Consider the following 72,089-nt stretch of genomic DNA (forward strand, 5'->3'; position numbering starts at 1 on the left):
CATACCCTGATTTTTCACTTATTGAGAGCTGTAATATGTAAACAAAACCTGTTTAGTTTAACCACATTTACTAACCTTTCCCACCCTGCTAACTGTAGTTGCTTCACTGTCACAAGTAAATGACAAAGCAAATTGGAAAAAAATCCTCCTAAATTCCAACAGTCCATGTATACATAAGGCTAGAAATTCCATACTGCATTATACTTACCCCAATAGGAAAGTCATGTAGCCACTATAACTGCACATGGGATAAATGTAATGCATGGAAGAATTTATAGCCAATAATGTATTGTGCTGGGTACAAACGAGTTGGTTATTTTGAAAAACACTACAATCACTGACTACCTGGACATTGGAATTTTCAATTATATTCTCCATACAAATGCAGCTGTGAGATCACTGTTGTACATCAGCATAAATTCCACTCTCCAAAAAATTAAACACCAACAGCTTTTGCAAAACAAAATTACAGCTGAGGCAGTTCATTGCAATGAAAGACTTGATTAATGTTTTACATTGAATTCCAATCTAGTGCACACATTTAAAGTATTCTAAAATCTATGTCAGTGATTTTTACCAAGATTTGATTTACTATTTTAGGTTAAAACAGAAAGAAGACATGTTGGGGTCTTCAAGTCATATGCATCCTCTACTTACTCCTCGAGTGGACAAACACCAGTGTCATTCTGTAGGAGAAATTACAAGGGACGACTTTTCTTTGATGGGATGATATTGGGAATATTAAGTATGTAACCTTCCCACACCCATACTGTATATAAGCAGGGCCCAAGAAACATCAGTTCATTCCTTCAGATGTCCTTAATGATTTCTTTCTGTCATTATTTACGAGTGAATCCGAGGACTGGCTTTCTCAAGTAAGGACACTAAAAGCGAGGCACTTCAAAACAGACTGTCAAAGAAGGCAGTGAATAAAATCTGTCATATCTTGACACATATCTTAAGGGAATCACTAAATACAGGAGTTATGCCAAGGAACTGTGGAGAGGCAAATGTGATGCCAATTTATAAAAATGGATGGAAGGATAAAGCAGGGCACTATAGACCTGTAAGCTTGATATAGTTCGTTGCATTTCAACTACCGATAAGTATGGGCAATTGACAACCCAGTGATCCATATTAATTGTTTTTATCACCTGCGTGAGTTTTGCATCTTCTAACATTTGTTAACCAATACAAATATCTTGGTCCTAAGCAACCCTATGCATTTGATAGGAAACTGCAAATTGACACTATAAAGTATCCATAATCTGATTGGCAGAGTTCAACAATTACTGAGGCAAGCAAAAGTTTTCACAGCTAGGATTGAATTCAGGAAGCAATTTAACATTGTGATGGCCTCAGACAGAGCATAAGCATTTATACACATACAGAGCCAAACCACTTTTGGCTAGCAGTTTAAAGAAACCAACTTAAATTTGCCTAGTTTTATTAGCCAAATTTTAAAATAAAAATATAGGCCCTGAAATTCTGCAGGGTCCTTCCAGTCTCCCACTGTAACTCCAGAAGACGACTGGGAGAACCCAAACAAAATTTCATGACTATAGCACTTCTTTTGAATTGAAACTAGATTTGCTGTAGGACCCATCACATCAACATCCTCATGAAAGTCAAAATTATAAATTATTTTCAGTGTGGCTTATCTGCTGTGTAATACTGAGCCACATAGAGCAGGAAGGTCCCAGGTTCATTCCTTGGTCAGTATTGAGTTAACTGATCTCAGCCACGAGGTAAATGTAACTATTTTTGGCCTCAGCTTTTTCTGGTCTAAGAAGATGCAAAATCACCCAGGTTGCCATTTCTGATTACTATCGAGTGATTTGTGCTAGGAAAGTGTATGTATGTGAATGTCAGGAAAGGAGAGGGGCAGGCTTGTCAATAACACCCTCTATGCATAATTGCCTACAGGGAGATTTATCTGTGGTCCCATATTGGTCAGTAAAGGATTGCTAATTATTATAAATAGGAAAATATAAAACTCACTTCCTAGTTTCTGGTTCGTAGAACAAAACATTTTTATAAAATAAATCTAAATTTTAGTAGTAGGGATACTTACTGCTGACAGAGATCGTTCCAAGTGAAGAGCAGCAAGGACAAATATATTTGATACTGAAAGAGAGAAAATTGGGTCACGTTTCTGATTCGATTTAAGATTTGGATTAATAAAAACTCTATTCTCTAACCAGGATGACTGTCTCACACTTACACTCACTAAATGGTGGTGTTCATAAATTCATCCCAAAAGCTAAATGGTGTATTTCTCTTTCATTGTTCAAGACTAAAGAGATCCTTTTTAAACAATTTCTATTTTGGGTTATTTTGTCCTGTTAGTTCATTTGTTTGTGCTATATTTTATGGTAATATGCTTCAACACATAACCCTATAAAGCCCCATTGTTACTAATTCACTGATCAGTAGAAATAATCTTTCACTATATTTACCCTCTCAAACGCTTTCATAACTTTGAACACTTCTGTTAGATTTTCCCTGTTTCAATGAGCACAATCTTAGTTTTTCATTATAGCTACATTTTCTCATAGAATCATATGGCACAGAAGGAGGCCATTCGGCCCATCGTGCCAATGCTGGCTCTTTGAAAGAGCTCTCCAATTAATCCCACTCCCCTGCTTTTTCCCCACAGCCCTGCAATTTTCTCCCCTTCAAGTATTTATCCAGTTCCCTTTTATTATTATAATTCCCTAGTATTATTTTGATGAATTCTGTGGCTTTGATAACCTCCTTTATTAGATGTCCCAAAATGGCACACAGTACTCCAACTGTGGCCTAACCAATGCTTTGTACAGATTCATGATTACAAATCCATGTACAAAAACAAAAAAGTAAAGGACAGGCCACATTTGACTAATTTAATAGAATTCAAGGAAATTACTTACTGGATAGGCAAAAGAATGCAGTGGATTTGATATATTTGGACTTTTTGCCCCTATATATAAAACCCAGAATCCGATTTGTCCTTTTATAGTTTTTTACATCTGCAATCCTGCTTTTAAAGAGCTGTGGATTTCCATCTCTACATTGCTGTTCCTCCACTCCCCGATAGTTCTAATATTAACGGTATATTTGTATTCTCTAGTATATTTTTCCAAAATGTATCAATTCGTATTTATCATTGTTGAACTGCATTTGCCACATATCTGCCCCCTCCCTTCATCTGACCATGACTTCCTATACTCCCCTGCATTCTTCCTCATAGTTGCTATTCCTCTTATTTGTATCATCTGCAAATTTTGATATTATTCACTCTATGTCCATACCCAAATATTTTATGTATAATAGAGAAAGAGAAGTCCCAACATAGATCCCTGGGAACACTAAAATCTACATCATGCCAATCTGAGAAACATCCATTCACTCCTACTCTCTGCTTTTATCCTTTAGCCATCTCACTATCTATGCCACCATTTTAACTTTAATGCATGGACCTTAATCTTCGAAACAAGGGCGCTAAATTGGGCTATGTAGCAACCGTTGTTTCGGCGCTACTCGGCCTCTCCGACATCCAAGATAGCGTCTTGGATGCGCATGCACGTTTCCTGGTGACATGTGCCAGACGCCACCTTGGTGTAGGAGTTAGCTCAGGCGCAGATAACGAATGCTGGAATCATGTAAAGTAGGGAGAAAATGGCTTCAATCAGTGTGCAACGCTGATTTAAAGTGAAAGACACCATTTTGGGACTTAACATTCAACTCAATGCACAGTCTTAACCCCGACCATCTGAACGTGCCTCAGAATGCCTGGAGGACCCTCCACCAGCGCTATCTAAAGGCACCATGCAGGATTTACAGGTTAGTGGCTGGATTATTGCTTCTGGCTGCCGTGACATTTGTAACTGTTTTTGGAGGTCTCCTAGACTTCAATTCTAGGACGTGGGGACATAGCCTAACATTTAGAGCCAGGATGTGCAGGAGTGAAATTAGGAAATGCTTCTACATGCAAAGGGTGGGAGACATTTGGAACGCTCTTCTGCAGATGGCAGTTGATGCTAGCTCAATTGTGAATGTTAAATCTGAGATTTCTGTGAACCAAGGGTATTAAGGGATATGGGGCTAAGGCGGGTATATGGAGTTAGGTCACAGGTCCACCATGATCTCATTGAATGGTGGAACAGGCTCGAGGGGCTAAAAGCCTCTGCCACTTGCTGCTTCTTGATATGTGCCACCTTCTCCTGCACGAAGCGGGACCTGTGTCTGGGTGATGTGCCTGTCATGGTTGAATAGCTGCCTGTGTGTGCGGCCTGTAAGTTGTGGGTGAGTGGCTTGAAACAGTGGTAATGTTTAAGGGTGAGAGGAAGCATCTGGTTGGAAGAGTTGAGTACTGATAGAAAGAGTTTATTGGTATGTGGGGGATGGGGGGTGTAGTGCGTGGTGCAGTTGGTAGGAGACGCCACTTGACAGTCGAGGTCACTCACCTTGACCACTCATGTCAAAGCATTGAACTTCTTCCTGCACTGCATCCATGCTCATGATGCTGTGCTCCTGGCATTGACTTCGTCCCCGCTGCCTCCCACTGACTTTTGAGTGTATGTCTGGAGGGCCTCTTGCCACCCCCCCCCTCCCTCCTGCAGATATAGGATGTCCCTCCTTCTGTCCACCTCTTGCACCCAAGGTCTCTAGTGCATCAGCAGAGAACCTTGGTGCACACACTCTTGCAGACCTGGTACCAACTCAGATCGGCAGATTGGTGAGGTCTGGTGTGCAGATTGGAGGATGTGGGATTTAGCAGTGCTCAACCTTTATTCAATGTTTTAACATAACTCATCAGTGTGTAAACATAGGGATGGGACCTGCAGCTGTGTTTTACGTGTGCGATGTCTGATCTCCGTTCAGACTCCGTGCAGGCAGTAGACTGTTATTTTCAGCAAATAACAGGTACCAAGCTACCTTTAAGAGATTTCTAAGAAACATCCTCCCTTTAAGAAATTGAGCTCCCTCGGTGGTGGAAAGTGTGAATTGCATTGATTCAATGTGCAAGGCCCGGAATGGAACACTCATTGCAGGTGAATCCTCAGGGCTGCCGAAACTTGCATCCTGCCTGCGCAGGGGTCATTGGGCACTGGGTAATTGAGCATCATGCTACTGGTGCCCACAAACGGCCCAATCCAATTTTTCCCCCCCAGGTCTCTTATGTGGCATTTATCAAACAATTTTTGAAAGTCCAAACATCAACTGCACTGCATTCTTTTGCCTATCCACTAAGAATATTTTTCTGAGAATTTAATTTTGCTGTTCTATTGGCTGAAAAATAGCCACAAGTTTAAAACTGCACAATTTATTTTAGAAAAATATCACTAATTTTCATTAATTTTCAAAACAAAATTGAGATCCATTTAAAAGGATAAAATATAAAAGCTGATGATATGCAAATCCGATGAAAATAAAATCTCATTTGGTACCAGCAGCCTTCCATTTTAATTTAGGTGCTGTCACTCACCAAAAATCATATATGAACCTGGCCAAATGTTGGGGTCACTCAAGGCAAACGCAATTATCTGAACAGGATCCACGAGGATTCCGTACCTGTATAGATATTTTAGAATACAGTAATATTGCACCTGAACCTACAAACTAAACAATATACCTAAAGACAAAGTTGGGATATAACACTATCATAAGTGTACCATGGAGAAACAGAAAATCCTCATTCTATAACCACAATTTGTTTTTTGGTGATAGTACCCACTCTACTTTGGCTCTCTTTTTACTTTCCCTTGGTTGTATACCAAAAGCAGCAAAGAGGGAAGGCGATTTGTGTGACAAAATGAGGTGTTCTCTATTTTTGATTTGATGCCTGTTCCTTTAAATCTAGTCATAGTACACAAACAGTTTTGGGGGAAAAAAGGACTGCAATTCAAATTCTTGTACCAAGCTTGTATCGATACAATTTTGCAAATGTCATCAGTTACAGACTGGAGAGAGGAATACTTCAAAATAAAACAGTACTGTGTGATTGGTTCAGTTTGCATATGACTCACATCTTTCAAATTTGTGTGGTCAGGTATTCAAAATCCAGAAGTCCCAGTAACACTTTTCTGGGATGTAAAAGACATGATCCTATTTGAATTGAGAAGTCAGCTTGAAAATCTCTGGGAGAAAGGAATGAGACAGTTTGAAAATCTCTGAGGGAATGGAGGAGACAATATGCAACAGGAGTTGAGTGCTGACTTTCCATCCAGCTTTTCTTTAGCTTTCCTGTTGCAAAATTGTACCGATACAAGCTTGGTACAAGAATTTGAATTGCAGTCCTTTTTTCCCCAAAACTGTGTGTACTATAGGGGAGGGGGAAGAGGAAGGGGAGGGGGAGGGGAGGAAAGAACAAAAGAGAAGGTCTGTGATAGGGTGGAGAGCAGGAGTGGTTAAATGAGATGATGGTGCAAGGCAAGGAGGGTGTAATGGGACAAGTGGAGAAACAAAAGATGGGTCTAGAGGAGCTGTAAATGGCAACAGCAGAACCATTACCAGCACCTGCTGTCCCAAAAAAATGGGAGCGGTCGTTATGATCTGAAGTTATTGAAGTCAATGTTGAATCCAGAAAGTTGTAAAGTGCCTAATCAAAAGGTGAGGTGCTGTTCCTCGAGCTTCTGTTGAGCTTCATTGGAACAGTGTAGGAGACTGAGGACAGAGAAGTCAGAGTGGGAGTAGGATGGAAAATAAAAATGGCTAACGACCTTAAGGTCAGGGTCACGCTTGCAGACTGAGTGGAGGTGCTCAGCAGAGGAGACTGCATCGTGAGCAGCGAATACAGTACACTAAATTGAAAGAAGTACAAGTGTACAAGTAAACCGCTGTTTGACCTGGAAGGAATGTTTGGGGCCCTGGACGGTGGAAAAGGAGGAGATGAAAGAGCAGGTGTTGCATCTCCTGCGCTAACACGGGAAGGTGCTGTGGGAAGGGGAGCGGTTGTTGAGGGAGATAGAAGAGTGGACCAGAGTGTCGCGGAGGGGCCGGTCCCTTTGGAATACTGGGAGGGGAGGGGAGGGGAAGATGTACTTGGTGGTGGCAAGGCGTTGGAGGTGGCAGAAATGACAGAGGATGTTACGTTGAATGTGGAGGCTGGTGAGGTGGAAGGTAAGGACAAGGGGAACCCTATCGTGATTCTGGGAGGGAGGGGAAGGGGTGAGGACAGAAGTGCGGGAAATGGGATGGACACAGTCGAAGGCTCTGTCAATTACAGTGGAGAGGAATCCTCGGTTGAGGAAAAAGGAAGACATATCAGAAGTACTGGAATGGAAGGTAGCATCGACAGAACAGATGCGACGAGACGGAGAAACTGGGAGAATGGAATAGAGCCCTTACAGTAAGCGGGGTGGGAGGAAGTGAAATCAAGGTAGCTGTGGGAGTCAGTGAGCTTATAATAGACACTGGTTGACAGCCTATCCCCAGAAATGGAGATAGAGAAGTCGATGAAGTGAAGAGTCGGGGATGGACCATGTGAAGGTGAGGGAAGGGTGCAAATTGGAAGCAAAGTTGATGAAATTTTCCAGTTCGGACAGAGAGCAGTAAACGGCACCAATACAGTCACCAATGAACCGGAAAAAGAGGTGAGGGAGAGGACCCGAGTAGGACTGGAACAGGGAATGTTCCATGTATTCCACAAGGCAGGCATAGCTAGGGCCCATACGCGTTCCCATAGTGACACCTTTTATTTGGAGGAAGTGAGTGGAGTCATAGGAGAAGTTGTTCAAGGTAAGAACAAGTTCAGCCAGGCAGAGGAGGGTGGTGGTGGATGGGGACTGGTTGGGCCGGGGAGGGCCCGTGGGCCGTCCTAGTGGGGGATGGAGATGTAGAGGGAATTGACGTCCATGGTGAATAGATGACGGTTAGGGCCAGGAAACTGGAAACTGTTAAAGTGACAGAGGGCTTCAGAAGAGTCGTGGATGTAGGTCGGAAGAGACTGGACGAGAGAGAAAAAAAAGAGTCTGAGATAGAGGAAGAAATAAATTCCGTGGGGAAAGAATTCTGGGCACCACACTTTAAGAACATAAGAAATAGGAGAAGGAGTAGGCCATTCGGCCCTTCGAGCCTGTTCTGCCATTCAGTAATATCATGGCTGATCTTCTACCTCAACTCCACTTTCCTGCTCTACCCCCATATCCCTCGATTCCCTTAATGCCCAAAAATCTATCGATCTCAATCTTGAATATAATCAACGACTGAGCATCCACAGCCCTCTGGGGTAGAGGATTCCAAAGATTCACAACTCTCTGAGTGAAGAAATATTTCCTCATCTCGGTCCTAAATGGCTGACCTCTTATCTTGAGACTATGACCCCTAGGTCTAGATTCTCCAGCCAGGGGAAATAGCCTCTTAGCATCTACCCTGTCAAGCCTTCTAAGAATTTTATATGTTTCAGTGAGATCACCTCTCATTCTTCTAAACTCCAAAGAATGTAGGCCCATTTTACTCAATCTCTCCTCACAGGACAACCCTCTCATCCCAGGAGTCAATCTAGTGAACCTTCATTGCACCCCCTCTAAGGCAAGTATATCCTTCCTTAGGTAAGGAGACCAAAACTGTACACAGTACTCCAGGTGTGGTCTCACCAGAGCCCTATATAATTGCAACAAGACCTCTTTATTCTTATACTCCAACCCTCTTGCAATAAAGGCTAACATACCATTTGCCTTCCTAATTGCTTGCTGTCCAGCATGTTAACTTTCTGCGATTCATGTACAAGGACACCCAAAATGCCTCTACCGACATTTCTTAGTCTCTCACCTCATAAAAAAAATTCTGCTTTTCTATTCTTCTTATCAAAATGGATAATTTCACATTTCCCCATGTTATACTCTATCTGCCACCTTCTCACCCACTCACTTAACCTGTCTATATCCCTTTGCAGCCTCTTTGCATCCTCCTCACGGCTTACTTTCCCACCTAGCTTTGTATCGTCAGCAAACTTTTATACATTACGCTCGGTCCCCTCATCTAAGCCATTGACATTTATTGTAAACAGCTGAGGCCAGAGCACTGATCCTTGTGGCACCCCATTAGTTACAACCTGCCAACCCGAAAATGACCCCTTTATTCCTACTCTCTGTTTTCTGCCTGTTAATCAATCCTCAATCCATGCTAATAGACTGAGGATTGGTTAAGGCCTTTCGGAGAGATCACAAGGCCTTAGAAAAAGAGTGAAGTAGAGATTTACTAGAATGGTATGAGGGATGAGGGACTTCAGTTACATGGAGAGACTGGAGAAGCTGGGCTTGTTCTCCTTAAAGCAGAGAAGGTTAAGAGGAGATTTGATAGAGGTGTTCAAAGTCATGAACAATTTTGATAGAGTAAATAAGGAGAAACGGTTTGCAGTGGCAGAAGGGTCGGTAACCAGAGGGCCCAGATTTACGGTAATTTAAAAAAGAACCAGTGAGGAAAAAAATTTTTACGCAGTGAGTTGTAATGATCTGGAAAGCAGTGCCTGAAAGGGTGGTAGAAGCAGATTCAATAGCAACTTCCAAAAGGGAATTAGATAAATATTTGAAGGGGAAACACTGCAGGGATATAGGGAAAGAGCAGGGGTGTGGGACTAATTGGCTAGCTCTTCCAAAGAGCCAGCATAGGCACGATGGACTGAATGGCCTCCTTCTGTGCTATTTCATTCTATGATTCTATGATTCCATGGAACAAAAATTCCTTGTAGGGTAACCGTGGAGATGCAAACCAGAGAATGTGTACAGTGTAACCCTGCATCCACTGCGCAGAATGTGGAAGGCAAGGTGTTTGGCTGTATGACTTTTCAACCTGCAGAAAACTAATCTTGTGAATTCTCAGACTTTTACACTATGAAGTGATACAATGTTACTGATGAGAGATCACAATTTTGTTCTGAGAATCCACAATTAATTGTTTAATAACAGTAGAGAAATGATGGGGAAAATTATTCTGGAGTGTGGATAGATATGGAACAATCTTGATTAATGTACTGAGGGAAGTGAAGTACAATGTACTAAAGTGGATAATATGTAAAAAAAACTTTTAATAATTTTAAAAAATACATTGGTCCTGAAATTGCAGTGGGCCACCACCGGTCTCTGATCGTGACTCCTGCGGAAGATTGGTGGAAACCCCAGATTAATGCCCATTTTCAGCCATTTACGCTGTTTCTCTGGGAATCCCCCCAGTCGCCTGCCGAAGTTACATTGAGAGATCAGTGGTAGCCCTGTGAAATTTCAGGATTGTTATGTCAAATTCATATTTTATACATGACTTCTTGACAATTAAGCTAGTACAGCCATTTACCCAGTGGCGTTTGCTCATGTCCAGGCCATGGCACTGCTGACAGGTATTAAATTTTCTGCTCATTGTTGCTGCAGATTTTCCTGTTACAGACCGGATTGATTGGGCACAATGCATTGAGGAAATTTGGGCAGGGAGAACTGCATATTGGTAACAAAGCCTGACCGATTTTCCATCCATTTAAGTTAATAGACAGAAAATTGCCTGGCTCCCTTATGGGCACGCGGTCCTCCCCATCTGATTTTCTTCTATGCATTGCATCCACATTATCCAATGCACCCAGGCACAATAACTGGAAAATCTGCCCATTTGAGTTAGAATGTATATTAATAGTTAGGTTAGTTAGTTTTAATCACACTGGTCATGAACTCTGTTATTGTAACAGCATATTTGGAGCCAGAAGTACTAATTTCAGATAACATCCGATATCAGGATTTGCCAGTTAGGCATCTACTTCAGCACAAAGCAATCTACCTGGACCCACCTTCATGTACAGAACAAGACAAAATGTTATCCAGTCACGAAGAATGCTAATAAAAAAAGTTTACTGAAATATTTAAAGCAGAAATGGTTAACAATTGTAGGTACAATACGTACGTGATCAAGTTTTCCCAAACCATATGTGCATGAGTCAAAATCTGGGAAAGAACAAGGAAACTAATATAAATATATTTATTTTTTAAAATGTAAGTTGTATCTTGTAATAATTCTACTATATCTAACAACAAAACATACAGTAAGGCAACAAGTTAGCAGCACAAGTGTATCTCTCATAGATATTATAATTTTTATTTGTTCAATCAGCTGAATTACTACTCCACTGCATAGTAAAAATATAATTTACTCCTAAAGAATATGCCATACTGTACCATGAAAATGGCATCAAAGACCCGGTTAATTTCAATCGCTAAGTACCATTTTGAACTTAATTCCACAGCAACTGCACCTGTCTAACCATATTTCTGGGGAGGTTTTGTAGCAAACTAAAACAACATCATTTGAAGTCACTTTCGTGGTGTCATCAAAATATGTGGCTGGAGGCAATGCATACCACGAATATCCGCAAACGCATACCACGAATATCCGCAAATGCATAACATGAATATTCAGTATCTTGGCGCCACAACCGTCACAACAGGTGGAATATGCTGCTGGAGAAATTTTTAATATATATTCCATTCAACAGCTCCCACCACATATTTTCTATTTATATTAAACAAGTACTGTAGAATCATGCAGGTGTTAGTAAAATCTTCACCTGTTTTCCATCAGGTAGGAAATTGAAAGCTGAAGAATGATACATATAAAAACACAAAAATAATCCAGTAATTTTGTAAGACATTACATAAAAAAGGTCAAATTTTAAGCAAAGTAAAAAGGTGTAACATTTTCTTACTAAACTTTCAATATTCTGATGCGTTTATTGCAACAGAAGCATGCTCTCCACATTAGCTAATATACCACATGTGGCCTAGAAAGCAGTGGTATAGTTATTTTTCCAAGAGTGATTTTCTGATTTTAACATATTTTCATCCCATCATTTTGCATGGGTCTTCTTGCATCGTGGATCATTCTCAACAGGGAAAGAAGGTAGGTAACCTGCTCCCAGGATTCCGCCAATGCCACTCGGAAGCCAGCTGACAGGAGATATTCCATTGCTCTATGGTGCAGCATGTGACTTCAAGAAAAATGAGGTCAACTTTCATTTTAAAACAATTGATGGTGTTCGCAATTTCTGTTTGAACTACAGATGATAAACACGCAAACTGTAAAGGTTCTAATATGATAGAACAGGACTATCACCCTGGGAAAGTATCCTAGAGGAGGCTCGAGCACAAACCTGAATTGCAGACCGATGGCAAAGAATTGTTTTGGACTCTAAGGGTAGCAACATCGTAAATGCGTTCATAAAAATTTCCTCGATCAGTACTTCATAAAAGCACATACACATGATTTAATTAAAAATACTGACCGCTCCTGTGCCACTGACTTTAGCAACCAGAAAATATGCCCTGCTACACTCCAGATGGGCAAAACGAGCACCCTGCACAATCTCATCCTAGGCTTCATTAAAGTGTATTCTAATATTTAACTGAAGCTACTGCTCTTTTTTGGTGAGGCCAATTTTCAGCTAGCCGAGAAGGTGCTCAGTGGCAAAATATTGCAGATCTGACTATATGGATCTCAGCCAGATTTTCCACTTCAATGCTTCAAAAGGCATTAGCATTAGCAGACTTTAACCAGGCTGAAGGAGCAGGGAATTAATAAATAACAGGTAAAAATAAAGGGAAAGTGAACTCTAGGTGCAATCATGAGTTTGCAAACATGCATCGCCTTATTTATTTTGAAATGAAAGTTGTCCTCGTTTTTCTTAAAATCACACACATAGGCCCTGATGTTTACAGGGACGCGGGGAGGAAACGGGGACGTGTGTCTGAGGCCGGGACATCTGGAAATGCCGGGAACATGGTGGCCCTGCCAAATTTAATGGGTGCATTAGTCTGCAACCAGGAACCGGTGGGGAGGGTTCCTGGCAATCGAAGAAGTTGGGGCATGGTGGTGGTGGGGGAGTGGGTGACTCGGAAACCGTCAGCAAGGAGGAAAGGAAAGATCGCGCCGGGGGGGGGGGGGGGGGGGGGGGGGGGGGGGGGGCGGTCAGGCGACCACGCGGCGGGGGAGGGGGCGGTCAGGCGACCACGCGGCGGGGGAGGGGGCGGTCAGGCGACCACGCGGCGGGGGAGGGGGCGGTCAGGCGACCACGCGGCGGGGGAGGGGGCGGTCAGGCGACCACGCGGCGGGGGAGGGGGCGGTCAGGCGACCACGCGGCGGGGGAGGGGGCGGTCAGGCGACCACGCGGCGGGGGAGGGGGCGGTCAGGCGACCACGCGGCGGGGGAGGGGGCGGTCAGGCGACCACGCGGCGGGGGAGGGGGCGGTCAGGCGACCACGCGGCGGGGGAGGGGGCGGTCAGGCGACCACGCGGCGGGGGAGGGGGCGGTCAGGCGACCACGCGGCGGGGGAGGGGGCGGTCAGGCGACCACGCGGCGGGGGAGGGGGCGGTCAGGCGACCACGCGGCGGGGGAGGGGGCGGTCAGGCGACCACGCGGCGGGGGAGGGGGCGGTCAGGCGACCACGCGGCGGGGGAGGGGGCGGTCAGGCGACCACGCGGCGGGGGAGGGGGCGGTCAGGCGACCACGCGGCGGGGGAGGGGGGGGGGTCAGGCGACCACGCGGCGGGGGAGGGGTGGGGTCTGGCGACCACGCGGCGGGGGAGGGGGGGGTCAGGCGACCACGCGGCGGGGGAGGGGGGGGGGTCAGGCGACCACGCGACGGGAAATAGTTGAAGATCATCGGAGGGTCTGAAGATCATGGGGGGATCTGAAGTTCACGGAAGAAGATTTGCTTGAGGGGCCAGGGAATGCACTCCTGCTCGTCCTGGCCCACAAGTAGTGCTGGAAAAGTACTTGCCTGCTGGATCCGTCAGCTCCTGCCTCCCTTTAGCTGCCGGGTTTCAGGCAGTAAGACATAAGGCATTATATGCTATGAGTTTGGTGCATCTGAAGAACCATCGGGTAGAATGATTTGTTCAGCATTCACATATCTTAAGGTGTGCTATCGCAGCTCCCTTAAGAGAAGGCTCCACCAGCAACGTGAGGTAATTTCACCTTTCTCTGCAGATATGGGTGTGTGGGTGTTCGTGTGAGGGCACAGAATATGACCTGCCCAGCATCCTGCTGAAAATCACCCTCTTCTTCCAAACATATCAGTTTGGAGGATTCCCATTGGGAAACCAATTGGTGCTAGCAATGGTGCATGAAGAGTTGCGAGAACCTAAGTGCTCGCAGACAAACTGATGAAAATGGCCTGGAAATGGCATAAATATACCTATCTTTTCATTCTGTGCCATCTATGTGAACTCCCTCTTTATCTGTCGATCCTTAGAAACTCTGGACACCTTGTTTCCTGACATCCTTACACCCACATACCGCGATATTACATGAAGGAGGCTCCTGTCCTCATTTAAATATGTTAATGAAGCTCTTGTATGTTTCACAGGGGAGCTCTGAATATAACTTCAATGCTATCTGGGAAATCCTATAGGAAAATAATTTTTGGAGATCAGGAACAACTGATCTCAGCTGAATTTAGCGATCTCTTATGCCCCATTTACTCCCATTTTCAGGGTGTCAGAGAGTTGAAAACTGATCCCACTGGCTTCAAATTATATATTTTTTAATATCGCAAGTGTAAAAGTCACCTTTTATTAAAGGCACTTGTTCTTTTCGCAAATTTTGAGAGTTTTGCTCAGCAATATGAATCAATTTGTTTTTTTCCAATGATCAGTAAGGCATAAATGAGATAATTTGTCCACATAATACAATTACTTCTGCTGGCAAACACAGCCAATATACTGCATGAATTCACTCTGTGAGCAGTGCAGACACCACTAAGATGATTTACCTCCACGTAATTTGTAAACTATCCTAATTTACCTCCGTGTAATGTGTATCCTACCATAACAACCACAAGTCTGAAGATCACCTCCAAATTAAAATGAGATAACATTAAAAAATCCTTACTGGGTGAATTCCTGTAAAATCCAAGGTACATGTGCGCTTCAGTCATAGAGTCACATAGCATCGGAGGCCATTCGGCCCATCATGTCTGTGCAGGCTCTTTGAAAGAGCTTTCCAATTAGTCCCACTCCCCTACTCTTTCCCCACAGCCCTGCAAATTTCTCCTTTTCAAGTATACGTTCAATTCTCTTTTCAAGGTTACTCATGAATCTGCTTCCACCACCTTTTCAGGTTGTGCATTCCAGATCGTAACACAGATTGTTGCATAAAAAAAATTCTCCTCATTTCCCCCTGGGTTTTTTGACAATTATCTTAAATCTGTGTCCTCTGGTTGCCGACTCTCCTGCCAATGGAAGCAGTTTCTCCCTATCTACTCTATCAAAACCCCTTTTAATTTTGAACACCTCTATTACAGCTCCCCTTAACCTTCTCTTCTGTAAGGAGAACAATCCCAACTTCTCTAGTCTCGCCACATAACTGAAGACTCTCATCCCTGGTATCATTCTGGTTAATCTCCACTGCGACCTCGTCAAGGCTTTGACATCCTTCTAAGGTGTGGTGTCCCGAATTGGACACAATACTCTAACTGAGGCCTAACCAGTGATTTATAAAGGTTTACCATAACTTCCATGCTTTTGTACTCTATGCCTCTATTTATAAAGCCAAAGATCCCGTATCCAGTCACATCATTAAAAAAAACTACAAAATAAACAGTGTTGGAGTTTGAATTTATATTGATAGTTAAGTGATATGTATTGTACAGATTTTGTATAGTCTGTAGAAAAAAGTGTGTTTAAGCCATTTTTAGGCCATTTTTCATCATGAGCCATATGTCATTTCTTGCTCCATGCTTTAAGTACTTAGCAACTGGATGTGCAATTTAGGACAGTGGATTGTCTCTGTTTGAAAAGTGCAGTAGTTAGGCATTTCCTTCTTTACACTTTATTAAGCAACAACTAGGGAGGTGTTATGACTTTTCTCAGAGAAACTCGTTCATTTCACACATACCAATTAACTTGCAGCAATTGTTCGTTTCGTTATTAAGAAAGCAAGCAAAAAATACTGACACATGAAAATATTGCCAAGACCAGCAACTGCAGAAATAGTACTAAAACATACAACAGAGCTAGATATGACATTTGTAAATAGGTCCACTGTGTTAATCCAATTGAAACACATTATAAACCTATGTTATATGGTCTTGCTATTGTTTTCTCAGATAAGACCCAGGCACAGTACCTACCAGCATAACCATAGCCCAATTCAAAATCCCACGGTAGTTAAGAAATCCACTGGAGGAGCTAAGCAGAGATTCTCGGGTTTTGTGGCAACTGTAAGAAAAACATTGGCTCAGAATCCGATCTAACTGAAATTATCTTAATAGCAATCTCTTATCTAATTATATATGCTATTATTTACTGGTGGTCAATTATGATCAGTCAGTAAACTCCTGATAATTATGTCAATTATTATCCTTCAGCATGTACATCACATGTGTAGCATATGACCGAGACAAAACAGGTAATGCTGTCTTCTTCAGTCCTACAGTATATATAAATTACAAAACGGTCTCAATTGAGTTCCAAGTGGAGAATAGACTCAGTAGAAAATTACCTCTATTTTGACGCTGATTTGCAATTTTACTCAGACAATCCACAAATATGACTGGCATAGGAAATTAGTGGTAATTTTCTAATGTTGCGCTGCCAGTGGAGAGGCTTGTCTGCTGAGAGTACATATCAAACATTTGGGTGTATGCTTCAAATGATTTTCTTAATATTATTTTAAATGGTTGAAAAATTGTAGGCTCTGTACATCCAATGGTTTTGATGTGTGTTCCTGACAGACAAGGCTCCCAGCCAGAAGCACAAAGTCAAAAAATTACCCCATTAAAAATTCATACTGGTTTGACAGAGGATGCTTTTCTAAAGTTGGAACTAAGAAATATTTGAGATGATTTTCTGACTTATGAGTGTTAAAGAGAATTTACACTGTTATATGGGGGAGGGGTAAATGGTGTTAGCCATGGCTCAGTGGTGGTACTCTCACCTCTGAGTCAGAAAGTCATGGGTTCAAACCCCACTCCAGAGACTTGTGCACATAATCCAGGCTGACATTTCCGTGCAGTCCTGAGGTAATGCTACACCTTCGGAAGTTCCGTCTTTCAGATGAGACATTAAATCTGTCCTCTATTTGAAGTAAAGCAGGGGATTTGTCCCGGCCTTCTGACCAACATTTAGTGCTCAACCAACATCACCAAAAAAAAAGATTATCTGGTCACTTATCTCGTTGCTGTTTGTAAACTCTTGCTGTGCAAAAATGAGCTGCTGTGTTTCCTTACATTACAACAGTGACTACACTACAAAAGTACTTAGTTGGCGGTAAAGCACTTTGGGATGTCCTGAGGTCATGAAAGGCACTTTATAAATGCTAATTCTTTCTTTCTCCTTTAAATTCTTAACCAAATGGAAACACTGCAATTTCTAATAAATATAGATTTAAATAACTGCCAGCTATAAGGAGAAGGAAAATCAAGGAAAGTACTTTTTCTATGTACATGCTCAGCCATTTTACACACAATAAAAATCTATTTGCAGGACTTTTATGAATTTAAAAAAAAATAAAAATCAATTTTATCTCCCACAAGGAGGCATAAACTTTTATTTGTCATTTATTCTTATATGATAAAATTACTGGCACTGAAATTCTGTGGGGCTACCATCGATCTCCTGCCATAACTTTGGTGATGTAAAGGGCTATGTTCAGCTACTTACATAATTTCTCTGGGACTTCCAATTGTCTCCCACCAAAATTACAGCGAGACGAGTGGTAACTCCGCAGAATTTCAGGGCAACTGAGTCAGCATCACGTTACCCACAGAAACATAGAAATTTACAGCAGAGAAGGAGGCTATTCGGCCCACTGTATCAGTCCCGACTCTTTGCTAGAGAAATTCAAAACATCATCATAGCTGACCTAGCAACACTGCCTTTTGGGGGGATAGAGTTCCAGATTTCCACTACCCTTTGTGTAAAAAGTGCATCCTGACTTCACTCCTAAATGGCCTGACTCTAATTTTAAGGTTATACCCACATGTTCTGGACTCCCCCACCAGAGGAAACTATTTCTCTGTGTCTACCCTATTGAATCCCTTTATCATTTAAACATCTTGATTAAATCACCCCCAATCTTCTAAAAGTAAGAGAATATAAGCTAATTTTATGTAACCTGTCCTCATAATTTAATCCTTTAAGCCCTGGTATTATTATGGTGAATCTGCGCTGTACCCTTCCCAAGGCCAATATATGCTTCCTGAGGTTCAGTGCCCAAAACTGAACACAGTACTCCAGATGGAGTCTGACCAAGGCTCTGTTAAACAGTTCAAATAAAATTTAACAGTTAGTATGAGAATCTTTTATAGGGAGGCTGAACCTCTTATTAGGTGATCATTGAACAAGAGTACTCAACTCTACGTGCGTCTAGAAAACATTTCTTCGGATAGCGGGAATGACTGGGTAAATAATTTGGCCCTGAATTTCAACAGGGGTTTACCTAGTCTCCCGCTGTAACTTTGGCAGATCAGTTGAACCAATAGAGAAATGGTGAAAAACCTGAAAATGTCCATTTCACTGGCCTCCTTCTGTGTTGTAACCATTCTATGATTCTATAATTCTAACTACTCCTTGTGGTAGCAGGTTCCACATTCTTACCTCACTTTGGGTAAAGAAGTTTCTCCTGAATTCTCTATTGGATTTATTAGGGACTATTTTATATTTATGACCACTAATTTTGGACTCCCCCACAAGTGGAAACATTTTCTCTACGTCTACCCTATCAAACCTTATCATTATCTTAACGACCTCTATCAGGTCACCCCTCAGCCTTCTCTTTTCTAGAGGAAAAAGCCCCAGGCTGTTCAGCCTTTCCTGATAAGGATATTTTCTCAGTTCTGGTATCATCCTTGTGAATCCTTTATGCACCCTCTCCAATGCCTCGATATCCTTTCTATAACATGGAGACCAGAACTGTGCACAATACACCAAGTGTGGTCTAACCAGGGTTCGATATAAATTTAAGGTAACTTCTTTGCTTTTCAATTCTATCCCTCTAGAAATGAACCCTAGAGCTTGATTTGCCTTTTTAATGGCCTTAATAACCTGCGTCGCTAATTTTAGTGATTTGTGTATCTGGTACCCCTAGATCCCTTTGCTCCTCTATCCCATTTAGACTCCTATAATACAAGCAGTATGCGGCCTCCTTATTCTTCCTACCAAAATGCACCACCTCAACTTATCTATATTGAAATTCATTTGCCAATTATCCGCCCATTCTGCAAGTTTATTAATGTCCTCTTGCATTTTGAAGCATTCTTCCTTTTTATTAACTACACCCCCCTCAGTCGGTGATATTAACCTCCATCTCCACTCATTTCGCCCACTCTCCTCTGAGTTCACTGCCCTCCTGCCCTCCTTTAACTTCTCCTTCGATATCAAAACTCTCCTACCCATATTCACAGCCACCCTGTCCGCCTTGACATCTCACATGGCCTCTCCATTCCCATTCAATCATGATAAGGCCATCTCTGATCACTTCCTTGTATCCCTCACCACTCACATCCCCCATCCCCTTTCCAACCCCAACTCCTTCTGCATCCACCCCGGAATAAACTCTCCCCCAAGTCACTTACGATGGCACTTTGAAACTCTTTGGCTCTCTGTTCACCACGATACTTCTGCAGCTATCAATCTGTTCAACCACACCCTCACCTCCACCTGTGATGCCCTTGTCCCCAGTAAAACCCTTACTCTCTCCCACCATGGTCGCTCCCCCTGGTATGGCTGCCATTTTTGCTCCCTTATGTCCAAGGGATGCAGACTTGAATGTATATAGGGAGGAAACTGGTTTAGCCATTAATTGCCAGATCTGGCTGGACCACATCAATCACTGCTCTCCTCTGTCAAAACAGCTCACTACTACAGGATCATCCGGAATGCAAAGTTAACCTCTGGCTTCTTTTCTCCACTACCAACTGTCTCTCTCCTTCCCCAATCACCCTCAACAAGTGCGAACAGCTCGTGGACTTCTTTGTCACGAAGATTGAGATAAGATTGCTGCCTTTCCGCATTCCTTCTTTCCCCTTGCCCACCAAGCCAAGCTTCCCCCAAATTTCCCCCCTGCCCTAGACCTGAACTCGCATCTTTCTCTAGTTTCTCCTATCTCCCCTCGTGCCCTCTTCAAGCTTATCTTGTTCCTGAGACCCAACTCCTGCTCCCTCAACCCTATTCTCACTAAACTGCTGACCACCCAATTTACCTTTCAGGCCCCAATGCTAGCTGATATTGTAAAGGGTTCCCTCTCCTCAGGTACTGTCCCCCTCCCATTCAAATTGGCCATCATCATGCCCCTCCTCAAAAAATCCACTCTCGACCCCTCTGTCCTTGCAAACTACCGCCCATCTCCAACCTCTCTTTCCTCTCAAAAGCCCTTGAATGTGTTGTCGCCTCCTAAATCTATGCTCTTTGACGCAACTCCATGTTTGAACCTCTGCAAGCAAGCTCCAGCCACAGCACTAAAACGGCCCAAATTAAAGTCACAAACGACATCCTGTGCGACGGTGACAGAAGTGTACGATCCCTCCTCATCCTTCTCGACCTGACTGCAGCCTTTGACACAGTTCCTAGGCAGAGAAGACAAGGGTTTGAACCTGTGCTGGGGAGATGGAGAGGCTTTACAGCTTCATCCTAGTGGTACAGCACCATGTGGTGTGACAGGGAGCTACATGGACACCTTAACATGGGAATGCCCTTAGGGAATGTTTACATAGCATACAACCTAAGTAAGAATATGTTATATAGACATATCCCATACCTATTTTTCCTCCCCTCCAGATTCAACCAAGGGTGGGGAAGAACTCAACTACGTCAATCATTGGGCCCAACAGAAAGCTAAAAACTCAGATCAGAATTCTTTCAATACCTGGAATATAATAGCTAGTTCTTGTTGTTTTGTTGTTGGATGCCAATCAAGAGGCATCTGATTTCGAAGTCTTCAGTACCAAGTGGGCACTGCTGTGCAGTCAACCAGGACTATAGTTAACCTCTTATTTGTGTTTCAGAGTGGACATGTCACAGTTGGCAGTGCGATAAGATAAATATTCTCACTGACTATCATCATACTGTTGATCAGTTATTACAATTGCAGCAAATATCCTAAGGAAAAAGGTTTAATGATTTATTCTTTGTGCAATTTTTCAGCCAGGTTTGTAGTGCTGTTTCCCAATGCGTTATTCTATTGAAAATATAACTTTTCCGTATAAGTAGCAGTAGCCTTAGCACTGTTTACAGCAGTGACATTGATCCAAATTTCAATGGTTGACTGCCACTGCTTGGTTGTACGGTAGCGCTGAAACTGCGCGTGCGCGATCGGGCCTTGCCCGAGGTGCGAACGCTGCCCTTTTTTGCACTCACCACATCTTCTTGCGCATCTCCTCCACCAGGTCCTCGTAGAACTTAGACCGCTCCGCAGTTTGAGGCCTGGCGTGGATGTTTGAGAATCTCGGCGTACTCTTCCTCAACTTTGGTGACATGTCAGGATTCTCCAACTGGCTGGCCATTCTCTTGTTGGTATCGTCCAGTGCCCGTCCTTTGCGGCCCTTCGCCTTCCCCCGCTCGCTGCTTCTTTTCAAAACCCAACCGGCCACCTGCCGCGCGACGCAGCTGGAAGGCGCGCGTTTCCACTGACGTCATCCACATTACGTCATCAACCCCCACCGTGTCCCTGTATTACATGTGTGAGAGAGGGTGTGTGTGTGTGTTAAGCGCCACGATGATTTATTAATAATAACCTCCGATGTGTTTTTTCGCAGACATATGGCAAGCTCATCTCCCGAAACATTTATCAAATCTGCGTTTTCAATGACGCCACGGGAGCTATGACGTCAACCAAATCGATCTCTCCGCGCTGCTTGCTGCCGCGCGCGGTATCGGTGCTCGGCTGATTCTGCCTGCCAGCCTGGGCGGGAAGTTTGAACCGCCGGCCCGTTTCCGGTAGCTCGAGCTTTCCCTCCTCGGGCTAATCGGCTCCCGATGCCGCGGTCCGAATCCTATATGCTGGTGCCCCCGGGAGGGCTGGAGGAAAATTTCTTCAGCCTGGACGACATCCTGATGACCCAGGAGAAGATACCTTGTCGGACCGAGATGGTGCTGCCGCGCCTTGGCTTCCTGGACAAGAGCAGTGAGGCCGACCTCATCCCCGAGGTAAGAGAGCGGGCTCGCCGCTGTAAGGTGCGTGTACATCGGGAAGGAGGAATGGATCGCTTCGAATAAATATAAATACTGGCCGCTCCCGGGACTCCCCGTGTTAACTTCCGAAAGGCCATGTCAACTAACCGAAGGAAAGCAGTGTTTTAATTAGAGTCCAGCACCAGAAATATGGAATAAAACCAACACTGCTGGAAACACACAGCAGATCAACTTCCGCGACTTGTGGGCGCCGCAAGGAACAGAGTGTCTGGTAGACACAAATAATAATATAATTTAGGGGCTTATAAATTTTATTTTTGTTTAGATTAGACTTTATGTTTGGATTATTATATTAGTTGCGCCTCCTCACCAGAGAACACTTCTAGATCTGTTTCTGACACTGGGGCGACACAGTGTCACTCCTACTGGTCAATTAAAATATGATGTGGAGATGCCGGTGATGGACTGGGGTTGACAAATGTAAGGAATCTTACAACACCAGGTTGAAGACGAAAGCCTCCGAAAGCTTGTGATTTTCAAATAAAACAGTTGGACTATAACCTGGTGGTGTAAGATTCCTTACATCAATTAAAATAGGCATCTGTGGACAGAAACAGACAGGTTTATATTTCAGGTGAGGATCCTTCATCAGAACTGTAAAATATTAAAAATGAACAGTGTTTGAAAAGGAACAGGACAAACGGGAGGGGGAGGGGGGAAACGCACAAACTAAGAAATGGAATGACCTGTAAAGTGCTTGAGTGGCAACAGAAGATAGACAAATGAAGGAAGTCTTGCGGGGACCCCATGCAAAGGTTCGGTTTGTGGTCCCTACATTTAGTAGATAACTAGTACATGGTGGAAATAGATATAGATGTTTGCAATAGATAATATAAAATAGTTGACAATGATAAGTGATAGGTAACACGAGTAAAAGACATTGAATGATTATAAAGATCTTAAAACGCTGATATTATTTCAGTATATGAGCTGCATGACAACTCAGAAATGAGCTTTTCACGCTTTAGCTGCAGTGAAGCCTTGTATAATAACTGAGTAGTCATAGTATCGTAGTATGATACAGCACAGAAGGAGGCCATTCAGCTCATTGTGCCTGTGCCGGCTCTTTGGTAGAGCTATCCAATTAGTCCCACTCCCTTGCTCTTTCCCCATAGCCATGTAACTTTTTTCCCTTCAAGTATTTATCCAAATGGTAGTTTGTAAGAACTGAATTTTCATGTCTCCTTCTTCCACCTCAGCCATGGATAAGATATTAAGGGGAACAGATAGGGTGGATAGAGAGAAACTATTTCCGCTGGTTGGGGATTTTAGGAGTAGGGGGCACAGTCTAAAAATTAGAGCCAGACCTTTCAGGAGCGAGATTAGAAAACATTTCTACACACAAAGGGTTGTAGAAGTTTGGAACTCTCTTCCGCAAATGGCAATTGATACCAGCTCAATTGCTAAATTTAAATGTGAGATAGATAGCTTTTTGGCAACCAAAAGTATTAAGGGATATGGGCCAAAGGCAGGTATATGGAGTTAGATCACAGATCAGCCATGATCTTATCAAATGTCAGAGCAGGCACGAGGGGCTGAATGGCCTACTCATGTTCCTATGCAGGAGGGTGATAGGGGTAGGTGAGAAGGCGAACACTGAAGTTGGAGCAATATGCAGGCTGCTACGTGTCCCCTGGATTACGAGTCTTATTATAGCACAATCCCAACTCATCTAAATATCTGCCACCTGCATCTTATCCTGCTCCCATTATCATTGTCCGCATTGATTTCTATTGGCTTTCTGTCTTGACTTCAAAGAAACAACACAATTTTATAGTACCTTTCATGTCCTCAAGATGTCACAAAGCGCTTCACAGCCAATTAATTACTTTTGTAAGTTGTTATATAGGCAAACGTGGAAGTTCAATTTGCACACAAATAGCAGTGAGATAAATGACCAGTTAATTTGTTTTGGTGGTGATGGTTGAGGATTAAATGTGCACCGTGACATTTCAAATAGTTCCGTGGGATCTTTTACATCCACCTGAACAGATGGACAGGGCCTTGATGTAACATCACATCTGAAAGACGGTACCTGCAATAATGCTGCACTCTTTCGGTACTGTACTGAAGTGTCAGTACACATGGTACACTCAAGTCTTGGACGAGGGTTTGAACCCATAAACTTCTGACTCAGAGGTGAGAGTTTACCACTAAGCTAGGCTCACATTTGTCCTTGTGTACAAATCCTTGTATAACCCCTGCACCCTCCTTTTGCTTCTTTTGTATCCCCACTCTCCATCCACCATCAGTGCAGATCCTTCAATAGTTTGGGTGCTGCATTCTGGAACTCTCTCTAAGCCCATCTGCATGGCTTCTTCTCTTCCCCACTTTTAAAACCCTGCCCTCTGTCATCTCCCGAAACTCCTCTATAGCTTGGTGTCTGTTTCCACTGATAAGAACAAGAGGAGGCCATTCAACCCCTCAAGCCTGTACTGCCATTCAATTAGATCATGGCTGATCTGTATCTTAACTCCATCTATCCTTGCCTAACAAAAATCTCAGTTTTGAAATTTTCAATTGACCTAGCCTCAACAGTTTTTTGGGGAGATACTTCTGTTTAGAGCCTTGTAATATTTAAAGATGGTCCAAAACGGCAAGCTAAATCTTGTCACAATTAAACAAATGGTTTTGGATCTTTAAAGTGCAACTTTGAGCCCCTGAAAAGGTGAAACCACTGAAGCTGGTGATTCCTTTCTATTGCCACCTGTCTGGAAATATCCAGTGCTGCATTGACATTGCTTCACTGTCACTGGTGAACCAACAGTATATATGAGGCAGTACTGCCACTTTCAGAAGTTGTGCATGCCACCATAAACTGAGTTTAAAGGTGGAGGAAAACTTGTGTTGTAGCTGACAGTGGACCGAGCAGCTCAGCCTACCAGAGCAGATCGGCAAAATGGTGACGGAATTGTCCTGGACGTGCTTTTAACAAATGGGCAAGGTGCAGTGGACAGATCCACTGTCACAAATTGTGACATCAAAATATCTGCATGTACAGTTATTCTTGTATTGAAGTGCTTTGGGACATCCTAGACATGAAAGGTGCTGTATAAATGCAAGTTTTTCCTTTCTTCCTTATTGCGTCTGTTTGGTTTTAGCAAATGATGGGAAACCCAGACTCCTACCTGGCTGAGAATTGCCAGCTGCACTCAGTTTCTAATTGACTAACTGTTGTGCCTTATTGTTTGCTGAATTAATTTGCACTTTTTTGTTCCGAAAGGGTACAAAGATGGAACTGCCTCTTTGGATGGCCAAAGGGCTGTGTGACCCCAAACGTCGCATTGTCTCTGCCAGCACTCCAAAGGTGTATAAGGACGGCTGGCGGACTATTTTCAATGCTGACGCAAAAGTAGTGGACCTGCACAAAATGGGGCCGTATTATTATGGGTTTGGAACACAGCTGCTGCATTTCAATAATCCAGAGAACACCGAGATTGCTCAGACCATCCTACAGGTGAGTGTCCCAGTCTACTGCACTTCAGGGTGCCATTTATTAAAAATTATTTGGTTATGAGTGTTCTGGGATGGGATTGCCGTTCTGTTGATGCGACTTGTATTTCTGAGCCAAGTGTGCCTTGACCTGCTGTCCCGCAGCTCTTTGTGGGTGTAACAACCCAGTGTGAAGGAGGTGATTTAGCACCGGAAGCAATGAAGTCAGCGGCACACTGCCGCAGCACCAGTAGATCATGTTAGTTGTGTGAAAGAAAGAAAAAAAGTTGCATTTATGTAGCATCTTATCAACATCTCTCAACGTCCCAAAGTTATTCACATACAATAAAGTATTTTTTTTAGAGAGTAGGCTATTTTAGATCTGGTAATGTGTAATGAGACAGGATTAATTAATGACCTCATTGTAAAGGAGCCTCTAGGTAGCAGTGATCACAATATGATTGAATTTCGCATTCAGTTTGAGGTAGAGAAGAGTAAGTCTAAGACTAGTGTTTTAAACTTAAATAAGGGCAATTATGAGGGCATGAAGACAGCTGGCTAAAGTGAACTGGGAACTTAGGTTAAGGGATATGTCAGTAGAGATGCAGTGGCAGACATTTAATGAGATATTTCATAACACTCAGCAAAGATACATTCCAGTGAGAAAGAAAGAATCTAGGTAATGGATGTACAATCCGTGGCTAACTAAGGAAGTTAAAGATAGTATCAAATGAAAAGAAAAACATACAATTCCTCGAAGATTATTGGCAGGTCAGAAGATTGGACAGAATATAAAAAACAGCAAAGAATGACTAAAAGAATAATGAGGGAGAAATTAGAGTAAGAGAGAAAGCTAGCTAGAAATATAAAAACAGATAGTAAGAGTTTCTACGGGTATTTAAAAAGGAAAAGAGTAAGTAAAGTGAGCGTTGGTCCTCTAGAGAGTGAGTCTGGGGAATTAATAATGGAGAAAAAGGAAATGGCGGATGAATTGAACAGATATTTTGCATCCATCTTCACTGTAGAGGATACAAATAACATGCCAGAAATAATTGTGAATCAAGAGGTGAAAGGGAGGGAGCAACTTAAAACATTTACAATCACCAGGGAAAGGGTTTTGAAAAAAATATTAGAACTAAAAGCTGCCAAGTCCCCAGGTTCTGACAGACTTCATCCTAGGGGCTTAAAAGAAGTGGCTGCAGAGATAGTAGATGTATTGGTATTAATTTTCCAAAATTCCCTAGATTCTGGAAGGGTCCCATCAGATTGGAAAATAGGGAATGTAACTCCTCTATTCAAGAAAGGAGGGAGACAGAAAGCAGGAAACAACAGGTCAGTTAGCCTAACATCTGTCACAGGGAAAATGCTAGAATCTATTATTAAGGAGGTTATAGCAGGGCATTTAGAAAATCTCACTGCAGTCAGGCAGAGTCACCATGGCTTTGTGAAAGGGAAATTGTGTTTGACTAATTATTAGCGTTCTCTGAGGAAGTAATAAGCAATGTGGATAAAGGGGATCCTGTGGATGTGGTGTACTTGGATTTCCAGAAGCCTTTTGACAAAGTGGCACATCAAAGGCTGCTACACAAAATAAGAGCTCATGGTGTAGGGGGTAACATATTAGCATGGATAAAGGATTGGTTAGCTAACAGGAAACAGAGGGTAGGCATAAATGGGTCATTTTCAGGTTGGCAAGATGTAACGAGTGGAGTGCCACGGGGATCAGTGCTGGGGCCTCAACTATTTACAATCTATATCAATGACTTGGATGAAGGGACTGAATGTATGGTTGCTAAATTTGCTGATGACACAAAGATAGATAGGAAAGTAAGTTGTGAAGGAGTCTGCAAAGGGATATAAATAGGTTAAATGAGTGGGTAAATATTTGGCAGATGGAGTATAATGTGGGAAAATGTGAACTTGTCTACTTTGGCAGGAGGAATAGAAAAGCAGTATATTATTTAAATAGAGAGAGATTGCAGAACTCTGAGGTACAGAGGGATCTGGGTGTCCTAGTACATGAATCACAAAAAGTTAGTATGCAGGTACAGCAAGTGATTAGGAAGGCAAATGGAATGTTGTCATTTATTGCAAGGGGAATGGCATATAAAAGTAGAGATCTTTTGCTACATTTGTACAAGGCATTGGTGAGACCACATCTAGAATACCGTGTGCAGTTTTGGTCTCCTTATTTAAGAAAGGACATAATTGCTTTGGAGGCGGTTCAGAGAAGGTTCACTTGACTGATTCCTGGGATGAGGGGGTTATTTTATGAGGAAAGGTTGGATAAGTTGGGCCTGTATACACTGGAGTTTAGAAGAATGAGAGATGATCTTATTGAAACATATAAGATCCTGAGGGGACTAGAAGGGGTAGATGCTGAGAGGATGTTTCCCCTTGTGGGAGAGACTAGAACAAGGAGACACAGTTTAAAAATAAGGGGTCTCCCATTTAAGACGGAGATGAGGAGAAATTCTTTCTGAGGGTCGTGAGTCTGTGGAGCTCCCTTCCCCAGACAGCGGTGGAGGCAGGCTCATTGAATATTTTTAAGGCTGAGTTAGATAGATTCCTGATTAACAAGGGAGTCAAAGGTAGACGGGAAAGTATGGTTGAGGTCGCAATCAGATCAGCCATGATCTTATCAAATGGCAGATCAGGCTCGAGGGGCCGAATGGCCTACTCCTGCTCTTAATTCGTATGTTCGTATGTACTTTGAAGAGCAGTCAATTACTATCTAGGTGACCTCAGCAAACATTTTGGACACAGCAAAGTGCTGGTTTTTGGTGGCTTGGGGCAACTTGTTGACCAGGACACTGGGAAACTTCCCTGTTCTTTGAATAGTGCCATGAGATCTTTTAAAGTACACTTGAATCACCAGAACAGGCAGGTGGGAAGTAAGTTTAACATTTCATCTGAAAGACAGCATCTCTGACAATGCAGCACTCCCTCAGTACTGCACTGAAATGTCAGCCTAGATTATGTGCTGAAGTCCTGAAGGGATCTTGAACCACGACCTTCTGACTCAGAAATGAGAACAATACCAACTGAGCAAGCTGATATTTAAATGTGTATGTATATCTCCTGATAATCTGACTTGGTAATACACCCTATCCAATACCCTAAAGACCACATTTAATAAAGACAGAATAGGAACAAATAAACAAGAATGCACCATTAATAACATTTCCACAACATTCACCTGAGGAAGGAGGAAGCCTCCGAAAGCTTGTGAATTTAAAATAAAATTGCTGGACTATAACTTGGTGTTGTAAAATTGTTTACCATTAATAAAGGCAGTGATTCCTTCCTAGGCCCTCTGCCTGTGGTAGTCTGAAACTGGTTAGCAGGAGGTATATTTGAGTAGCCAAGGGCTTTTCCGCTATGTATGTGTCTTTCTGCTCTTTTCCCTGCCTCTTTCCACTTCACAGTAAGGAAGCAGTTGGCATCTGTGAGGTATTTTTCCACAGTAACAGTTGAATTTGTGATTTCCCACCATGCTCCTTTGGTGCTATATTTTGGTGCCTGGACTGTGCTGTTATTGTGCTGCCCAAGTGCAGTGAAATCTTGTACCAATCTGTTATAAAAATGTTGAGGCACTACAGTCTCCAGCTCTAGTACAGGACTGAGCACAGGAGTGATTTGTGTCTACAGGTAGTTATTTTATGATATTGTAATTGCTGCTCTGAGTTGTCCTACAGCAAAACTCAAATAACTATTAAAATCAGTGAGGAGTGTTACCGCTGGAAGACAGGACCTACTGCCCTTTTTTAAAAACGGAGTATTGACACCACTGTGTCAGCTAATAAGTTGGAGGAGCGGGACTTACGGCAGGACTTACAGCAAGTAGTGTCTATTTAAACAAACTACAGCAAACAGATCTCACGACCGAAACTATGGCAGTCTCCCGATAAAAGCAAGATTATTTCTCCAGCAAAATGCAGTGAGTGGAGGATATTTAAATAATATAAATTATGTACGTAAAATCAATCCCAGTCACTTACAGCAGTGCGTCTCCAGGCACGATTGATGGGGGAATTCCCTCATCATCTCCACTGTGGCTGGGACTTTTGTCACTATTTGCAACCGTTTTAAATCTACTGTTTCTGTGCAGTATTTTTGACTAAGATTGTTCTTGGCGCAGACGTTTGTGAATCGTTTCCGTCGGATCATGGATTCCTCCCAGAACACGTACAACGAGGACACATCATTGCTGGTGGCTCATCTGGACGAGCTGGAGCGGGAGCTGTTCCGGGCTGGTCAAAAAGGATTGAACGAGTTTCAGAAGTGGGAGAAGGGGCAGGCCATCCAGATCACCACCTCCAACCTGGTTCAGAGTTATGGCAAACGGAAGTTTGCAGATATGGAGGCCTGAAATGGAACACAAGAGCTGGCCAGAGAGATGCTAAGGCAGATAGCTAATACTGGAGATTCACATAAATGTATAATTGGATTTCCTCTAAGGTGAAAACAATTCTGCAGAAATTCCGACTGAGTTATTTGAACAGCACATTCACACTGGGATCAAAATTAAACCGGCATTGTGTTCAACTGCAACCCAGTCACCGTGAGGCAGAATTGCTCAGATGGATTGGGAGTGATTCTAGGCCATCCTGCTCACCACCCTCCTCCTGCACACACAAAGCTACTTGTGAAGGTGTTTTGCAAGCCAAATATTGATGCAGTGAGTAAATGTTTAGTTTCTTTAGGGTTTGAACCAGTGCCTTATGTCACAGGTCCATCTGCCTTAATTTTAAGACCTGCTGATATCCAATATGGGACCCCTGCAGCATCTGCTTTGTAAGAAAGTGGAATTGCCAGCTGCGCCTGCTTGAACTGCCCAGAAAAGGATGCTAGATAAAGACCAAACTCTTAAGATTATTTTTAATGCTCTGTTTTCCTTCCCAAACTGATTATCTGTCTTTCCATTTAAAGCCAGAGAGAGGAGAGTTCTCCCGGTGTAGAATGATGCGTGATAACCATGTGTATTGTGCTTTTGTTCTTGTTTAGATCTTTATTGAAAGCCATGCTAATATTGAATGATTTGATTGTTTTTCTGCTTTGGCTAACCACAATCTGACAAATTTTGTGCCATCCTCAGACAAGGTGGTAGAGCTGTGGACTCTGAGTGTCAAAAGCTTCAATTCCAGGTTCCTCCGATGTTTGAACTTGACCTGTGCTCCCCTCTCTTGATCCTTGTTTGGACAGATCATTCTTCATTTGAGGAGGAGACAGGTGGCTGGCATGGTGTCACTCATGGCTCCAGTGTAGTTCTGTTTTGTTATGTTAAGCCTTTATTTTGGTTGCTGATGCCCTTTAGTGTTCAAGTTGATGCCTAAAATATTCCTTCCTGTCATCACTGGCTCCTTGACTCTCCGTAACCTGTGCCACGGCTTATATCTGAGGTGCAGACTACTTGAACTTGGCAAACTAAAATACATTCCTTCTGAAGGCTGTGTAGTATCCCTCCTGTTACTAGTGAGGGCAGCAGAGATGCAGCTCATAGTATGGTCGAGTCACGTTCTGGTAATGTTAACAATGTAGGTCACTGGAAATATAAATTCTAGATGAGCAGTTAATCCGCAGGCTCTTTTTTAAACAGATTTGTTCCATAGACTGGTTCAATATGCCCCTTGGGTTTGTGAGTGCAGACTGTGCTAATAGCGAGGGGAAGGTAAACTGCACGGTCTAAAGGCCTTAACTTCTCACCAATATTAACTGCTTTCACACTGAAGGATGTGAGCATGTTGCAATGAGATCAAGGGCTTCTGATGACCTAAAGAACCAAAGCTGAATGTAGTCTGACGTCAAAGCTTGTATTAAAATTTTGATTGCGTGGCCCTCTGCTGCCTAAAATATACCAAGCTTTTAATGTATTTACTTGCAATCTGTTAATTTTTTGATTTTGTTTTTTAACTGAATTTTTAAAATTCTATTCATTTTAATTCTAATTAGATTTAGTATCGGAAGCCATTTCTGTGCATGTGTTTTTTAAAAATATATTTGGAGTATTTTGTACAAAATGTCACTTAATCATTAAATAAATTTAAAATAGAAATAGACAGTTTCCTAGAAGTAAAGGGAATTAGGGGTTACGGGGAGCGGGCAGGAAATTGGACATGAATTTAAATTTGAGGTTAGGATCAGATCAGCCATGATCTTATTGAATGGCGGAGCAGGCTCGAGGGGCCGATTGGCCTGCTCCTGCTCCTATTTCTTATGTTCTTATTAATGGGGTGTGAAAGTTTCATGCTATGTTCACTTGAACTGTGGAGAAATTGCCCATCAGTGCAGTCATAGATTTAAACTTGTTTTGTGTCAGGGGAGAGTATGTTGAATTGTTTAAGAGCAATGTGAATTATTGGTGGATACAGGTCTGTCACTGGTGGGAATTGCAGTATAATGCAAGGTGATGAATTAAGCCTATCACAGAAGAAGCACATCGCACGTTGAAGCATATTGGTTCCAATGCATTAAGTGAGCCTGGTGATCACACCAGTGGTTTTGAATGCTACTCTGTGATGGGAAGGTAGCATATACTGCAGCTATGATGCCAGCCTGGGTTCTAATCCTCTCATCTGATGATTGTTTCATTACATAATTTACTGACACCCCCCCCCCCCCCCTCCCCTTAGTGTGTAAATATATTTTGTGTGTTTCTTAAATTGTATTTTAAACTCTGGCAATGGAAAGGAAGTTATTAAGTGAACACTGTGACCCATTCAGAGAGTTTCTGCACTTTTTTACATACAACTTGTGCATTTCCAGCTCCTCTGTTATATAGTTTGCAGTTCTGTTTGTGACTGAGGACGGGTTCACTGAGGAGCTGGACTGTTTTCTGTGACGTCAATTAAATAAATTGTTTTCCAGATGCCTTATGTGTTAGATTGAATTGGCTGTTCAGATCAACAGTGTTGAGTGCAGATTGATCTCTGGTTCTGGATCAGCACCAAGAGAGACACGTGACCTACTTCATTTTTGTATTTTTCCTCTCCTGGTCTTTACTCTGCAATGGAATCATAGAATGATACAGCACAAAAGGAGCCCATCATGCCTGTGCCCGCTCTTTGAAAGAGCTAAACAATTAGTCCCACTCCCCTGCTGTTTCCCCAATTTTGTCCTTTTCAAGTACATATACAATTCCCTTTTGAAAGTTACTATTGAATGTGCCTCTATCGTCCTTTCAGGCAGTGCATTCCAGATCATCATAATTCGCTGTGTTAAAAAAATTCTCCTCATCTCCCATATGGTTCTTTTGCTACACAGCTCTGCACCCACACAGTCCTTGGCAGCATCAGATTGTATTGTAGATCTCTCCATAGATTCCTGTTCAAAACACTCCTCGGGGACTGCGTGCTGAAATGGGTTAGACACTAGTCCTTGACCATAGCGAACTGGGTTTAAATCAATGAGATGGAAGTCCCCTCTGGACTGTAAGGGTCATAGGTGTTTGGCCGACCTTAGCCCAGTTCCTAGTGGTTATAGGCCCATAGCACAAAATTGAAATCTCACTCGAGGCCACAGAATGGCGGGTGTGACAAATGGGGAGGGTGAGCGGGGAAGAAGTTACAATAGTGTTCTAAAGGGCGTACATCTGAGATTGGACCAAGGCCTATTGTTGAGGCACAATGAAGGAGCTTTTCTCTTCACCTAATTCTTATACCCGAACTGGTAGTGTTTGTTAACACATGAACCAGGATATTCTGCTTCTCCCAATGCATGTTAATTATGGCGAGAGTTCCACCTGCCACAATGGTGCTCCCTGGCTCTAGGCAGTTTTCCCTGCATCGGGGAACTTTGTGTATTTTGGGCGGACTCCCCGGGAGTCTATGGGAACCACCAGAGTGTGGCTGTGCAGGCTGGAGGCCTTGGAGCTGGTCATTATCTGATGTTTTTAAAACACTAGATCAACAGTTCGTGCGGCCCTTTTTAAATACCCACTTGCGCTGCCATAGCAACGCTGGATGCCAGGAAAGTCCAGCTTGTATTTCTGTTTCTCTCGTCCAAAGCTGCTGCCGAAGACATTTTCCACCCCATGCCATAATTTGAGTTATGCTGGTTTAACTCGAGCAGAAAATCTAGGCCAAGGTGTTTAAAATAGAAAGTACTCCATTTCCCAAAGTTAACATTCTTCAATTTGATGAGCAAAAAAACTTCGAGAAAAGTTACTCCTTGGTCAGCCTGTCTAGTGTTAGGCGAGGGAACTACATTCCCTCCCTGTCTCCAGCAACTGACTCCCATGTTTTTTTTAAAAAATTGCAATGCCTGAAATTCAAGCAAACTGATAAGATGGTCAGTAATTAACTGAAATACCCAACATTCACAGTAACCATCATCAGCTGTTCCGAGAGTTTCTGCTTCATCACTGGCTGATTAGAGGTTGAACCTCGTCACTAGCGAGCAATGTAGTGATGCTACAGCGCAACACTGTGTTTCAAGTCACTGCTTTGCACTGCTTCCCAAACATTTATTTTTCTTTTGACCATGCCCTTTTAACTTCATTCTTGGCCACTTTTCATGCTGCGATAAGTCGGCAGGGACAGTGACCTGGAACCTGCTTGATTAAAGAGCCGTTATAATGAGGATCAAAGGTTATTTGATAACTGAATGTTGTTAAAACCAGTAATATAGAGCCCCACTTAAATTATATAACATATGCTGTTATCTATTAGCTGCAAGTACATAAATTACTTGGTGTTGCTATGGTACCAGCCACATGATACTTTACACCTTCTGGTTTGACGTTGCTTTTTTTTTCTAGCATTACCTTTTCACCTGTGACAGCTGTACTCATATTACGATATGGGGACCTTTTGTGGTCCATCTCCCCTTCATCTGTCCCCCCGCTGAAGAGCTGCTGCTCCATGTGACTTTGGGCCTCTATTCGTAGCCCACCAAACTAGAGCTGGGATTCAGCACGGTTTCCTTGCTGCCCAATGAGAGAAGCTGAATGAATGTCGGGAAACTTTTCCAGCATCCACCACGCAAGTGAAAGGGCTATATTGAACCTTACTGGGATATTTCCTTTCTGTGCCTCTGTCACTATCTTTTTTTTCTCTCCCATCTCTTATCCTGTCTGTTTTTTCAATTTTCCTTTTTATATCCCTCTGTTGTTAATTGTATCTGTGATTTATATCAATTCGTGTTAATTGTATTCAGGTGGTGCGTATCAATTGGGAATGCTCTTGTATCCATTTATGAGAGAGCTGATCTAGGGTGTGGGGTGGGTGTAATCTGGAGCTCTGTGAATAAAGACTTGGAAACAACTGAAGACCAGGCTCTAATATTCTATCCTTCACCACCTGGCTATCCAATTTATAACATCTGTTCCTATGTATCTTCATCTCTGTCTGCTTCTCTTCCCCTTGTGATTTCTCTCCTGCTTAATCTATTTTGATTTGTCTCTTGTATTTCTATTTCCCTCACCCTGCTCTCTGTTTTTGTTCCCCCCTCTTTATTTCTGTTCTTTGTCTCTCCATTTCTCTCTCTTCCAGTGTTGCTTTTTGTCTCCATCTCCCCACCTTTCTCTCTCTCTCACCTTAGTGATGTTGAACTATTTTCTCTTCTGATTTGGGATTTACATATTCTAGAGTCTCTGAGGGGTCCTAGTGAACGTACTTTGTTTAGATGGAGCAGTTTGTTCTCACTGTGAGGGGCAGAAACATTTACTTCAACCACAAATTAATTAGCTTTGACATGTTCTTTGTCCTTAATGCAGAAAATTGACTTTGATCACATGATTTCTTTCCAAGCAGAGGCCACTTTGTCTCCAGGGCAATTCAAATATTCAACATTTTTGATTTTCTGACTAACCTGATTTTCAATTCCTCAATTACAACCCATCAATAATAAAATTGGTTTTCACTTTATGTTGGGACATTAGGGTCCAAATAATTTCCTTTTGCAGAACTCCCCAGTGGGGGCATCCAACGTACAACAACTTACATTTATATGGCGCCCTTAAAGTAGTAAAACATCCCAAGGCGCTTCACAGAAGTGTCATCAAACAAAATTTGACACCGAGCCACATAAGGAGATGTGAGAACAGGTGACCAAAAGCTTGGTCAAAGAGATGAGTTTTAAGGAGCATCTTAGAGAGAGGTGGAAAGGTTTAGGGAGGGAATTCCAGAGCTAAGGGCGTAGGCAGCTGAAGGCACGGCCACCGATGGAGGAGCGATTAAAATCTGTTCATGTTCACATTCATATGTGGTTTTCCAAAATTTCTGTGGGGCTATTCTAGCCATATAGGAACAGGAGTAGGCCATTCAGCCCCTTGTGCCTGCACCGCCATTTGATAAGATCACGGCTGATCTGTGATCTAACTCCATATACCTGCCTTTGGCCCATATCCCTTAATACCTTTGGTTGCCAAAAAGCTATCTATCTCACATTTAAATTTAGCAATTGAGCTAGTATCAATTGCCGTTTGCGGAAGAGAGTTCCAAACTTCTACAACCCTTTGTGTGTAGAAATGTTTTCTAATCTCGCTCCTGAAAGGTCTGGCTCTAATTTTTAGACTGTGCCCCCTACTCCCAAAATCCCCAACCAGCGGAAATAGTTTCTCTCTATCCACCCTATCTGTTCCCCTTAATATCTTATAAACTTTGATCAGATCACCCCTTAACCTTCGAAACTCTAGAGAATACAACCCCAATTTGTGTAATCTCTCCTCGTAACTTAACCCTTGAAGAACGGGTATCATTCTAGTAAACCTACGCTGCACTCCCTCCAAGGCCAATATGTCCTTCCGAAGGTGCGGTGCCCAGAACTGCTCACAGTACTCCAGGTGCGGTCTAACCAGTGTTTTGTATTGCTGCAGCATAACTTCTGCCCCCTTGTACTCCAGTCCTCTAGATATAAAGGCCAGCATTCCATTTGCCTTCTTGATTATTTTCTGCACCTGTTCATGACACTTCAATGATCTATGTACCTGAACCCCTAAGTCCCTTTGGACATCCACTGTTTTTAACTTTTTACCATTTAGAAAGTACCCTGTTCTATCCTTTTTTGATCCAAAGTGGATGACCTCACATTTGTCTGCATTGAATTCCATTTGCCACAGTTTTGCCCATTCACCTAATCTATCAATATCCCTTTGTAATTTTATGTTTTCATCTACACTGCTTACAATGCCACCAATCTTTGTGTCATTGGCAAACTTAGATATGAGACTTTCTATGCCTTCATCTAAGTCGTTAATAAATATTGTGAATAATTGAGGCCCCAAGACAGATCCCTGCGGGACTCCACTAGTCACATCCTGCCAATGTGAGTACCTACCCATTATCCCTACTCTCTGTCACCTTTCGCTCAGCCAACTTCCTAACCAAGTCCGTACTTTTCCCTCGATTCCATGGACTTCTATCTTAGCTAGCAGTCTCTTATGTGGGACCTTATCAAATGCCTTCTGGAAGCCCATATAAATAACATCCATTGACATTCCCCTGTCCACTACTTTAGTCACATCTTCAAAAAATTCCATCAGGTTTGTCAGGCACGACCTACCCATTGTCACTACTCTAACTAATTGGAATGCTAACCAAAACCATATTCCTTTAGGCAAGAAGTGTCTCCCTCCTAGACAAAAATTGTTCAATACGACCTACCTTTCACAAATCCATGCTGGCTCTCTCTGATTAACTGAAAATTCTCGAGGTGTTCAGTCACCCTATCCTTAATTATAGACTCCAGCATTTTCCCCACAACAGATGTTAGGCTAACTGGTCTATAATTCCCCGGTTTCCCTCTCTCTCCATTCTTAAAAAGTGGAGTGACATGTACTAACTTACAGAGCTGTTTCACTCATGCAATGGAGGCTGGGATAGCTCTAAAACTTAACGTTCCTTTCCTTTCTCTCACTGAAAATATGAGACATTGATCATTGAATGCAAACACTCAAACAACTGGGTGGACTGAGGAACTAAAGTTCATGTGTATTAAGTAGGCTTGATGAGGTAGAATAAGTGGAAAATGAAAGAGCATAGTTGCATAGAGCAGGCCAGATGGCATGGCCACCTGGAGCAAGCAGTACAGTAGAAAAAAAAGCTATATAGCAGTGCACCAAGTATTCCAGGCACACCATCCTGGATGTGACGATACCTGTTAATGTTATATCCACCCTCCTTGTATGATCTCAGTTATAATATGATGAGGCACTTAGTTGCAGCTTATCTTCTTTAGAGGTATTGAACAATTTTTGTCTAGGAGGGAGACACTTCTTGCCTAAAGGAATATGGTTTTGGTTAGCATTCCAATTAGTTAGAGTAGTGACAATGGGTATATCAGAGGGAATTCCAAAATATCTTGGAGATTTCAAACATAAAGTTTTCAACATCAAACGTAGTGGGAACAGCTGTAGTTTCAAGTCTCACTTTGCTTTCAATCTGAGCTGTATCCGGTGCCTGGTTATAGGGGATATTGGGAGCAGAATGCACACCTGCCCTATTGGCTCCAGGTGTTAGGCTAGGCAGACCAAGAATGAGGATCAAAATGCAAAAAGAAAAAACTTACTTGAATGCCAACATTTTTAAAAAATGGCAACTCATAGAATCATAGAATGGTTACAGCACAGAAAGAGGCCATTCAGCTCATTGAGCCCGTGCTGGCTCTTTGTAAGAGCAATCCAGTTAGTCCCATTACCCTGCTCTTTCCCTGTAGCCCTGCAAATTTTTTCCCTTTAAGTATTTATCCAATTCCTTTTTGAAAGCCACGATTGCATCTGCTTCCACTGCCCTTTCAGGCAGCGCGTTCCAGATCATAACTACTTGCTGCATTAAAAATTTTTCCTCATGTCGCCTTTGATTCTTTTGCCAATTACTTTAAATCTGTGTCCTCTGGTTCTCGACCCTTCCACCAGTGGGAATGGTTTCACTTTATTTACTTTATTTCAACCCTTCGTAATCTTGAACACTTCTATCAAATCTCCCCTCAACCTTCTCTGCTCTTAAGGAGAACAACCCCAGTTTACTCACGTAACTGAAGTCCCTCATCCGTGGAACCATTCTAGTAAATCTTTTCTGCACCTTCTCTAAGGCCTTTACATCCTTCCTAAAGTGTGGTGCCCAGAATTGGACACACTACTCCAGTTGTGGCCGAACCAGTGTTTTATAAAGGTTCAACATAAATAATAGCAAAGGGTGATACAGAGAGACTAATGCATGTACATATTGTCTCCAATTATATCTTTTTATAAAAGACTATTTATTTGGAGGCAACAGCAAAAGTGCCCCCTTCAAGGAGGAATTCTTACAGTCTCTTAGAATCTATGCACTGCAGTGAAACTAGGGTTGAACACCTTGTATGGCTCTGTAACAAAAAAAGGACTTCGTTTAGTGCCTGTCGCCTCAATAAGGGCCTCTGAAAATCCAACTGGACTATCTTAGAATTTTGAATAGATTTCCACAGTCCCTCCATTGATGATCAGTGATTTGTTGCACGGCACCAAATGCTTGGCTCCTGTCAGCTCTTCAACAGTTAATAGGCTTTGGTTTATTTGGATTGGCCTGTGGCAGCTTATTGCATAACACTTTGCAATTATCTGAATCAGTCAGGTCTGGAACAAAAGGTGGCCTGAGTAGAACTCATGGGTTTTCCAATTAACATCCAGCCGTTCTGCAGGAAGAGAAGCATCACTGTCAGTGGGGAAGTGATCGGCTTGCTGATTTCCTTCATCTTCTCCAGCTTTGCTTAGTTAAGCCTGAAACTAGTTGATTATTGAATAATTTCTTCTAAAATTTTTTTTTATTTGTTTATGGGATGCGGGCATCGCTGGCAAGGCCAGCATTTATTGCCCATCCCTAATTGCCCTTGAGAAGATGGTGGTGAGCCGCCCTCTTGAACCGCTGCAGTCCGTGTGGTGAAGGTTCTCCCACAGTGCTGTTAGGAAGGGAGTTCCAGGATTTTGACCTAGAGACAATGAAGGAACGGCGATATATTTCCAAGTTGGGACGTTGTGTGACTTGGAGGGGAACGTGCAGGTGGTGGTGTTTCCATGTGCCTGCTGCCCTTGTGGACTCAGAATGAATTGAAAATGGGGGTAATGAAAGTGCCCCAATTTAGAAACCAAACAGAGACTTTAATTAAACATTTTAACATGCTGTACTAAGGAAAATTAAATCAACAGTTCCTGGTTGTGCACAGGAATGAAGTACAGCAATGTGCACAGCACCTGAAACAAAACGGGGGAACTGGAGGCAAAAATCCGTGGTGAGGAGCCCGATGTAGTAGCGATAACTGAAACATGGCTGGCAGTTAAATATTACAGGATATAACGTATTTAGAAAGGACAAGGAAGGATGATGGGCGGTGGGGCAGCTGTACTAATTAGAGACAACATAATGGCAATAGAAAAAAGGGACGTAAGTAATATTAAGGTAGAAACCGAATCGATATGGATTGAGACAAATGATAAGAAGGGATTGATCACATCAATAGGTATATTTTACAGACCACCCAATAGTGGAAGGGAAGTGGAGGAAGAAATATGTCGGCAAATCCATGAAATATGTAAAAAAAACTTCAAATAATAATCATGGGAGATTTCAATTACCCCCAAATAAACTGGCAAGAGGAGGTAGGGAAAGGAGAAAATGGAATGGAGTTTTTACAGTTTGTACGGGATTCCTTTCTTACCCAGTGGGTGAGAAGCCCAGCAAGAGAGGAATCGCTGCTGGATCTAGTAATGGGGAATGAACCAGAACAGATAAGAGAAGTAAACGTTGGGGAACATCTAGGCAATAGCGACCATAACATAATAAGGTTTAAAATAATGATTGAGAAAGACATAAGTAAGACAAAGACCAAAGTAATAGATCGGAAAAAAGCTAATTTTATGGGGATGAGAATGGAACTTGGGGAGGTAAACTGGAAAAAAATGTTCTCAGGCAAAGAGATAGAACAGCAGTGGAAAATATTTAAAACAGTGATTAATAGAGTTTAGGAGAAATATATTCCTCTAGAAAAACAAGAACAAATTAGCTGATTATGAAACACCATGGATGAATAAAGAGATAAGGGTAAAATTGAAACTAAAGAAAAAGGCATACACAAAGTACATAGACAATAAAGGAGAGGATGACAAAAGGGAATTCGAAGAGGTTAGGAAAGAAGTCAAAAAAACATTGGGGAAAGCAAAGAGGAACTACTAAATTAAATTATCAAGGCATATAAAAAAAAATTAAAGTATTCTACAGACATATAAATAGCAAAAGAAAAATCAGGATAGGGATCGGGCCACTAAGGGGTGCACAAGATAAACTCACAGGTAATGATAGTGAAATGGCAGAAATATTGAATGATTACTTTGCCTCAGGATTTACCAGGGAAACTGACAAGGCGGGCATGACATCAGAAGAAGAGATCAAAAAAGATATAAAGACATTTAAGATAGGAAAGGGGAGAAAATTGATAAATTAATCAAAATTGGAAAGGATAAGACCCCTGGTCTGGATGAATTGCATCCGCGCATATTAAAAGAAGTTAGGGAAGAGATAGCAGAGGCACTCTTCCATATATATAAAAATTCATTAGAAAAGGGAATAGTGCCAGAGGACTGGTGAACAGCTAATGTGATTCCTATATTTAAAAAGGGAGATGGAAAAAGTCCATGGAGCTATAGACCAGTTAGCTTAACATCGGTGGTAGGAAAGATAATGGAATCTTTACTCAAAGATGTAATAGAAAAACATCTAGAAAATGAAAATATAATAATAGTCAGCACAGATTTCAGAAGGGAAAGTCATGCTTGACCAACCTTATGAATTCTTTGAAGAAGTAACAGAAAGAGTAGACAAGGATAACGCAATAGATGTAATATATTTGGATTTTCAAAAGGCCTTCGATAAGGTACCACATTGTAGACTCTTGACTAAGGTTAAAGGACGTGGAGTCAGGGGACAGGGAGCAGCATGGATAGCAACCTGGCTACAAAACAGAAAATAGAGAGTAGGGATTAAGGATAGCTACTCAGATTGGCAAAAGGTGGGAAACAGTGTTCCATAGGGATCGGTGCTGGGACCACTGTTCACAATTTACATTAACGGCTTGGACTCGAGAATCGGAAGTACAATTTCAAAATTTAACGCAAAATGCAAGAAGACATTAATAAACTTGCAGAACGGGTGTGTAATTGGCAAATGAATTTCAGTGTGAGGCGGTGCATGTTGGTAGGAAGAATAAGGAGGCCACACATTGCTTGGATAACAAGAGTCCAAATGAGGTAGAGGAGCAGAGGGATCTCGAGGTACAGATACACAAATCACTATAAGGTTAATAAGGCCATAAAAAAGGCAAATCAAGCACTGGGTTTCATTTATAGAGGGATAGAATTGAAAAGTAGAGACGTTACATTAAACGTGTATATAGAACCTTGGTTAGACCACTCTTGCACTACTGTGCACAGTTCTGGTCTCCATATTACAAAAGAATGTGGAGGCAATGGAGAAGGGGAAAAAAAGATTCACACGGATGATACCAGAACTGAGAGGATATAGTTATCAGGAAAGGCTGATCAGGCTGGAGCTCTTTTCTCTAGAAAAGAGAAGGCTGAGGGTTGATCTGATAGAGATCTTTAAGATTATGAAAGGGTTTTTTTAAATTCGTTCATGGGATGTGGACATTGCTGGCAGGGCCAGCATTTATTGCCCATCCCTAATTGCCCTTGAGAAGGTGGTGGTGAGCCGCCTTCTTGAACCGCTGCAGTCCATGTGGTGAAGGTTCTCCCACAGTGCTGTTAGGAAGGGAGTTCCAGGATTTTGACCCAGCGACAATGAAGGAACGGCGATATATTTCCAAGTCGGGATGGTGTGTGACTTGGAGGGGAACATGCAGATGGTAGTGTTCCCATGTGCCTGTGCCCTTGTCGTTCTAGGTGGTAGAGGTCGCGGGTTTGGGAGGTGCTGTCGAAGCAGCCTTGGCGAGTTGCTGCAGTGCATCCTGTAGATGGTACACACTGCAGCCACATGCGCCGGTGGTGAAGGGAGTGAATGTTTAGGGTGGTGGATGGGGTGCCAATCAAGCAGGCTGCCTTGTCCTGGATGGTGTCGAGCTTCTTGAGTGTTGTTGGAGCTGCACTCATTCAGGCAAGTGGAGAGTATTCCATCACACTCCTGACTTGTGCCTTGTAGATGGTGGAATGGCTTTGGGGAGTCAGGAGGTGAGTCACTCGCCACAGAATACCCAGCCTCTGACCTGCTCTTGTAGGCCACAGTATTTATGTGGCTGGTCCAGTTAAGTTTCTGGTCAACGGTGACCCCCAGAATGTTGATGATTGGGGATTCGGTGATGGTAATGCCATTGAATGTCAAGGGGAGGTGGTCATTGCCTGACACTTGTCTGGCACGTATGTTACTTGCCACTTATCAGCCCAAGCCTGGATGTTGACCAGGTCTTGCTGCATGTGGGCACGGACTGCTTCATTATCTAAGGGGGTTATGAATGGAACTGAACACTGTGCAATCATTAGCGAACATCCCCGTTTCTGACCTTATGATGGAGGGAAGGTCATTGATGAAGCAGCTGAAGATGGTTGGGCCCAGGACACTGCCCTGAGAAACTCCTGCAACAATGTCCTGGGGCTGAGATGATTGGCCTCCAACAACCACTACCATTTTCCTTTGTGCTAGGTATGACTCCAGCCACTGGAGAGTTTTCCCCCTGATTCCCATTGACTTCAATTTTACTAAGGCTCCTTGGTGCCACACTCGGTCAAATGCTGCCTTGATGTCAAGGGCAGTCACTCTCACCTCACCTCTGGAATTCAGCTCTTTTGTCCATGTTTGGACCAAGGCTGTAATGAGTTCTGGAGCAGAGTGGTCCTGACGGAACCCAAACTGAGAATCGGTGAGCAAGTTATTGGTGAGTAAGTGCCGCTTGATAGCACTGTCGACCTTCCATCACTTTGCTGATGATTGAGAGTGGACTGATGGGACGGTAATTGGCCGGATTGGATTTGTCCTGCTTTTTGTGGACAGGACATACCTGGGCAATTTTCCACATTGTAGCTGTACTGGAACATTTTGGCTAGAGGCGCGGCTAGTTCTGGAGCACACGTCTTCAGCACTACAGCCGGGATGTTGTCGGGGCCCATAGCCTTTGTTGTATCCAGTGCACTCAGCCGTTTCTTGATATGACGTGGAATGAATCGAATTGGCTGAAGACTGGCTTCTGTGATGGTGGAGATATCGGGAGGAGGCCAAGATGGATCATGCACTTGGCACTTCTGGCTGAAGATGGTTGCAAACGCTTCAGCCTTGTCTTTTGCACTCACATGCTGGACTCTGCCATCATTGAGGATGGGGATGTTTACAGATCCTCCTCCTCCCGTTAGTTGTTTAATTGTCCACCACCATTCACGACTGGATGTGGCAGGACTGCAGAGATTTGATCTGATCCGTTGGTTGTGGAATCGCTTAGCTCTGTCTATAGCATGTTGCTTCCGCTGTTTAGCATGCATGTAGTCTTGTGTTGTACCTTCACCAGGTTGGCACCTCATTTTAAGTATGCCTGGTGCTGCTCCTGGCATGTTCTTCTACACTCCTCATTGAACCAAGGTTGATCCCCTGGTTTGTTGGTAACAGTAGAGTGAGGAATATGCCGGACCATGAGATTACAGATTGTGCTGTAATACAATTCTGTTGCTGCTGATGGCCCACAGCAATTTGATAGGGTAAACGTAGAGAAAATGTTTCCACTTGTGAGGGACTCCAAAACTAGAGGTCATAAAGATAAGATAGTCACTGATAAATACAATGGTGCATTCAGGAGAAACTTCTTTACCCAAAGAGTGGTAAGAATATGGAACGTGCTACCACAAGAAGTTGTTGTGGCAAATAACACATACGTATTTAAGGGGAAACTAGATAAGTAGACGAGGGAGAAAGGAATAGAAGGATATGCTGATAGGGTTAGATGAAGTAGCGAGGGAGGAGGCTCGTGTGGAACATAAACGCTGGCATAGACCAGTTGGACCAAATGGCCTGTTTCTGTGCTGTGGACTCGACGTAACTCAATGTAACTCTGACTTTGCCCCTAAGCCATTGCACACTGCACCACACGGTAGGTACTAGGAATTTTACAAGCAGTGAATTCACAGCCTCAGCCAGGTCATCAGTGGAAGGTACCAAACGATAGACAGGTAGTTCTCAAAATGGACAAGGGAGTCACCCTGAGCAATTGAAAAAAAGAAAGACTTGCATTTATGCCACACCTTTCATGACCTTAGGAAGTCCCAAAGTGCTTTTACAGCCAATGAAGTACCTTTGAAGTGTAGTCACTGTGTAATGTAGGAAATGTGGCAACCAACTTGTGCACAGCAAGGTCCCACAAACAGCAATGTGATAATGACCAGATAATCTGCTTTTGTGATATTGGTTGAGGGATAAATATTGGAAAACTCCCCTACTCTTCTTTGAAATAGTGCCATCGGATCTTTTACGTTCACTTCAGAGGGCAGATGGGCCTTGGTTTAACGTCTCATCCGACGGACTGTACCTCTGACAGTGCAGCATTCCCTTAGTACTGCACTGAAGTGTCAGCCTAGAGTATGTGCTCAATTCTCTGGAGTGAGACTTGAACCCATGACTTTCTAACTCAGAGGCAAGAGTGCGAATACCTAATTGTCATGCACAAGTCACACACCAGCTTGTCTTGGACATACCTCGCTGAACCTTCGTTGTCTCTGTGTTCGAATCCTGGAATTCCTTCTAACACCGCTGTGAGAGTCACCATCACCACAAGGACTGCAGTGATTGAAGAAAAATGAACACCACCATCTTCTCAGGGCAGCTGGGAATGGGCAGCAAATGCAGCCTTGTCCTCGTTCCCCACATTCTGAGAACAAATAAACATCCTAGCAGGCAGTTATGGACTGGCACAGGCCGAGATCTGGAAGCAGGTTACCTGAGGTGTGATATGTGATGTGAGGACCTCAAAAAATGTGGTAGAACATAATTTTATGGAATAAAGGAAATATGCAATTTTAAAATTTGAATATATGGATTTCAAACTATAATGGGGAAGTTGTGGTGGTGACAGAAAGTGGACTAATTGTTCACAACGGCACAGTAAAGCCGATTTGGCATCTGTGCTCTCTTACAAGCTAAAGAGTTGGGAGTTTTGCAGGAGTTGTTCCAAAGGAGGATGGCCCTATTTGGGGCTGAAGATCATCCTCCAGCAGAAACAAAGGTACAAGTTAGCAGGGAGGGAGGCTGCCAACTGAGTCAATATAGTCACCCAGGTTCCTCATACTTAGCTGAAAATAAGGATGAGGTTTGCTGGTATCAGAGGAAAGCGAAGGTAAGTGTGCTCCTCGTTTTTGCACACATTTTTTGCAGGCCCTATGAAGCATGGGATGAACCTAAGTTGGAAATTCCCACACCCTTTGGGAAGTACCATCTAAAACACTGTGTACATTTATCACTGTGCACAGTCTTTCATTGCACCAAAGCTGGATGGTACGCTTTTCTTGCTGGTGGAGGTGGCGGATGTGGAATGTCAAACAGATGCTCTGGTTCCAGCCTCAGGTTCTCCACTGCTGTTAATGGGATTTCTCAGTGGGGTCAGCAGCCATGGATGCAGAAGTTAGTGCTGGCCTCTTAAGAGCCATAATCCCAGTGCTTCATCTCCTTCCAAAAATGTGGACTATCACGTAATGATCACTGACCTGCATGGCATCGTTTCTGTGGTCAGTTACTACCTGAACATTAATTGAGCGCAAACACATGCTGTTCATGTCGGCCATAGGTTTAATATGTGGAGTCCTGATGCCCACATGGGTACCACCTGCGATGCCTCACACTTGAGGAAACACTACCATCCAGTTTCCAGCCAATACCTTCTTTCCACAGATAAGTGATGAAGGTGTTTCCCCATACAAGCATAGTGTTTGCTACTTGCTCCACACATGTGTGCAATGTAAACTGCCTGATGTGGCAGATGCCCTCTGGGGTTGCTTGGAAGGATCCACAGCAATGAAAGCTTCATGTTGCGGTAACCATCACTTCTACAGGAAGAGCTGTCCCTGTTTCAGAAGTCCGCAGGTCATCCTACACCAAATGGTAGAGCTCTGTGACAGTCTGTCTTGGTGAAGTGGAGGCACCAAGGATCGGTCTTTTCTAACATGTCCAGGTTTGTGCGGAAGGGTCTATAAATGCGGGTCATGGAGTAGATATGGGGAGGACTGGATTGCAAATGTCACATCCCTGTTCAAAAAAGGGGAGAGGGATAAACCTGGCAAATATAGGTCAGTCAGCCCAATGTCAGTGGTGGGGAAACTTTTAGAGACAATAATCTGCTCCTCATGCAACTTATGTGGAAGGAGTAGGGCCAGTGGCATCGACTCCCTAAGTTGGGACTTGCCACTTCCCTGGCCCATAATGGAGCTTGTGCAACACTGGATGCCGGTTTGCTCAGTGAGATAAAACATACAGACTTCCAGAAGGGCGGAAATAGGCCTCACCGTGAGGGGTGAGGATGCAGGTCAGAGAAGCAAACTAAACTTGAAGAAGGGTAAGAATTTATTTTAGAAAAAATATTATGGATCAGTCCTACTACACAGGTCCTGGTCAATCCTTTACCCCTGATGCCAGCTTGGTGCGGAAGTTTTCAGCAGCAAGCGACAGGCAGGCACTTGAGACATGCTCATTTTGGCATGGGCACCTGCTGGTCCCAATATAAAGAGGTGCCCTCCCAGTGACCCTACAGACACTGAAGGGTACCTGTGGACACAATTCTGGCATAACTGCTGGAGTGGTGGTCCGCTCATTTTTGGGGCCCTTATTTCTGAATCGATTTTTGTGCTTTTAGAAAACTTATTTTTTGCTGTTTCCAATTACTTTGCCATGTGCCTTTTTGATTTGATACGGAGCTGCCATTTTTAGCCCAACTATTTCACACAGGCATTGGGTTTCTCAATGGGAATTCCTCCATAGCTTTGCTTTTTAGAAGAGAAGGAGGAAGAGTGATGGAGGGATGCCAATCTGATTAGGCATCACCAGAGGCGCATGACACTTATCCACCAGTGTCCTCACTGTAGAATATACAGACAGAGGCTCTTCTACTCCCAGTTGTCCCAGGAGCAGTGCTTCTCTAAGCTTTGAGTCACAAAGGAAGCTACAGGCTGCAACACTACCTATAGCCCACATCCCCCACAAGCACTGTCATTGCCAGTGATGGCAAATGTCACAACCATCCTTAACCTTTATCCTACAGAGTTGTGCCAGGCTGCCACTGGGGACATTACTAACATTAGTCAATTAGCAGTGCACAGATGTATTAACCAAGTCACAGGTGCACTGTTTGGTAGACCAAATAAGTTAATCTCCTTCCTCATGGGCAATCGGCAGCAGTATGATAAAACAGTGCAATTTTAGAGTGGTAAATGGTCTAGTGAGTCATAGATTGCACCCTTGAGGCCCTATGTGCTCCCTTTCTCAGTGCCACCACCTAAATCAACAGGAAAGGATTCCACCCTCGATTTGCAGCTCATTTGTGACCAGCAGAACTGCAACATGCAAGTGAATATTCACTTCCTTGGCAGATGCCACAATACCCTCACTTAAAGGAAGTTCACTGTGCCGGCACTCTTTGACACAGAAAGCCAAGTCTCTGGGTGGTTTGTTGGAGGTCGTCATCCTTTGCAACCATTATCGATGATACCTGTGCTGTTTCCTAGGACATGAGATCTATTCATGCACCAGATTCACAACTAAGCACACCTCTGGCATAGTGAAAGTGTGCTTCAGGTGCTTGAATTGATCTGGGGGATCGTGCACGTACTCCAGCTGGATTCAAGTGTCATGGTGGCTTGATCAATGCTGTACAACTGTTGCTTCATCATGGAGGCCATTTAGCTCCTGTTCTGCCACTCAGTTAGGTCATGGATGATCTGTACCTCAACTTCATTTCCCTGTTTTTGGTCCATGTCCCTTGCTATCCTTACCCAACAAAAATCTATCGATCTCAGTCCTGAAAATTTCAATTGACCCAGCATCCACAGTCTTTTGGGGGAACGAGTTCCAGATTTCCACTACCCTTTGTGTGATAAAGTCCTTCCTGATTTCACTCTTAACTAGCCTGAGTCTAATTTTAAAATTGTGCCTTCTCTATGCACAACTCACAAAACTCCCCTTCATGCCATGCTGTAAGAGAAGCATTATACAAGCTTTCTATATAATATTGCTAATCTTGTTTAATGTGGCCAGAGATTATATTCTTGCACGGACTCATGATTTTGAATAAAAAATAGGGAGTGTGTTTAGCCACGGCAGATGAGATTGATAGTGAGGAAAGCCAGTAAAAACTCTGGTGCGTAAAACAAAGAAGTGTATCCAGGAGAAAATAGGAACTTGTGCTTTATTAGTTAAAAGCTGTCAGACTTTGTGTGAGGTAGAGACAAAAATGAAGGAACTGGTAAAGGATAAGAAAATTTAAAGAGGAAGTTGAAGTTCTGAAGGGTAGGTTGAAAGATGAGGAAGAAAAGAGGAACAAAAAGAAAGATGGAGGGACTGGAGAGAAGGACACGGACTGTGAGTTTAAGGTTTTGAATATGTACAGAATGTGGTTAAGTAGCAAATATCAGAAATTGAAAATTGGTTTAAGTGAAAAAGGGTAAACGTGTTCTTTTGTTTTCAGTGTGCTGTCTCTTTAAAATCCAGTGTGAATGCTCTCTTCTCGCTGTGGCTAGTTACACCACCCCCCCCCACCCTTCAATGATTTTTACGTGTTTTTCCCTTTTGTGTAACGTTACAAAGGTTTTGTTTAGCTGTGAAGGATAACTTTATCTTCAGTTATATTAAGTATTTTTACAATCATTTGGAAAAGCATCTGAAGAAAGAACAAAAAGATTACATAATTTACTGGATTTTTGTGAGCATGTGCTATTTTGATAATTTTATCTGTTCTGTATTGTGTTTAGTTTAAGATATTGCTGAATTAAATTGGAGTTATTGAGGTTAACTCACCTCTTAAACTGTGAAAACCAGACTTTTACTGTGGCCACAGTGAAATTCTGGTTATTGTAAATTATGTGAGCATCTCTAATTCCGGACATGAGATTATCATATATAAAAATTGGCGTTTTGAATTTCTTAAATGCTTAATGATTTGCAGTGGATAAGGAGTTAATGGTGAGTGAATTGATGTGTTTGGAGTTGTGTTGTGTATCGGAGCGTGTGAATTGATGTGTTAATATTTTGGGATATTTGAGGTGATTCTATTTGTTTTGATGTGGAGATGCCGGTGATGGACTGGGGTTGACAATTGTAAACAATTTTACAACACCAAGTTATAGTCCAACAATTTTTATTTGAAATCTACAAGCTTTCGGAGGCTTCCTCCTTCCTCACATTTACCTGAGGAAGGAGGAAGCCTCCGAAAGCTTGTAGATTTCAAATAAAAATTGTTGGACTATAACTTGGTGTTGTAAAATTGTTTACAATTCTATTTGTTTAATCACCTTGGTTGTACTGACAGCTGTTAGCAAACTGACAGCACTCTTTGATCTTGTGATTGACTGTGGTCAGAGAAAGAAAAGTGACTGAAGAAAAAGAATGATTAAAGGATCTCCTGCTGTCTCTATGACAACAATCTGGAGATGTCTTGTAGTTTGACTAACTAAGAGTTAATAAAATTTTAGCCACCTTTTAAATAAACGCTAAATGCTTTAACAACAATTGGAGTTTCATCTGAAACATTTGTAGATAAAAAGGCTGGGCACAAACGACTCTTTTTAAATGAGATGAACAAACTGAAATGCTGTCTTCCTGACAAGAATGTTTTTTTAAATTAATAGTGATGTTATTAATGATTTCTGCTTGTTTTAACAGATTTTATTATCCAGAATTTAATTGTATTAGGATCTTTGTGCAAGATATCACTGTTTTAACAGCCAAGACTTTTTGGAAAAAAAGATAAAATGCAGCTTTAAAGAATTACAAGTTATAGTTGCAGGATGGTGTCTGCTAATAAATCAATTTGAACGTTTACAAAGCACCGTTTTCTTAATTTGATTACTGCAAGTCTGAGACCTGCTATTGTGATTGATTCCTCCCCCACTCCCAAAGGTTTTGACAAGCAAGAAGTAATTAACCTGTAATTCTGCATCGCTCAAGTTAATTATCTGCAATAATAGTTTTTTAGGAAGTTGGTCTAACACTTTTTGAGCTTCCAGCATTTCAATCTGCTGAGTCACAGCTTTCTAAGTGGAAAGAGCAATCACTGTACGAGCAGTTTCATTGTCCCTATAATAAAAACAATGATTTTTGTAGTTCCTGCAGCCCTGCACCACAAATTCATTCAGACAGTCCATTATAGAATGATAAGGCAGACCAGCTAGCCAGAAAGTTCCATAGAAGTCTGGGAGCCACCTGTAGCCTTGCAGGGCCAGGTAAATAAAATTCAAAGTGAAACACCCCCTTTAGATCTTATTGGTTGCATGGTGAGGACCCTTGGATTAAATCAGTCCAGGCAGCCATCAAAGGTGAGGGCTCATGGCCCAAAGGTGCCTTTAACAGATGGGACAATTTCACTGCACAGAATAACTTGTTGTTTTATCAGGGCAAATGGGTAGACCCACAGTCACTTAGTAATGAGGTGGTCCATTGGGCCCACACCTCTAGTGAGCACCAGAAGGGTGACAGCCTGGTCCAAAGGCTAATGCAGCAGATGTAGTGGTTTTGTCTGGATCAGACCATGAAGGCCATTATTAATGACTGCCTCAAGTGTGCCCAGTATGACCCCAGGCCCAGAATTAAAACGTCTTCTAGCCATGTCCCAGCATCCGTTGGCTCATGGAGATATTTGCAGATTGATTACATTGGCCCATTTCAGAGGGCTCAGAAAGGTAGCAGGTCATAATTGACTGCTTTCCTAAATGGGTTGAGGTTATCCCTGTGAGTCAAGCTACTGCTACCCAAACTGCAAAGGTATTTATTAAGCTTGTTTTCACTCGCTGGGGACTGCCTAATACAATTGAGTCCGATCAAGGGACTCATCTCACTGATCAGATCATGAAGGAGACACTAGGGCTCCTAGGAATCAGGCAAAGATTTCACATTCCATATAACTCTCAGGCAGCTGGGATGGTCTAGCGTATGAATTGTACCCATAAGCAGCGAGTTGTCAAGGCAGTGGGAGAGGCTAGTATGACTTGGGATGTCGTATTGCCGCTCATATTGTTGGCAATATTGATGGTAGCCCCTCCCGGGTGACGGGACATACTCCGTTCGAGGTCATGATTGGAAGCCAGATGTGGTTGCCAGAGCTTTGGCTAGGTGGCGCCCTCTCTGGCCCTCAACACAAGAGAGTGACCATGGACACATATATGGAGCAGTTACATGCTCATTTATGACAGGTGTACCTACGTTCCACCCTATCCAATGGCCACAATAATAAGTTCCAGCACAAGTTTGGTCCTTATGTTAAGGGTCTTGAAGTGGGGGACAAGGTGATGGTGAAACTGAATAATGCTACAGGAAAGTGGGCAAAGAGATTTAAAGGACCCTTCTTGATACTAGACAAGTTGAATAGTAATGCTGATAAAAGGGCTAGGTATTAACCAGATAAAGAAGTGGCAGGTACAGGATACCGGAAGGTTACACTCCATCGTTCATGTAATCTATTTATGGCTTATGAACGATGATGATGAGCAAGCTGGGGAGGACACAACTGCCTCCACTTGGACATTCCTAGGCTATGAGTCCCATAAGCTTTTAAATTTAACATGGGACGATGAGGGGGAGTTCGAACATTCAGAACCCTCCTTACCTGAGGGAATAGATGAAATCAATTAAAAAACACAAAGAGAAGGACATGGAGTTGGAAATTCCAAATTCAGCCACTATGTGGGATAGACAGGGCTAATTTCAGACAGGCTACGAGCTGCCAGTTCCAAGAGAGAGAGAAACCTTGGGAGGTAAGGCAGAGAAGCTAGGCAGTCTTACATATTTTTCTCACATGTTTTTCTGGATTTGTTTCAGTCAAAGGGATAATTCTTTGAAATTTAGTAATATTGTAGTAGTGCTTTAATCAAGCGTGTTAAATTTTTAAGTTTCTTAATTTAAGTGGATATTTCCCCATGGTGACAGAAGGAAATCAAGAGTAGTTCTTAGACATAAAAGTGGCTTTGCAAAGTTACGGAGCAACCTTTGCTGGAAAAGTGATGGTGCAGGTGGAGATGCAGTAGTGTTAAGAATTTAAGACCTTATCTGCAGACATCGGCAGATATCAAATGCCACAGCGTGGTGACGATTTGGACAGAGATTTTGCCTCTCAAAGGCTCAGCTTTAACCTATTCGGGGTTATTTGTTATCTTCCGAGACAGAGTGCTCGGGGGTGGTGGGGGGTGGGGAGATGGGAGATACTTGCAAAAGTAATTACAGGCACTTCTGTCTCTACTGTAAAACCACCAAGCCTGGGCATAATTTGTTTTTGAAATTGATAGGATAAATTTATATGAGTCGCTGTTCAAGCACTCAAGAAGGAAACATTTACCTGAAGTTTAAGGGAATAATCAGATTTCATTTTTTATAAAAGAGTCCAGTCTAGGTGGTTCCTGCCCAATGCTGTGTATCAAGGAACAAAGTTTTTTTGGGGAAATAAAATTGTACATTGACAAGTCCTGTCAGTCCAACAATACTGCTGTCTGGAATTGGGATAATTATGAAATGATAAAATGGACTCAAGCACAATATAACGGGATATATTAGGAAATAAAAAGAGGTCCAAGAACAGCTTAAGTAAAATAAACAACAACAAAAAATGTATTGAGATATTGGACCAAACTGTAAATATTGTATTGGACAGTAAAGTTCCTCCAGGACTAATGAATGAGATGAAGTGGTAATATAATGAGATGTGTAAAATTGGATGAGAGGAAGTGATTGAGGATATAAGATAGAAACAGGGAAATTACACCACCAAATGGGAATTTTTCTAAGATCATTTTCCAAGGCGATTATGGGTGAATTGGAACTAATCTAAAGGGGTTAGGGAAAGATGTATACGTGCATCCATGAGTAACATAAATCACCTGGGCATGATTCACCAAAAGATATCAATGTGGTATCAATGTACAATCTAGTGAAAGTCAGGAAAGTGTAATTGAGAAGTTAATTGATAGCTTTCTCTTGGAGATGTTTGTGTCCTTGTGTACTAAACAATGGGAAAACTGCATTTGATAGTCTGGCCACTACCCGACACATCAGGACCATGCAGAGGGAGGTACGCAAAGACACCCAGACACCCCCCCCCAATCTTTGGATAAGATAACCTGAAAGTCCAAGAATGGCTTGCATCTGATGTCACGTGTGGTATGATCTTGGGACACCGGTGTGTGTGCCAATGTGATATGTTGCGTGTGAGGCAACTAGTGTGTGGAAATGCGGGATGAAGATGCACTGAAGAACGGATCTCAGACATGCTTAGTTACTTGACAACAGCACGACATGAAATGGTTAATGTGGCTCAGGAGAGTGAGAAAACCTTTTAATCAAGGCACTGACACACGCTCCATAGAGAAACCGACTAATTAATGAAACAATCAGGATAGAGTTAAACACACTGGTACCTATCAGAGGGATTGAAATTAAAGTAAAAAGGGACATAGAAATTTGGATTTCCAAAATTCAGTGTTGGTTTCCTTTGAGTTAACAATGAAATTGGGACAACTGAGGGCTAGGGAGAAATAATACTTATCAAAAATATCCACAGGATGGATATTGGTAAAAGGAGAGCTGGAGAATCTTTTAAGTCCATGATTTCTTGATAATATGGAACTCTGTAGTTTTCTGCACAATGTATTATGATTTTCTTTGTCTGTATCATGAAGCGTAATATTAACCAAATGAAACTTAGACTAGAACAGCAAATGGCTCGAGATAGGTATGTGATGCTGACAAGATGAGAACATTAGATAAGGCCATGCGGGGTCACCAGGGGCTGTTGGAAATTAAGACTGCGAAGTAGTGAAGGAAACCATTTTCTTGGATTACATTGGTAGTTTAAAAATTCTAATATTGAAAGACTGAAATGAAACAATGTAATGCTGACATTGAAAAGGGGACATCTACCTTTGGGGATCATGCATGGTGGGAAACAGTATATAACTGGGACAGCATCCGTGGGCTAGAATTCTCTCACAGGTTTTAATTCTTACTCAGTTTATTCTTATTGTAATTGCTATCATAGTGCTTTGTGTAGTATCCTTAATGTATAAAAAGCTGAATATGCAAATGACTGTATCACGCTACCGAGCTGTGAACTAAGGATGGGCCGGGAATGTGAGCATACAGGGATTTCCCTGTAGGCTCAAAAGAAGGGAATGTAAGAAAAGCATTAAACAAGCTTTCTATATAATATTGCTAACCTTGTTAGGAAAAGCATTATGTAGGCTTTTCCTGTGAACAAGGCTTTCTGTTCTCTGTATATTAGCATCAGTAGGCTTTTGGTCACCTTGTGTAGATGATGCACCCTTGAGCAATGAGCTGTGTCATTTTTATCTCATGTGCATAAGATGGGTAAAGGGAGTTGGCCATAGATTAGTAATAATACAGGATGCTTTGGGAAAACATGGTGTCCTTGATAAGTCAGAGACAACTAATCATTTGGGCAGCAATGATGTCAGGTATTCAGTTATCTGGAATGTAAAGGGAGTGAAACGGATGGCAGCTCCATGAGGCAAAGAGGATGACTGATGGGAGGCCTCATGTTTGCACACAGCGCCTGTAGAACTAATGTGTTAAAAACATATATAAACTGAGAATTAAGTCATATTTGTCAGAACATTCCCGGAGTGAGGCTAGACTGTTCAACTGTAATTACAAGGACCTTTGAGAAGTGCACCTCGGAACCTTGTATGGTATTAAACTTTGCCAGGTTGTATCCCAACGTCTTATAATTGCACTCTTGTATTTTAACATCTTTGCTACTTATTATAACGTCTTAATAAAACTATTATACTTGGCTATTCTCCTTTGGAACAAAAGACCTCCTAGCCTTTTGATTAAAGACCGAACCATTTAATAGACATGCAATGAAAGCATCTTTCCAAGAACAACGCATGTGTGCAGAAATTCAGTGACACTATAAACCCATAGTGTGTGGATGTGTCTAGTGTTTATTACCAGCCTGTGTGTGCATGCTGAAAACACGTCTTGTGCACCTTTGAAGTGCTACCTGAGTGGCATTAGTGCGTGAGGTGGCTGACTGCTGCGTTCCAATAGGAGCCTTGTGGTACTGAGGTGGACCTCAGCGCATGGCAGCTAAGTCCTGAGATAGAAGTGGCTGCAGGCTGCATCTCTGGTGCTGCTTCTTGGGAAGACTGACCTTGCTTCCTTTCTGCTACATGTGCAGGCATCAGAAAGGCTGCTGGGAAGGCATGCATGTGTTGCTATCATGAGGGCCAGCACCATCATCCATGTGCGTTTGAGTACTGAGCACTGGTTCAGCATGGCCACTGATTTGAAGGAAAGCAGACCTAATAGTACCAACGAGATCTGTGACGTCCTGCCTCATGCTTATCTGTGACTGGTCACCAAGCGTGTTAAAACTGGAAGAGACAGCGTTCTCCAATCTGGCACCCCAAGCCTCAATGGCAGCAGCCTGAGCGTTATGGAAGGAGCACAGTCTGCCCTAATGGTCCACCACTAGGTGTCAATAGCACATTGAGCTCGATGTTACCAGGGCTGCAGGTTTGCAGCGGGGAGGCTATTGGGCGCATGGGTAACGCGCCCAGCGAAATCCGTCTACCCCCCCGTGCGATCGCAGTCTAATTGGATCCACTTACCTGGTCTTCCGGGTTCCCCGCTGCTGACTGCGCGGCGGGCGGACTGCGCATGCGCAGTAAGGTCTGTCAGCTGGAGGAGCTCTATTTAAAGAGGCAGTCCTCCACTGACAGATGCTGCAAGAAATAGGAAAAATTACAGCATGGAGCAGCCCAGGGGGAAGGCTGCTCCCAGGTTTAATGATGCCTCACTCCAGCTCTTATTGGATGGGGTGAGGAGGAGGGGGAGGACAGAGATCTTCCCCCCGGTGGGCGGGAGGAAGCGGCCTGCCTCTGCCACCAAGAAGGCCTGGCTCCAGGTGGCAGAGGAGGTCACCTGCACCACCAACATATCGCCCACCTGCATACAGTGCAGTAGGCGCTCCAATGACCTAAGTAGGTCAGCCAAAGTGAGTACACTTACTCATTCCCCTACACTCCATCTGCCACATCACTGCCCCCACCCCACATCTCCTTCTGCACTGCCAACACTACTCTGTCACATCACCCCTCATACCCACTCAAAGCTCATCCTCATTTTACCTGCACTTACTCACCTCGCCAGTACTCATCCCGCCACTACCACTCAACCCAATCCTCATACAATCTCATGGCTCTATCTCATACTCACCCTCTCGTGCATCTCTTTCACAGTCAGCCTCACTCAACCTGCCACTGCCTGTGCTGCAGCCACAGGGCATGCATCACATATGTGCAGTAAGCAGCGTAAGGCAAACGTGTTGTGAGCATGAAGGGGATGCACAAGGGTGTTTGAGGGTTTGTCATGGTATTTACTTATGTTGAATTTCTGACCAACTCACATTACATATTATATTGGCACCACTACTGCCACGTCTTTGCGAATCTTGTCTGGTTTGTGCAATAATGCCCTTTCCTGAGGATCACAATGAAGACCCTCACCTGATACCACCCATTGAGTCACTGCAGAGTGGGTGTAGGTGTATTTGCAGGGCTCTTTTGTGCAGACGACTGAGAGACGTCGGCGATATCCCCGGTGGCACCCTGGAAGGATGTGGAGGAGAAGTTGTTGAGGGCAGTGGTGACTTTGACAGCGACAGGTAAGAAGATGGTGCTCGGGCCAACCGGGAGCAGCTCGGCATGAAGGAGGCTGCAGATGTCCACAACTTCATGTCGAGTGACTCTGAGCCTCCGTCTGCACTGCTGCTCAGAGAGGTCCAGGAAGCTGAGCCTTGTTCTGTGGACCCTGTGGCGAGGGTAGTGCCCTCTGCGACGCATCTCTCTCTGCGGTTGCCCTCCCTCCTGCTGTGCAGGTGGATGTGTCACAGCACTCTGTTGTGGAGCTCCACATGTCAGAGGTGGCCGGCGAGGCTGGTGATGCTGGTGATGCTGTTCGCCCTCCGAGGAAGTCATGACTGCAGCTACGGCGGTCCCCATCCGGAAGATGTACATCTGAGGGGGTCCGCAAGGTAGGTACATGTGTTTAGACCCCGGGGTAAGTGTGCAAGTTGGTGAATTTTCTTGTCAGGAGGAGGGTGTTGGAGGCCAAACTTTGTCCCAAGTGACAGAGCGGCCTCCTGCAATGAGTGAGGGTCTCCCCCCCCCCCCCCCCCCCACCTGTCAAATGGACCTTTGCAGCTGCCACAGGCTGACAGCTGCAACACGTCCATTTGAATTGGGAGTGTTTCCCCCAGTATGGGAAACAGTCCCAGTTGTTTGTAAAATCCCACTCCTCCTCACATAATCCCTTAATCATGTCTGTTAATAACCTGAAATAGCTAGATAAATATTGTCAAGTGGCATCCCGCTGGCTTTAATTGCCTGCGGGATTCCCACATGCGGGGGCTGAGCGCGCATGTCGGCGCGTCTGTGGGGAACCCGGAAGTGGGCGGGTTGGAGCCGGGCTCCGGACCCACTCTGGGATTCCCCGATTTTCGGAGCCCCCCCCCGCCAGGAACGCACCCGATAGCGGGTGCTAAAATGAAGCCCATTGAGTCATGCTAATAATGTTTCCTTTTCAACCCCTGACTCCTCAATATGGCATCTGGTTTTACTGTTAATGTGTTTAATGTTATTAAGTCTTTGTTCATTTTAGTTGTTACTAATTCTAATTCTTTTCTGCATTTAGAGAACACCCTCATTTCACATGCAATTAAATCTGTACATCATAGTAGATGGGTGATTTCAGCTGCTGTGCCACTAATCACATGTTGGCATTTACCAATTGTCATTGTGGATTATTGAAAAACAAGTGGCGTTCACATCAGGATAGCATCGGTATCCACCAGATGAAGAAAACACATCTAGTTATTGCAGTGGAATAGAAAGCTGCCCTTTCACTTTTGAGATCTAGATTCAAATTTAGCTTAAACTGATGGGATGAAAGTCTTCTCCCTCTAAATAGCCATAAGAAGCATTAGTAACAATGAGTTTGGGCAGTCTCAGCTCAGTCGTCGGTGGCCATAGGTGGACAGCACAAAGGTGCCCACACAATTTGGTGTTAATTGGCAATCTCACTCAGAGAGGCTCCAAAGATGACTCAAGTGAAAATGGGAAAGTGTGTAGCAATATTCTGGTGGCACCCAGGTGCAGGAACAGGAAAATTTGCCACTGTGTGTTATGATAACTCACTGTTAGTGTGCAACTTAATCCCAATGATCATGTGCAATGGTGTGCAGTGATATCCTAGTATAAGTGCACGTAGTGGCATCCCAATGACAATGTGTAATGATCTCTCAATGACATTGTGTGCAGCGATACTGTAATGGGAGTACATGTAATGACCTCTCAATGGCATTGCCACTGTTAATTTGTATAGCAATGTCCCAATGACAACATGAGTGAATGTGTTAAGAGAAATATTCCCTTATCAAATATTTGCATATGTGGAACTGAGTGTACATTCCTCAGCAGTCATGATAATGTATCGTCCTGTTTGCCCTTGAGCTGATAGTCTTTCACAGTATTTTTCTGAGAGCTGTCCTGTCAGGGTTGGATAAACAAAAGGGTGCCTATTTAGCAAGGACCATGATGAGCATTTGAATGTACAGCTAAATCAATTAGAGGAAGTACAGCTGTTATGCCGATAATCTTGTTGACATTCATGGAATCAGCGCTGAACTGGGACAGAGGCTGTTCCGCCGAGGCTTTGCTTTCATGTTCATTTGGCATTTTTCTGAACAGCACTTCATCCAATAAAGAAGGACATTTCTGCAGTAGTCAATCATTTTGAATTACATTTTAGTTGATTTGAATATCACTCACCCAAAAATGAAACTTGTATCAGAATTAAAAAGATTTAGGGTATTGCCCCTGTGAGTAAATAAATTCCTGTGCTTTGCAGCCAGAGTATATTTGTTAATTGCTAGAATTCTTGTAGCTAGGACCATCTCTTTCTGGTGTTCTGCTCCTTATTTTTTAAAAGATGACTTTTCATTATTATTGCTGTTAATTTTAGACTTGCAAGGTTGCTAGTAAGTGTCAGCCTGAGTCAGAAGGTTGTGGATTTAAGCTGTATTCCATTATTTGAGCACATAATCTAGGCTGACATTTCAGTGCAGTACTGAAGGACTACTGCATTGTTAGAGGTGCCATTTTTCAGACAGATGTTAATCTTAGGCCCTATCTGCTTAGGGTTGCCAACTCTCCAGGATTGTCCTGGAGTCTCCAGGAATTTAATATTAATCTCCAGGGCACTGCAGCAAGCAACCCAGGAGAAAAATCATAAAGGCAGTGAACACAATGAAAATTGTGTTTTTCATTTTCTTTGAACACTTTCATTTATTAGTTATAAAAATAAAATGCAGTTTCATTAGCAGTCAAGATTAATCCAATTGGCATGAAAAGGCAGTGGTGCCTGTAGGATGGAGCAAGGGAGAAGTGTGGGGGCAGGATGGTTCGAAGCGGGAGGTCATGTGATGAAATCTCCAGGACAACACCCAACCAGAGTTGGCAACCCTATACCTGCCTGCATGTGGATGTAAAAGATCCCAAAGCACTATTTGAAGGATAGCAGAGTTCTCCGGGCTAACATTCATCCTCAATGAACACCACCAAAATTAATTAACTGATCATTTATCTAATTTGCTGTTTGTGGGACTTTGTTATGCACAAATTGGCTGCCATATTCACCTACATAACAACAGTGACTGCGCTTCAAAGTAATTAATTGACGGCAAAGCATTTTGGGACATCCCGAGGTTGTGAAAGGTCTTGTGTAAATTCAAGTTTGTTCTCTTCTTTCTTCTTAATGCAGCTCAGCGGTGGACAAGTTGGCACAATGCATCATGTGGTCAGAGACGTGGAAGCTAAGGTTTCATCTCCAACCTCAGCAAATAGTTGCACTAGAACTGATGCGAGGCACAGCAGTGGATGGAGATGAGGTACCTGGTCAGTGACAGGAAAAGTACAACAGGGTTTCATCTCAGAGTCACTCCACCATCCTCTCACTGACTGGCATCAGAGTAGTACATTTAGAAGGTTTAGGCTTGTTTGGATTCACCCGCCATAGATGTTGACCAGAACTCATTATGCTTGAGCAAGGGAATACAAATGAGTTCAAATAAAGTTAAGAAGGAACTGGGGGCATCTGTGCTGCAAAAACAGTGACAATGTAAGAGAATTTACAAACTACAGGCATTCCCCAGAAACCTGAATATCTTTTCCTGATTATAGATCAAAAACAAGTTATTCTATAGGTCATTGATGAGAGCACATTTGGAATATTTTATGCAGTCACTCTATCTTCAATAGGAACATAGAAACAGGAGTGGGCCATTCAGCCCCTCAAGCCTGTATCGTCATTCAATTAGATCATGGCTGATCTGTACCTCAACCCCATTTTTACACCTTTGCTCCATATCCCTTGACACCCTCACCTTACAAAAATCTATCTCAGTCTTGAAAGTTTCAATTGACCCAGCATCCGAAAAGAAAATTGGTATGGTTCAGAGAAGAGTGAGAAGGGATTTAGTTCATTAGCTTATGAAAAGGACGCTCAGGCCTGAATCTGTTTTCCCAGAAGTAAAAAAAAAGGTTAATGGGAGGACATCATCCAGATCTCTGCAATGATCAGAGGCATAGATAACATTGATGTAACCAGACTATTGAGCTTGGACTGTGAACACACAAGTACAAAATTATCAATCCATAGACTAGTAGCAAGGTGAAAAATCATCCCAGCAAAAGTAATTAATGTTGTTCATTAACTCCTATAAAATAGAATGGGATATATATCAAGTTAGGAATGGCATTGAAGGTCTCAGGAATAAGTTTGGATAAGGATGGTGGTATACTTGAGGTATCTTTGCTTCTTGCAAGGGGGTGGTGAGGGCCAGCTTGTGGAGAGTGGCCAGCAAGGGTTCAATAATGAATGTATAGAAATGGATATTATTCCAGTTTAGATCAGCTGACTTTGCAACATAGGGTGAAATTTTATAGAACCTTTCCCTCAGGAGATTGAATGGGTGGGGCAGATTACTCATGGTGTGTGGAGAGAGTGAGCTTTATAGGAGTAACAATATCCTTAGGCACTTTGGTTTCCATCAGTATCTAACATGAGCATTGCTGCTGAAACATAATTTGTTTGAACTGGGTGGATATGCTCACAGAGGAAGTGCTGTACTCAAATGGCTCAGTTGGTACGTGCACCACGTAGTGTGGTACTGAGCTTTTCAAAGCAGTAAGGTCCATCATCTGTGCTGAGCTCTCTGGCTTCAGACAGCTGGTCCTTGAAGGAGAAAGTCGTCTACGGTTCCCATTCCTGATCACTGTTCAATACTCCTGCTCAATTGCTGGAAGTGCAAGTATTACATAGAATTACATTGAATATACAACACAGAAACAGGCCATTCGGCCCAAAAGGTCCATGCGGTGTTTACGCTCCACACGAGCCTCTTCCCTCCCTTCTTTATCTAACCCTATCAGCATATCCTTCTATTCCTTTCTCCCTCATGCATCTACACTAGTCGCCTCAACTACTCCTTGTGGTAGCAAGTTCCACATTAGAACCACTCTCTGGGTAAAGAAGTTTCTCCTGAATTCGCTATTGGATTTATTAGTGACTATCTTATATTTATGGCCCCTAGTTCTGGTCTCCCGCAAGTGGAAACATCTTGTCTACATCTACCCTATCAAACCCTTTCATAATTGTATGGGCCTCCATCAAGTCTTCGCTTTTCTAGAGAAAAGACCCCCAGCCTGCTTGATCTTTCCTGATAGGTATAACCTCTCAGTTCTGGTATCAACCTAGTAAATCTTTTTTGCACCTTCTCCAATGTCTCTATAACCTTTTCATAATATGGAGACTCAAACTGTTCACAGTACAAGTGTGGCCTAACCAAGGTTCTACACAAGTTTAACATAACTTCTCTGCTTTTCAATTCCAGCCCTCTAAAAATGAACCCTTGGTTTGCCTTTTTATGACCTTATTAACCTGCATCACTACTTTTAGTGATTTGTATATCTGTACCCCCAGATCCCTCTGCTCTTCTACCCCATTTCGACTCTTAGGTGGCCCTCTTATTCTTCCTACCAAAATGTAATACCTTACACTTATCTATATTGAAATCATTTGCCAATTACACGCCCATTCTGCAAGTTTAATAATGTCTTTCTGTATTTTGATGCAGTTTTACTTGTTATTAACTATACCCCCCAATTTGGTGTTGTCTGCAAATTTTGAAGTTATACTTTCGATTCACCTTTTGCCAGTCTGAGTAACTATCTTTAACCCCTACTCTCTGTTTTCTGTTTTGTAGCCAGCTTGCTATCCATTCTGCTACTTGCCCCCTGACTCCACGTGCTCTGACCTTAGTCATGAGTCTACAATGTGGTACCTTATCGAAAGCCTTTTGAAAATCCAAATATATAGCATCTACTACTTTACCCTTGTCTACTCTTTCTATTACTTCTTCAAAGAATTCAATAAGGTTGGTCAAGCATGGCCTCTTTTGAAATCCGTGATGACTCTTCTTTCTTATATTTTCAGTTTCTAGTTGTTTTTCTATTACATCCTTGAGTAAGGATTCCATTATCTTTCCTACCACCAATGTTAAGCTAATTAGTCTATAGTTCCCTGGACTGGTTCTATCTCCCTTTTTAAATATAGGAATCACATTAGATGTCCGCCAATCCTCTGGCACTATTCCCTTTTCTAATGAATTTTTATGTATCTGTAATAGTGCCTCTGTTATCTCTTCCCTAACTTCTTTTATGTTGCAGACATCAAGTGAGGATCCACCTCAACTGTGATGCCACTTATGGTTAAATACCCTTCCGATACTCACTTTACATCTCATAGGGATAGAGCAACCACTTGTGTGAGGTACGAGAAGGCTACCAGTGCCTGTGGAACTGTACGTCAGCACAAGTCACCACCTTCAGGAGGGGAAAAGCAAGGAGAAAAATATATATAGCCTGGAGAAAGAAGAGAAAATTTAGGATACACAGAGAGAAACGGATTATGGCAAAGATCTCACAGCTGGTAATATCCGCCAGTGCTGTTATTTAGCTTTTTCTAGGTCAGGGTTTTAAGTATTCATATTCAGACACTAGCAGCACTAACTGCAGCTGTCGGAGGTGAAAATGCCTCAGGGGTGTCATTATAATGTGATTGCTGTTAGAATGCAAAGAGACTCGTAAAATGTATTTCCAGTGCTGTTAGTCCTAATTCTACACAGCAAGGGTTTATAGTACCATTGCAAGCCAGTTGAGAGAAATGCATTTCCTGTTGACAGCAAACCAGACCTCAGATTTACACAGTTAAACAGATTTGACTGGGTAATAACATTCATAATAACACAGCCCTTTGTCATTTTCATGGTCCTCCCTGTGTTCGTATCCCAGTCTAGACTCGGTTTCACACTCAAGAGAGATGTGTTTGCTGGTCTCGACTGCATTCATACTCGGGCTACTGCTATGGAGTTTGCTTGCGAGTTTTGACTGGCAGGCTCAGACAGACTTATTCCCTGGGGAACACTTGCTGGGTCTCATAGTCTTTAGATTAGCTTCATAAAGGTTACATTTCTTGTACCACAGTCATTAATTACTTTGCACTGTTTAGACTTTAAAACACAAAACCCTACTTGACTTAATTGGCATCCTCAGCAAGACATGCTGAGCAGTGAGTTTGCCAATGTCAGATAGAATTCACACTCAAACTTGTGCCAAGAGCAAGTATACCAGTCTCAACTGGCACTCTCAGTCAAGCTTACACTCAAAGTGAACTTGGGCTGAGTTTGCCAATCTTGGCCTAGGCATCCTAAGAAATGAAGGGAGATTGTCCAGAGAAAAAAGAAAGAAAGAATTTACATTTATATAGCGCCTTTCACAACCTCAGGACATCCCATAGTGCTTTACCGCAGTGAAGTACTTTTGAAGTGCAGCCACTGTTGTAATGTAGGAAACGCGGCAGCCAATTTGTGCACAGCAAGCTCCCACAAACAGCAATGTGATAATGACCAGATAATCTGTTTCTTAATGATGTTGGTTGAGGGATAATTATTGGCCAGGACACTGGGGAGAACTCCCTTGCTCGTCTTCAAAATAATGCCATGAGATATTTTCTGTCCACCTGAGGGGGCAGAGGGTGCCTCGGTTTAATGTCTCATCCAAAAGACAGCACCTCCGACAGTGCAGCACTCCTTCAATACTGCACTGCAGTATCAGCCTAGATTTTGTGCTCAAGTCCCTGGAGTTGGACTTGAACTAACAATCTTCCGACTCAGAGGCGAGAGTGCTACCACCGAGCCAAGGCTGATACTGTAAAGAAGACTTCAAGGGTATGGAATTCCTAAAGGTGTTGGCAGGCTGCTCCTCCCATACTTGTAGCTGGTGGGAAAGGCTTCCCTTACCCCCACGCCAGGAGCGCAGACTCATAAAATTATCCCTGCTGCCTGTGCGTTAAAAAGAAATCTGGGGCATTCCTCTTTTGGCAAAGTAAGTTTATCCAATGAGTAGCTGAGCCACACAGACCAGGAGGGTACTGAGCTAATTGATCTCGGCCAGAGTGGCATTAGGGCTGCTGCAGTTGGCATTAGTGTCCCTGGGTTAAGGTGGGAAAAATCAGCCAGCTTTCATGCTCCTGATCACTATCCAGTGACTTTGAAAGTGCACCACATTTGGACGGTAGATGAAGATGGAATGAGGCCTCTAAGGACATTTTGGTACTCATGGACCTATTCTTGAGCTGTGAGAAGCAAACTGAGTCATACCGATAGAATGAGACTTTGCTGATTTAAGGTAAGGAAGTAAATTTGGCCTAAACAGAAGATTAATGTTGAGACAGAACGGCTTGAATCTGCAAGACCAAGCAGGTAAGTGAGAATTAATTCAAATTCATTAAGCCTAGAGCAACATAGAAGTAAGGAATATAGAGATGGTGAGATTAGGAGCTAGGCTAGTAATGTGTATGGCATGCATGACATGGGATATCCTGGATCCGCAAAGTTTCCAGAAGGAGTGCACATGCAGGAAGGTCAAAGAATTGCGGGCTTGACACGTGAATATTGAATTTGAGGCCAAGCTGGCGATACGCTGCAACATATAAGGGGATGCAAGGTTTTTGGAAGACTCATTCCAAACATGATCACCTCACAGATAGAGAGTAATAATGAACAGAGGAAGTGGGTCTGGACTTCTATACAATTCTAGATATCCCATGACGAGGACACAGATGGAGACATAGGGCAGGGTAATCAAGAGTATCAACATGGCACTATGGAGCAAGGGATTTTGAGGAAATGGGAGCTACTATCCATGAGAAGAGGCAAGTGGTAGTTATAGAATCATAGAATCATAGAAGTTACAACATGGAAACAGGCCCTTCGGCCCAACATGTCCATGTCGCCCAGTTTATACCACTAAGCTAGTCCCAATTGCCTGCACTTGGCCCATATCCCTCTATACCCATCTTACCCATGTAACTGTCCAAATGCTTTTTAAAAGACAAAATTGTACCCGCCTCTACTACTGCCTCTGGCAGCTCGTTCCAGACACTCACCACCCTTTGAGTGAAAAAATTGCCCCTCTGGACCCTTTTGTATCTCTCCCCTCTCACCTTAAATCTATGCCCCCTCGTTATAGACTCCCCTACCTTTGGGAAAAGATTTTGACTATCTACCTTATCTATGCCCCTCATTATTTTATAGACTTCTATAAGATCACCCCTAAACCTCCTACTCTCCAGGGAAAAAAGTCCCAGTCTGTCTAACCTCTCCCTGTAAGTCAAACCATCAAGTCCCGGTAGCATCCTAGTAAATCTTTTCTGCACTCTTTCTAGTTTAATAATATCCTTTCTATAATAGGGTGACCAGAACTGTGCACAGTATTCCAAGTGTGGCCTCACCAATGCCCTGTACAACTTCAACAAGACATCCCAACTCCTGCATTCAATGTTCTGACCAATGAAACCAAGCATGCCGAATGCCTTCTTCACCACCCTATCCACCTGTGACTCCACTTTCAAAGAGCTATGAACCTGTACTCCTAGATCTCTTTGTTCTATAACTCTCCCCAACGCCCTACCATTAACGGAATAGGTCTTGGCCCGATTCGATCTACCAAAATGCATCACCTCACATTTATCTAAATTAAACTCCATCTGCCATTCATCGGCCCACTGGCCCAATTTATCAAGATCCCGTTGCAATCCTAGATAACCTTCTTCACTGTCCACAATGCCACCAATCTTGGTGTCATCTGCAAACTTACTAACCATGCCTCCTAAATTCTCATCCAAATCATTAATATAAATAACAAATAACAGCGGACCCAGCACCGATCCCTGAGGCACACCGCTGGACACAGGCATCCAGTTTGAAAGCCAATTTTGTATCCAATTGGCTACCTCACCTTGGATCCCATGAGATTTAACCTTATGTAACAACCTACCATGCGGTACCTTGTCAAAGGCTTTGCTGAAGTCCATGTAGACCACGTCTACTGCACAGCCCTCATCTATCTTCTTGGTTACCCCTTCAAAAAACTCAATCAAATTTGTGAGACATGATTTTCCTCTCACAAAACCATGCTGACTGTTCCTAATTAGTCCCTGCCTCTCCAAATGCCTGTAGATGCTGTCCCTCAGAATACCCTCTAACAACTTACCCACTACAGATGTCAGGCTCACCGGTCTTTAGTTCCCAGGCTTTTCCCTGCCGCCCTTCTTAAACAAAGGCACAACATTTGCTACCCTCCAATCTTCAGGCACCTCACCTGTAGCGGTGGATGATTCAAATATCTCTGCTAGGGGACCCGCAATTTCCTCCCTAACCTCCCATAACGTCCTGGGATACATTTCATCAGGTCCCGGAGATTTATCTACCTAGTTGTGGCAAAATACGTCATTAGGGGGCTAGGCAGCCTATTTTGCAACCATGATTGGCAGTGCTGAATGGTGTGTTGGCTTCCCTCGTTCCAGGGCAAAGGACATAACAGAGCAGGTGGGAAACCTTGAGAAAGAAGAGGGAGAGCAATCAGAAGTAGTGGTTCTTATTGGAACCAATGATAGAGGTAATAGTGAGAGTTCAGCTTCATCCCCCACATCCAATCTGTCACCAACACTGTTTACTTTTACATAAGAACATAAGAAATAGGAACAGGAGTAGGCCATATGGCCCCTCGAGCCTGCTCCACCATTCAATCAGATCATGGCTGATCTTCTACCTCAACTCCACTTTCCCGCATGATCTCCATATCCCTTGATTCCCCTAGAGTCCAAAAATCTATCTATCTCAGCCTTGAATATACTCAATGACTCAGCATCCACAACCATCTGGGATAGAGAATTCCAAAGATTCACAAGAAATTCCTCCTCATCTCAGTCTTAAATGGCCGAACCCTTATCCTGCGACTATGCCCCCTAGTTCTAGACTCTCTAGCCAGGGGAAACAATCTCTCGGCATCTACCCTGTCAAGCCCCCTCATAATCTTATATGTTTCAATGAGTTCACCTCTCATTATTCTAAACTCCAGAGAGTATAGGTCCATTCTACTCAATCTCTCTTCATAGGACAACCCTCTCATCCCAGGAATTAATCCAGTGAACCTTCATTGCACCGTCTCCAAGACAAGTATATCCTTCCTTAGATAAGGAGACCAAAACTGTACGCAGTACTCCAGGTGAGGTCTCACTAAAGTCCTGTACAACTGTAGTAAGACTTCCTTACTCTTGTACTCCAACCTCCTTGCAATAAAGGGCAACATTCCATTTGCTTTTGTAATTGCTTGCTGTACCTATATACTAACTTCTTGTGTTTCTTGTATGAGAACACCCAAGTCTCCCTGAACATCAACATTTAATAGTTTCTCAACATTTAAATAATATTCTGTTTTTCCCTTCTTCCTACCAAAGTGAATAACCTCACATTACCCCACATTATACTCCATCTGCCACCTTCTTGCCCACTCACTTAACCTGTCTATATCCCTTTGCAGACTCTTTGTGTCCACCTCACAGCTTGCTTTTCCACCTAGCTTTGTATCGTCAGCAAACTTGGATGCATTACTTTTGGCCCCTTCATCTAAGTCATATAGATTGTAAATAGCTGAGGCCCAAGCACCAATCCTTGCGGCACCCCACTAGTTACAGCCTCCCAACCTGAGAATGACCCTTTTATCCCTACTTTCTGTTTTCTGTCCATTAACCAATCCTCTATCTATGCTAATATATTACCCCCAACCCCATGAGCCCTTACCTTGTGTAACAACCTTTTATGTGGCACCTTATCGAATGCCTTTTGAAAATCCAAATATACTACATCGACTGGTTCCCCTTTATCTGCCCTGCTGGTTACATCCTCAAAAAACTCTAATAAATTTGTCAAACACGATTTCCCTTTCATAAAACCATGTTGACTCTGCCTAATCATATTATGATTTCCTGAGTGTCCCGTTACCACTTCCTTAATAATGGATTCCAGCATTTTCCCAACGACCGATGTCAGGCTAACTGGCCTGTAGTTCCCTGTTTTCTCTCTCCCTCCTTTCTTGAATAGCAGGGTAACATTTGCTACCTTCCAGTCCACTCGGACCATTCCAGAATCTAGAGAATTTTGGAAGATCATAACCAATGCATCCACTATCTCTGCAGCCACCCCTTTTAGAACCCTAGGATGTAGGCCATCAGGTCCAGGGGATTTGTCGGCTTTTAGTCCCATATTTTTTCCCTAGTGATATTAATTGTTTTAAGTTCCTCATTCTCATTTAGCCCTTGGTTCCCTACTATTTTTGGTATGCTTCTTGTGCCTTCTACTGTGAAGACAGATACGAAATATTTGTTTAACGCATCTGCCATTTCCTGCTTCCCCATTATAATTTCTCCTGTCTTAGCCTCTAAGAGACCAATGTTTACTTTTGCTACTGTCTTCCTTTTAACATACTTGTAGAAGCTCTTACAACCCATTTTTATATTTCTTGCTAGTTTACTTTCATATTCTATTTTCTCCCTTTTTATCAATTTTTTGGTCATCCTTTGCTGGTTTCTAAAACTCTCCCAATCCCCAGGCTTAGTACTCTTCTTGGCAACATTATAGGCTTCTTCTTTCAACCTAATACTCTCCTCAACTTCTTTAGTTAGCCAAGGGTGGATCACTTTTCCCATGGAGTTTTTATTTCTCAATGGAATGTATATTTGTTGAGAATATTGAAATATTTCTTTAAATGTTTGCCATTGCTTTTCAACTGTCAAACCCCTTAATTTAATTTCCTGATCTACCTTTGACAACTCGCTCCTCATACCTATGTAATTGGCTTTATTTAAGTTGAAAACTTCAGTTTCTAACTTAAGTATGCTACTTTCAAACTCAATGTGAAATTCTATCATATTATGATCACTCTTCCCCAGAGGTTCTTTTACTGTGAGATTACTAATCAACCCTATCTCATTAATACAAGATCTAAAATAGCCTATTCCCTGGTTGGTGCCATGATGTATTGCTCTAGGAAACCGTCTCGAATACATTTCATTCACCTCCACAGTATCACTTGCCTCCATCCTTACCTCGCCCCTTCCATCGCTGAAACCCTCATGAGTAGACGTCTCCAGTTCTACCATTCATAAACTACACTTTGTGTCCTCATTCACGTCAAGACTCACACCCCCATCGCCCCGTCCTTAGCAAACTCCGCTGATTTCCCATTTCACAGAAAGTCAGCTTTAAAATTATTGACCTCGCCTTCAAATACTTCCATAGCCTCGGGCCGCCCTGCCTTCAGCCCTTTGTCTCTGCATGCACCCTCCAGTCCTCTGACATATTTCTCATTCTCTGCTCCATCTGTTCCACCATCTGTAGCTGCTTCTTCAGCCACCTTGCCTCCACCCTCTCGAACTCTGTCAGCATCTCCATCATGCCACCTTCCTCCCTGCCTGTAAAATCTTCCTTAAAACTCCTGTCTGTGTTATTCTCCCCTCCCAGCCCGCTTCCTTCTTTCCCCTCCCCCCACCAGTTGATTTCTCAGGACATTTCTCTCTTAATTCTAATACTTTTATACCTCAACTTATATGCTTTTCCTCCTCTCTCCATCCTCACTGTGTTGAACTCCGTACATTCTTTCCATCCTAAGATCACAAAACCATGAGCTCCTGACCGTCCTCAGCCTTTCCTTCCTCCTGCTCAGGCTTTTAAACCCGAAGTTTGATGTCACCTAAAAGAAAGAAGACTTGTATTTATATAGTGCCTTTCACAACCTCAGGACTTCCCAAAGCGCTTTACAGCCAATGCAGTAGATACTCACTGTTGTAATGTAGGCAGACAATTTGCGCACAGCAAAATCCCACAAACAGCAATGAGGTAAATGACCAGGTAATCTGTTTTTAGTGATGTTGGTTGAGGGATAAATATTGGACAAGACACTGGGGGGGAACTGCTCTTCTTCAAAATAGGGCCATGGGATCTTTTACATCCACCTGACAGGGCAGATGGGGCCCTGGTTTAACATCTCATCCGAAAGTCACTACTTCCTGATTTGCCTCAACTTCTCTTTTATTCTTGGTGGTGTCCTGAGCCGTGGGACTCGGCCCTTGACCCTGGTTTCTCAATAAAAGAAAAAATGAATGTATAGATCAGAATTTATAATTTATTTGCCTTTTTTCTTTTGAGAATTGGGTTGAACAGAGAAGGTGCAGCTGTTTGATGATTATTACAGCTATTAAGGATCCTAAATGAAACGTAATCGGATAAAGTATCAGACGGAATTTTTTCCCCTATTTTTAGATGACAATTACTTTAGCACAGAAGGCCATTTTATCCATTGTGGGCTCAACGCCCACTGAGTGTGAATCACTGTGTCTCTCACACCAAAATGCCCTCACCTGCCTCAATAATTGGCAGTTAAAAATCTGAAAAACCTTAAACAGTAAAAATGCATTTTCAAAACCAGTTGAATGCACTAACTGGTAATCAGGTATAAGAAAAATCTTCTTTGATATATTTGTTTGACGCACTGACATTTCTCTATATGTTTCAATGACCATAAACCACTTTACTGCAAATGTGCCTGTACAAAAACCACACAGGAAACAAAATTGATACTAATGTAGAATCAATAGCTAGTGGCTAAATGAAGATTAAATAGTGGAGATCAAGGCAATTAAATCCCTGGGGATACCTTGAATTGAGGGTGGCGCGAGTGGTTCTGGGGCAAAGCGGAACTTCCACCCGCCCCTGCTGACACTCCCCAAGCCCGGGGTCAAGTCAATTTAAATATTGTGGGAGGCGCAACTGGGGCACTGGTGGGAGAGGGAGGAATTGTTCTGAGGCGTTTCACCACAGTGTCACCAACAGA

The 72,089-nt window shown here is 42.9% G+C and overlaps 2 protein-coding genes across 2 annotated transcripts; one reads left to right on the forward strand and one right to left on the reverse strand.

Annotated features, from left to right (window-relative positions):
• Positions 1 to 2,074: 2,074 nt before the first annotated feature.
• LOC137319102 (diacylglycerol O-acyltransferase 1-like) lies at positions 2,075 to 21,618 on the reverse strand (the record flags this gene model as incomplete). Its single annotated transcript, XM_067981465.1, has 5 exons — positions 21,311 to 21,618; positions 16,087 to 16,174; positions 10,867 to 10,907; positions 5,471 to 5,556; positions 2,075 to 2,127 (listed from the first exon to the last, which is right to left on the reverse strand). Coding segments are annotated over exons 1-5 (414 nt in total), but the record flags the coding sequence as incomplete, so codon positions are not given.
• LOC137319101 (DNA replication complex GINS protein PSF3-like) lies at positions 21,332 to 32,464 on the forward strand. The gene is made up of 3 exons (XM_067981463.1): positions 21,332 to 22,099; positions 25,368 to 25,601; positions 29,718 to 32,464. The coding sequence occupies exons 1-3, from the start codon at positions 21,929 to 21,931 to the stop codon at positions 29,946 to 29,948; spliced, it is 636 nt and encodes a 211-aa protein (XP_067837564.1). The 5' UTR covers positions 21,332 to 21,928; the 3' UTR covers positions 29,949 to 32,464.
• The last annotated feature ends 39,625 nt before the right edge of the window (positions 32,465 to 72,089 follow it).

Source organism: Heptranchias perlo, unplaced genomic scaffold (assembly GCF_035084215.1).
Source record: "Heptranchias perlo isolate sHepPer1 unplaced genomic scaffold, sHepPer1.hap1 HAP1_SCAFFOLD_730, whole genome shotgun sequence".
NCBI lineage: Eukaryota > Metazoa > Chordata > Chondrichthyes > Hexanchiformes > Hexanchidae > Heptranchias > Heptranchias perlo.

Excerpts from the sequence above, each read along its gene's own strand:
- LOC137319101 (XM_067981463.1), top strand. The coding sequence starts at position 21,929 with ATGCCGCGGTCCGAATCCTATATGCTGGTGCCCCCGGGAGGGCTGGAG. Across the intron at positions 22,100-25,367 it reads AGGCCGACCTCATCCCCGAG|GGTACAAAGATGGAACTGCC; the intron begins GTAAGAGAGCGG and ends TTGTTCCGAAAG. Across the intron at positions 25,602-29,717 it reads TTGCTCAGACCATCCTACAG|ACGTTTGTGAATCGTTTCCG; the intron begins GTGAGTGTCCCA and ends TTCTTGGCGCAG.